Source organism: Stegostoma tigrinum, chromosome 36 (assembly GCF_030684315.1).
Source record: "Stegostoma tigrinum isolate sSteTig4 chromosome 36, sSteTig4.hap1, whole genome shotgun sequence".
NCBI lineage: Eukaryota > Metazoa > Chordata > Chondrichthyes > Orectolobiformes > Stegostomatidae > Stegostoma > Stegostoma tigrinum.
In genome coordinates, this window is record NC_081389.1 from 16,456,736 (window position 1) to 16,528,824 (window position 72,089).

At 41.7% G+C, this 72,089-nt stretch overlaps 1 protein-coding gene across 4 annotated transcripts; it reads right to left on the bottom strand.

Moving 5' to 3' along the window:
* Positions 1 to 28,674: 28,674 nt before the first annotated feature.
* Positions 28,675 to 58,329, bottom strand: fam219b (family with sequence similarity 219 member B). 4 transcript variants are annotated; one of them, XM_048520690.2, is made up of 6 exons: positions 58,232 to 58,329; positions 48,567 to 48,669; positions 42,298 to 42,388; positions 36,142 to 36,219; positions 34,165 to 34,219; positions 28,675 to 33,220 (listed from the first exon to the last, which is right to left on the bottom strand). In XM_048520690.2, exons 1-6 carry the CDS (start codon positions 58,280 to 58,282, stop codon positions 33,065 to 33,067), a joined length of 534 nt encoding a protein of 177 aa, XP_048376647.2. In that variant the 5' UTR covers positions 58,283 to 58,329; the 3' UTR covers positions 28,675 to 33,064. The 4 variants fall into 4 exon arrangements, with proteins under 4 accessions (XP_048376647.2, XP_048376646.2, XP_048376650.2 ...); XM_048520689.2 differs by having other exon boundaries at positions 28,675 to 33,223; XM_048520693.2 differs by lacking the exon at positions 36,142 to 36,219.
* Positions 58,330 to 72,089: the final 13,760 nt, after the last annotated feature.

Below are 72,089 nucleotides of genomic sequence, written 5' to 3' on the forward strand. Positions count from 1 at the left end.
TTAAGATAGCACCTCACTCTTTCCCTATTGCAAAAGAGACAATTCTATCTTGTCCTAATTCAGAATTCACTGTCCAATGTAGGTGAGAGAAAACAAACTGGCAAAATACTGCAGATGAAAACCAAAATAACTGCAGATGCTGTCAATCAGGAACAAAAACAGAAGTTCCTGGAAAAGTTCAACAGATCTGGCAGCATTTGTGAAGAAAAATTAGGTTTTGGGTCCAGGGACTCTTGCTCAGAACTGATGGTAGCTAGGAAAATAGGGAGGGTGGAGGAGGTAAGGAATAAACGATAGGTGAGGATAGAGCCCAAAGAGAGAGAAGAACAGTTGGACAGACAAAAGAGTTGACAACGATCTGACGAGGAGGATGAATAGCTGTTAATGGAAACCAAAAGAACTGCAGATGCTGTAAATCAGGAAGAAAAGCAAAATTGCTGGAAAAGTTCAGCAGGTCTGGCAGCATCTGTGAAGGAGAAAGCACAGTTAACATTTCGGGTCCGGTGATCCTTCCTCAGAACTGATATTATTGTCGATATTATTATTTTTAATTCAATGCTATTTTTATTCAATTTGATCATAAAGATGGTTATCCCTGCTCATTATGCTTGTGGTAAATTATTCTCAGCTTGATTAATTGGTGATGTTGCAAAAAAAGTTACCACCTATTAGCACTGGCCAATGACAAAGCAATTAGCAACATAAACCCATGAAACACTTGAATATTTAAGGTTAGAGGTTCCCTTTGAATTCAACAGTAAAGTAGGGTAGGGTTTTCCTGGCAGGCTTTCAGATTCCCAATATCAGGGTCAAATAGAGATTGAATGCCCACACTCTGTATATGAAAGTCACTCATAAGAATTCCTACAGCGTGGAAAGAAGCCATTGGCCCATAAAGCCTGCATCAACCCTCTGCGGCTCCCACACCCCACCCCATCATGGCTAAACTACACATCCCTGAAAACTATGGGCAATTTAGCATGGTCAATCCAGCACAACCTGCACATCTTTGGACTGTGGGAGGAAACCGGATCACCTAGGAGAAAGCCACACAGACACAGGGAGAATCTACAAACTCCACATGGACAGTGGCCTGAGGGTGGTATCGAACCTGAACCCCGAAAACTGTGAGGTAGCAATGCTAACCAATGACCCACATGCTGCCCAAGAGCTAAATCATAAGGCTAGGATCAGGAATGTTGCCCTCTAACCTGCTCCATCTGTCAGATTCTCCCAGTTAACCAGTTAGTGAGCAGGGGCTGACAATCCAATTCTGGGACAGCAGGCTGTTGCAGTTTGATAGTAGCATCTGTACGTCTTCGATCCCCAGTTCGAAGCCTCACCTGCTCCAGAGGTCTGTTAAAACGTCTCCGCATTGGTTGGTTAGGAAGCAACAAGGCACTTGGTCCTGAATGGCCAGTAGTGTTGCACATTTTGATTTGCTTACTGCACAGCTAATACCACTTTTTCAGGAAGAAACTGCTGGAGAAACTCAGCAGGTCTGGTAGCACCCGTGGAGACAGAAACAGAGTTAATGTTTTAAGTCCAGCCATCCTGCTTCAGAACTGATAGTAGCTAGGGAAAGGTTGGTGTAAATGCTGAAGACAGGTAGGTTAAGGTGTTGGTAAAAGGAATGAGCAGATAGGTACAGATGGAGCCCAGACAATGAGAAAGAAAGTCAGGCCAACAAAGGGGTGGTTGATAGTAGGCCAGAGAAGGATAAGAGGAATTGAAAATGGGCTGGCTGTGCTGACAGGTCCTGGAGAGTGGGGCTGGGTAAAGGACATGAAGGAGCTGTTAAGTGTCAAATTGTTGATCTCGATATTGAGTCCTGAAGGCCGCAGGGTCCCCAAGGGGAAGATGAAATGTTGTTCCTCCAGCTTGTGCTGAGCCTCACCAAAGCACTACAGCAAGCCTGGGTCAGAGATGTTGTCCATTGAACACAATGATGTGTTACTGGAAACTCAGGGTTATCCTAGCTAAGGACGGTCACTGGATTTTTAAAAAAATTATTCACAGGATGAGGGCATCACTGGCTGTGCAGCATTTATTGCCCATCCCTAATTGCCCAGAGAGCGGTTAAGAGTCAACCACATTGCTGCGGGACTGGAGTCACATGTAGGCCAGACCAGGTGAGGATGGCAGTTTCCTCCCCTAAAGTTCACATTAGTGAACCAGATGGGTTCTTCCTGACAATCAACAATAGATTCATGGTCATCATTAGATTCTGAATTCCAAATATTTATTGTATTCAAATTCTACCATCTGCCGTGGTGGGATTCGAACCCGGGTCCCCAGAACATCGTCTGGGTCTCTGGATTGACAGTCAGGTGATAATACCACTAGGCCATCACTTTCATTTAAAACGTTAACAACTCCTTCCTCCTCACAGATGCTGCCAGAGCTGCTGAGTTTCTCCAGTAATCTCTGTTTTTGTTTCAGATCTTCAGCATCGGCAGTTTTTGGTTTATAACTAGTATTTTTAGGTGTTGCAGGAACTTTATTGTTTCCCAGACAATGCTTAACAACATTCGCTCCATCTTTCCAGCCAAGTTTCAGCAGCTGCGGTGTGTCAGTTTACTTTGAGTCAACACTTAGGCTTGTACAATCAAGCCTTGAGCATAGATCAATTCACACATATACTCATATAATCAATCACAGAATAATCAGACACCACAAACAGGAGGCCTCCCAGCACTAAAGAAACAGCAATTTGCTTTCTCAATTAACAAAGGGAGAGAGGGCACCTTTTTCTTAAGCAGGCCCTTCTCCAACTTCTTTAACTTTTAAGATAAAACATTTCTGAAGGGTCTAGAACCGAAACGTCAGTTTTCCTGCTCCTCTGATGCTCTGCTGTGTTCATCCAGATCTATACCTTGTTAACTCGTTTCCTCAGCCAGGGAAATTTCCAGTTGGCTTCTTGACAAGAGGCTCCGGGTTTCATCTTCAACTTCTGTTCTCTCACCCTAACCCTATCGGTGGTTGTCTGTTGCTGATGGATGGGTCACACTGCTGAATCCAATCTCAGTTTCAGGCAGGTGCCAGGGACAGAGCAAGCAAATGGGAGCACCAACTGGCAGCATGGGGTCTCATACCTGCCTGCCTGCCTCTGTCCTCATGCCCATCATGGGGCTACGCAAACCCTACCTCTGCAAGACAACAATCAAGATCCATCTACGACATGGTCTGCATGCAACCAAAGTGGGCCAGGCTTAAGCAGCCAGCTGACCAAGCTCAAACAGAGTTGCTCTGGAACTAAGGTGTGGAGACTGGAGAGAGCCCCAATCTCCTTGGGTTAAATTAAGGGATGCAGCTTGCAAAACTGGGGGAGGCAGTGGCCTAGTGGTATTATCTAGATTACTACCCAGTGACCCCAGGTAACGTTCTGAGGACTGGGACTCAATGCCACCATGGTGAAATTTGAATTCAAGAAGAGGGGGCAAAGAAAAAAAATCTGGTATTAAGGGCCTAATGACAGCATGAAACTGTTGCCAGTTGTCAGGGAGAAAACCCATCTAATGTTCTTTAGGGAGGGAAACTGCCATCCTTACCTGGTCTTACCTGTCTAGACCGATAGCAATGTGGTTGACACCTAACTGCCCTCTAGGCAATTAGGGATGGGCAATAAATCATGGCCTTGCCAGCGATGCCCTCATCTTGTGAATGAATTTAGAAAATGTCCTGACCTGGTGTATAGAAAATTGAGGGATTGAGGGGTGTAAAATTTTACCTTTGACAGGGTAGACAGGGAGAAACTATGGGTCACTCACAAAGGTGTCAGTTATTTAGGAGATAAATCAAGATAAACCTGGACCTGGAAGGTTATGCATGCCTCTGGTTTTATTTACTTCCATTGGAGACAGCTCAGAGAAGGTTCACTCAGATGATTCCTGGGAGAAAGGGACTGTCTAATGAGGAAAACTGAGCAGATTGGGTAAATGCTCACCATTACTGAGGCTGACCTTCAATTTCAAAACTCTTTCATTGAACTTAAATTTCATTGGTTGCTGTGATGGGACATGAACCCAAAGCACTAGCCTAGACTTCTGGGTTCCTAGAGTAATGAAGAGTGCAGGGACGCATGCCAGGAGCAGTGCCAAGCATAGCTAAAAATGAGGTGACAGACTGGAGAACTACAAAACAGGACTATTTGCAGAAGCAGCAAGTGATAGACACAGCTAAGCGATCCCACAACTGACAGATCAGTCTGCAGTTCTGCCACATCCAGTCATGAATGGTGATGGGCAATTAAACAACTCACTGGAAGAGGAGGTTACACAAATATCCCCATCCTCAGTGATGGGGGAGCACAGTACATCAATGCAAAAGATAAAGCTGAAAGATTTGCAACAATCTTCAGATGGAAATGCCAAGTAGATGGTCCATTTTGGTCTTGTCAATTGTTGGCTTTTCCAGCAATATTACTAAACACTTGGGCTCCAAAATATGTTGCACCCCTAGCCAATCCAGCTACAACACCGACATCTACCTTACAATGTGAAATATTGTCCATGATAAATGCAGAGTTGCATTTGGAATGAATCACATTCAGATACAAATCACCGTTCATTCCAATAAAGACATCTCATTAGTCAAGAGGTTCGTTTGCACATCTTCACATTTCCCAGCTGCCACATCAGCCTTATTGAGGTGACAACACACAACTGTGCTGAAGGTTCCAATGAGACATTGTAGGTCTTCTTGGGATGCTCTTCGGTGGGTCAGTGTGGACATGATGATCCAAATGGCCTGCTTCCACACTGCAGGGTTTCTATGATTCTATGTAGGCTCTTGCAGTAACTCTCCTCCTGACGCCCACTTGCCTGGATGGGTACAGCTCGAACAACACTCAAGAAGCCTCGCACCATCCAGGACAATGCAGCCCACTGGATTGGCACCACATCCACAAGCATCCACTCCCTCCACCACCAACACTCAGTAGCAGTAGTATGTACTATCTACAAGATGCACTGCAGAAATTCACCAAAGATCCATAGACAACACCCATGAACCCATGATCACTTGCCGCTAGGACGGCAAGGGCAGCAGGCACTTGGAAATACTACCTCCTGCAAGTTCCCTACCAAGCCACTCACCATCCTGACTTGGAAATATATTGTTGTTCCTTCAATGTCACTGGGTCAAAATCCTGGAATTCCCTCCTTAAGGGCATTGTGGGTCGACCTACAGCAGGGGGTCAAGAAGGCAGCTCACTATCACCTTCTCAAGGGCAACTAGGGATGGGCAATAATTGCTGGCCCCGACAGTGATGCCCATTACCCATGAGTGAACAAAAAACTAGTCCAGTAACATTAAGCCACCAACATTCCTGGCTCATATAGACATTAAGGCAAAGGCAAAAGCTCAGTGCATTTCTCTGGGCTCCTGACAAACCCGGAAGGTAAAATTGATGGGCTGGGGCCAAAGATTGATTTATACGTGCTGGCACTGAAATCAATTAACGTAATTTTTTTTAGCAAAAGCGCAAATCGTAGTTGTGTTTTACGTTTCTAAAGCTCTGATCATACCACCTGTCCCACTGGAGCCTTCAGCACAGTTGCGTGTTGACACCTCAATAAGGCTGATGTGGCAGCTGGGAAATGTGAAGATGTGCAAACAAACCTCTTGACTAATGAGATGTCTTTATTGGAATGAACGGTGATTTGTATCTGAATGATTCATTCCAATGGCATCCTTAAATACACACTGGGTTCTGAAGCTAATAATGTGTGCTCATCTGCACAGCTCTGCTCTCTAATTCATTTCTGCATTAGAAGCAGCATTTGTGATATGACAATAGCATCAGTCTTATTCATTATAGTAAAAATGTTACATACATTATACAATCTTACAGAAATGATATGCATAATGCCCTGCGAATGATTGGTTTTGAAAAATGTGTTCTTCAGCAGTCAAATCCTGTCTTTGCCAACGTGTTCAATTGTTCAAAGGGCTTCGAACCTGGAGATAGGCTGAATATTCTCTGCAATCTTTTTAACACCAAAAGACCTTGTAGTGCAGACAAGACCTGTTAAGAAGAAATCAGAATGATTCAGGCCATTACAAATTCAGCATCCCACCAAAGTGGGTCCCATTGGCTTCACAATCAGAGATGGCACGCTGGCACTGTGATAGACCCCGTAGTGGTCAGGGAAACACGAGAGGTCAGTGAGTACAATAGGTTGGTTATTAATACAGTCGGACACCAACAGCACACATTCAATCCTCACACTAGCTGAGGCTACTGGAAAGGTCCTGACTTCTCAACTTTGCCCTTTGTTATGTTCCTCAGATTAAACCACCACCAGTCATCTGTGTCGATCTCACTCTGTAATGGCTGTAGTACATTGGTGACTATATCCCTGAATGATTTCTGATGAATCTCTTCAGTTAAACACATCAAGTGCGTTCCGCTGTGATTATGTCCACTCTGTCACTGTAATTCTGGTGAAAAATCTGGTTCAGAAGACACTCCGAGGAAATTCACAGCAAAGAAACAAGTGGCATGGCAGTATCTGATGCATGGGGATTGGAACGCAAAGGGATTGGAACGCAAAGGGATTGGAATGCGAAGGGATTGGGACATAAAGGGATTGAAACATAAAGGCTTTGGAACACAAGGGGATTGGAACACAAGGGGATTGGAACGCAAAGGGATTGGAATGCGAAGGGATTGGGACATAAAGGGATTGAAACATAAAGGCTTTGGAACACAAGGGGATTGGGACACCAGGGGATTGGAACACAATGGGATTGGAACGCAAAGGGATTAGAATGCGAAGGGATTGGAATGCGAAGGGATTGGGGCATAAAGGGATTGCAAAATAAAAGCTTTGGAACGCAAGGGGATTGGGACACAAAGGGTTCAGAACACAAAGGCATTGGAACACCAGGGTATTGGAATGTAAAGGGATTGGAACACAAAACAGATTGGGATGGAAAGGGGGTTGGAACGCAAGGGGGTGGTTTTCTACAGTCGAGCTGGATCTTGGTGAGACCATACGTTGTAAACAGTAAGCAGTTTTGCTCTCTTTATCTAATAAAAGATTGATTAACTTATTGTTGTCACATATACCGAGATACAGTGAAAAGTGTTGTTTGGCATACTGTACCGGCAGATCATATCATATAAAGTGCATCAGGGCAGCAGAACAGAGTGCAGAATACAGTATTACAGCAATAGAGAAGGTGCAAAGATCAAAATTAACATTTGAGAGGTCTGTTCAAAAGTCTGATAACAGCAGGGAAGAAGCTGTTCCTGAATCAATGCGTACGTGAATTCAAACTTTTATATCTGTGGCCGAATGGAAGTGGGTGGAAGAGAGTATATCTGGGATGGGAGGGGTCACGGACTATTTTCAAAATGGGAAGAAAATTCAGAAATCTGAAGTGCAAAGGGATTTAGGAGTCCTAGTCCAGGATTCTCTTAAGGTAAACTTGCAGGTTGAGTCAGTACTTAGGAAGGCAAATACAATATTGACATTTATTTCAAGAGAACTAGAATATAAAAGCAAGGATGTATTTCTGAGGCTTTATAAGGCTCTAGTCCGACCACATTCGGAGTATCATGAGCAATTTTGGGCCACATACCTCAGGAAGGATATACCGGCCCTGGACCGGGTCCAGAGAAAGTTCACAAGAATGACCTCAGGAATTAAAAGGCTTAACATATGAGGTAAATTTGAGGACTCTGAGGTCTATGCTCTATGGGGTTTAAAGGATGAGTAGCATCAAAACTTACAGAATACTGAAAGGCCTGGAATAGAGTGGATGTTGGGAAGATCTTTCTATTGGCAGGAGAGACTAGGACCCAAGGGCATAGCCTTAGAGTAAAGGGAAGACCCTTTAGAATGGAATTCCTTCAGCCAGAGGATGGTGAATATGTGGAACTCGTCGCCACAGAAGGCTGTGGAGGCCGTGTCATTGAGTATACTTAAGATGGAGGGGATAGGTTCTTGATTGTCAAGGGGACTAAGGGTTACGGGGAGAAAGTAGAGGAATGGAGTTGAGAAACGTATCATCCATGATTGAATGGTGGATGAAACTCGATGGGCTGAATGCCCTAATTTCTGCTCCTATGTCTTATGGTCTTATAGTTGGCTGCCTTCCCAAGGCAGCGGGAAGTATAGATGGAGTCAGTGGATAGAACGCAGGATTGTGTGATGAATTGAGCTGTGTTCACAACTCTCTGTAGTTTCGTGTGGTCTTGGGCAGAACCATTACCATATCAAACCATGACGCTTTCTATGGTGATTCTATATACTTGATCAGAGGCAATATTGTGAAGGTCCACCAGATGGAACGAGAAGGTTGTCCTAGGAGGTGATGCTGAGTAAACTGAGTCTATATTCTCTGGATTTGGGAAAATTGAAAGATGACCTCATTGAAACAGACAGATTCTGAAGGGGTTTGACAGGGAGAGACTGGGGAATCTGAAATAAGGGTCATTGGATAATGGGCCTATCACTTTTGTTGGGTCTGAAACGAGGAGATATCAAAGGGTTGTGAATCTTTGTGAATCCTTATTCCAGAGGAAGTGGGTGCACCATCATTGAGAACATTTGAGGCAGGGATAGAAAGGAATATGGGGAGTCAGCAGGAAAGTGGAGCTGAGGAGATGATCAGCCACCATGGCATTGAATGACAGAGCATTCAGCTGACTCCTGTTCCTCCTACTTAAGTTCGTAAATTTTCTCTCAGAGGAGAAGACAACAGTGAGGCCAAAACTGGAGAATTGTGTGCAGTTCTGGCCACCACATCACAGGAAGGACATAATTGCTCTGGAAGGAGCACAGAGAAGATGTACTAGAATCTTGCCAGAGCTGTAGAATTGTAGCTACTAGGAGATTGGAGTTGTTTTCCTTGGAACAGAGAAGGCTGAGGGGAGACATGACATAATTGTGAGGGGTAGGGACACCTGTTTCCCCTTGGCAGAGGGTTCAAAAACCAGGAATCAGAGATTCAAGCAAAGTGACTGAAGGATTAGTGGGGACATGAGGAAAAATATTTTACACAAGGGCTGGTAGATATCTGGGATTCAGTGCCTGATTTTATATTGAGGCAGAGACCCCAAACTCTTCTTGAAAGTATCTGGATCTGCAGCTTAAGTGCTGTAAACTGCAGGGCCATAGGCCACGTGCAGGAAGATAGAATTAGAAAAGGCATCTGCAGGTCTTTGAGTCAACACGGGCAAGATGGGCAGAATGGCTTCTTCCTGTGCTGTACCAGTTCTCTGGCTCTAGGTTATTCCTTGTCCCAGTAGCTGGCTGTTCACTCCAGAGCTACTTCATGCTTTTGCAATGCAGGAATAAGTTGTGCTCTTGTGATAATGTCCCTGCTTCTGAGTACAGAGGCCTGGGTTCAAGCCTTGCTTGTCCCAGAGGTGTGCAATAACATCCCTGAACAGACTGATTTAAGAAAACATTTACAATGTATAATCCAGTAAGGAAACCACAATAAATCATAGGTATAAGTGAATTAGAGGGAGAGGAGGGGGAATATCAATTTTGGTCAGTCAGGAATTTCCCAAAAAGCCTACCCACCCAACCTGCAAATCTAATATGGTTTAGTGACAATGCGTCTTTACTTTAGAGGCTCATGAGTTCAAATCCCAACTGGACAGGAAATGGAACTTAACTTCAGTTCCTAAAAGCTGGTCATTATAATGCTGCTGTGAAGCTGTTGTTGGTTCATTTCATTCACAAATGCTTTTCAGGAAAGAAAACTATCAACCTGATTTGGTCTGGCGCAGACACTAAAAATGCTGGAGAAACTTAGCAGTCCTGCTGAGTCATACCAGACTTGAAATGTTAACTATTTGCTGCCAGAGTTGCCAAGCTTCTCCAGTATTCTTTGCGTATGTTTTGCATGTCCAGCATTCACAGTTAGATAGAGTTTTACTATCATAGAGTGGTTTTAATATTTGATTTGGCCTAAGTGTGACTTCTGGTCATACACGAAGGAAATTATTAAACTGGAGTGGAATCAGAAAAGATTTACCAGGATGTTGCTGGGAATGGAGGGCTTGAGATATAAAAAGAGACTGGACAGGCTGGGGCATTTTTTCACTGCAACACAGGAGGTTGAGGGGTGGCCTCACTGAGGTTTATAAAATCATGAGGAGCTTAGATAAGGTGAGTAGCAAGGCTCTTTTTACCCAGGGAGCAGGAATTCAAAACTAGGAGGCGTATTTTCAAGTGAGAGTAGAAAGATATGAAAGGGACGTGAGGGGCTATTTTTTACACAGAGAATGGTTCATGTGTGGAATGAACTGGCAGAGAAAGTGGTGGATGCAGGTACAGTCACAACATTTAAAAGACATTTGGATGAGTTCATGAATAAGAAAGGCTTGGAGGGATATGGGCCAAAGGTGGGAAGGTGGGTCTAGTTTAGTTTGGGAACATGGTCGGTGGGGTCTGGTTGGAACAAAGGGTCTGGTTCCAGGCTGTATGATTCTATGACTACATGGTATAACATATAAGAAAAGATTGCATCGGTTAGAATCGTATTTGCTGGAATCTAGAAGAATGAGGGGGGATCTCATTGAAAATTATCAAATTCTAACAGGACTCGACAGGGATAAACACAGGAAGGATGTTCCCGATAGCAGGGGAGTCCAGAACGCAGGGTGGGCGGGGGGGAGCGGGGAGAGCTGGTCATTGTTTACGGACAAGGGTAAGCCTTTTAGGACTGAGATGGGGAGAAATTTCTTCACCCAGAGAGTGGTGAATGTGTGGAATTCTCTGCCACAGGAAGTGGTTGTGGCCAAAGCTTTGTGTTTTCAAGGAGGAGATATAGCTCTTGTGCCTGAAGAGATGAAGGGATATGAGGGGGGAGGAGTGGGAATTTGAGTATTGAGCTCAATGATTAGCCATGATCATGTTAAATGGTGAAGCAGTCTGGAGGGGCTAAAATGGCCAACGCTTGCTCAATGATTCTATGTTGAATTGCTCTTAGAAGTAGCTCCAGCCATTCAATTGTAATGAAATGCTATAGATATCAGATGGCCTGCAGCAGTTGAAGAAGGTGGCTCACCATCACCTTGTCAATTAGGGGTTGGTGGTAAATGTTGGCCAAGTCAAGAGTAAGGAAAAGATTTCACTGATTCCAATCACAGCTTTTCTTGCTCAAGAGATTTAACTTTCTATTTTACATTTCATTTGTTTATAGGTTGCCTGAGCAGGAAGAAGGACCCACATTTCCTGTCCATCTGTAGTTGCCATGAGAAGCTGGGTAGCCTCGCAATTGTATTCTTTGGCATACTGGGTCACAATACGGTCAACAATGTAACGTGAGCCTGCGTGAGTGTGGGGCCAGGAATCGAACTCTCTGGTTGAATGTTATCCATGAGACACCTTAACTGTAATGAATCACCAAATAGCTTTCAAAACTATGAAAGTTAGCAGGTGATTTTTTTTTAATTCCTATAAAGGCATAGCAAACTCAGATTCTCCAGATTCACTAGCACAACTCCATAAACTCATCAATATTAGCTGGGCACTTCATCATTGCTAGAAAGGGAGACTTGTCGAAATCTTTCCATTTTTTCACTCATCAGGGCAAATACACGAATGCCATATTTTAACCAATCACAATTTATATTGTAGGAAACGCTATTTGTTTGGCAAGTTGACTTGAATGGCTAATGCATTAAGTATAAGTAATGTAAAAAATGTGCATTGCTTAAAAATATTCCTCTTGTTTCCCTGTGTGTCACTATATTATTCCTGAGTGTGCTATAGCAACATTAACAACCATTTGATAAGAATCGGCTTGGCATGTAACATGGCTTATTTACACTTGCTAAAAGTGAGGAACTATTGCTGAGCAAATGCCATTTGATAGCAGAATCAGCAACCACTTCCATAACTATGCTGATGGCTGACAGTAGATTTATGGAGTCGTAAATGGTCAGTTTGGTTTGTCCTGTCTTTTGTGTATGGAACACACAAAGGCAATTTTTCACATTGGTGAGTAGATACTGGTGTTGTCGCTGGACGGGCACAGCTTGGCTTACAGGCTTAGCTAGTTCTGAAGCTCATTTCTTCAGCACTATTGCCAGAATATTATTACCACGACCCATGGCATTTGCAGTATCCAGTGTCTGCAGCTGTTCCTAACGTCACACGGAGTGAATTGAATTGGCTAAATCTGGCTGAAGATGGCTGTCTGTTGTCCTGCCGGGGATCAGCCTCCACAGTGGGGGATCATCATCCTCATGTTCATTGTTTAATTGTCCATCATCATTCACAACTAATTATGGCAGGAATACACATTTTGGGTCTGATTCCATGGTATTGGAATCTCGTCACTGCTTCTGCTATTTGACACGCAAATAATCCTGTATTAGAGTATGACCCAGGTTAGTAGTTCACATTTAGATATTTCTAGTACTTTTCCCACACTCTTCACTGAACCAGGATCTGTCTCCCAGCTTGATGGTCATATACAGTCGGGGCATCCCCAGTCATGGGGTTATAGATTGTAGTTGAATACAATTCTGCCATTGCTAATGGCCCAAAGCACCTCATGGAGGCCCAGTTTGAGTTTCTAAATCCGTTGTAAGTCTGTCCCATTTAGCAGTGATAGTGCCACTCAACATGTGGAGGATATTCTCAATGTGAAGGGGGGACCTTGCTGCACCAGGCTGTATGGTGGTCACTCGTACAGATATTGCTATGAACAGATGCATCTTGAGTAGGCTGATTGGTGAGGACAAGGCCACCAAGGTTCTTCACAACCTACCACTGACCCAGATTGGCAGCTCTGCCCTTTTAGGAGTCGGTTAGTGGTGGTGCTGCTGAGACACTCATCATGGTGGATACTGAAGCGCCCCACCCAGAGTACACCCTCCGGCCTTCCCATCCTAGTGTTTCCTCCAGCTGGCATTCAACGTGGAGGAGTACTGATTCACCATTGAAGGGTGGAAGGGGAGGGAGCTGAGTAAATCAGCTGGATGTTTCCTTGTTCGTCCAGAAGGAAAAACCAGCAAAACGTGCAAAAGGCACATATTGGTCTGAATCATCTTGCATGCCTCAGAATGGAGCTCCAGTATGACCAGTATATTCATTTCCAAGTATCACTGGTGTGTGTCTCTGGGTGCATTTGGCCTGAAGCCATGGGAGCTGTGGGGCGAGCAGTACATGATGTTTGGACTGCTCAGAAACTGGGATTAGCATTGATAAAGCTGAAGAACTTGTCTTACCATCAATCCTGATTGGAATGTTCATGAGCCCAGCAATGAACATCATTCTCTCCCTGTGCCAAAGCTTCCATTTGATGTTTTCTTCCTGGTTTTATTCTTCTGTTTCACAGTACAGGGCGAAGGCAGAAGCTGAGCAATAGTCATCACAAGCTGTTGTTTTGCTCAGTCACTGCATCCCAGTGTCGGATTGACCAGATGAAGTTCCCGTTAATTGAGCCTTGCTTCCCAGAATGCAAAGTTATAATTGTAAACTTGCTTGCACATCACCAAGATGTCTAAAGGCTTTATTTCTTTAACAGCTACCACCACAGCATTTCAAACTCCACTCTGCAATTCAGAAATAGGCCAAAAAAAATGCAAGGGAATATCCTTCATATTCTTTTCCTCACTGTGACACAGGCTGTTATTCATCATTAATTGCCCCTTGAACAGAGTGGCTCACTCAGCCAATTCAGAGGACAGATTTTAGAGTCAACTGGAGTCATATGTAGGCCAGATTTCCTTCCCTGAAGGGAATTTACACTCACCAGCTCCTGAGGTGAGAGGGGTGTTGCCATGGTAAGAGTTCAATCTCTGGTGCGCAGACCATTAGCCTTAGGATTACCAGGCCCAACACCACAGTCCTTCCTACCAGGCGCAGGATAACTGTGGTCAATATTGTAGATGCATCCAAGACAAGCTAAATGCATACATGAAGGAAAATGGAATATGATGGAACAGGATACAGAGGGTGAGCACACAATGCTACTACCCAGGCCCATGGTCATTGGCCACTTCCACACTCAAACCATAGAGCAGGAACTCAATTGGATAGAATCTCTGAGGTGCAGTTCCACCAATCACAGGTTGCTTTGCTCCCCTGCTGGCTGCTGATAGGGTCACTGCTGAAACTATCAGCAGTAGTCACAGGACAGAGCCAATCTGCGATGGGGGAGTGGCAAGAAACTATGTTGGCAGCAGTTACAGGACTTAAGAGACGTGGGTTAGTGCTGTCAGGACCAGAGCTAGAAAGAGAAAGGGGGCTCTTCAGGGTTTGGGTTCAGGGCAAATGGAGAGGGAGCATTGCAGGTTGGGAAGTGAGACAGAGAGACGGTCCAAGAAACATGGCAGAACTAGGTGGTGAGAGAAGTGAGGCTGCAGGTGGGGAAAGATGGAGGATGCAAGGAGGTAACAGAGAGACTGGCTGGGGGAGGAAACAAGGGGAGGCTTGAGAGAGAGGACTGATGGAAGTGAGAGAGACAAAAGTGTAGATAGAGAGGAGACTGCAGAAAGAGAGAGAGGGAGGACACAAAGGGGTGAGAAATGGAGGCTGAAGAAGGAAAATAGAGGCTGCAGAGGGAGAGAAGGAGGTAAGAGATGGAAATTGCAATGGATAGAAGTGAGGGGAGAGTGCAGGGGGACACAAGAGGGTAAGAGAGAGATTGCGTTGGAGGAAGAAGAGGAAAGAGGCTACAGGTGTTGTGGGTGTGCAGGTGAAGGGAATGGGGGAGGCTACAGGAGAAAGAGTTTGTGTAAGGCAGGGCAAGGAGAGATTTGGAGCTGTGTTAGATGAAAGCGGGTAGGAAACATGCAGACTAGCATGGATTGGCTTGAACTAATTAAACAGAGACAGCTGAGCAGACAATGTGTTGTAGCTGTAGTATGTGGGAGCTGATGGAGCCGTATTGGAGGAAAATGTTGGCTCCACGTGGACTGGAGGCTCAAAGCAGCAGATACCATGACATCTCAGGGGGAGGGAGAGTTGTCTGGACTCTATTTCAGGAGGCAATCACACTCTTTCTATTAAATATAACTAATTGGTCTTTTGTCAGGAATAGGCGGGTCTGGGATGGGGCAGGTTTTAGCTTTGGAGGAGGGCCTTCTGTGACAATAGGCACGTCCCTATCCCTGCACCGGGAGGCCCAGGTTCAAGTCCCACCTGCTCCAGAGCTGTGTAATAACATCTCTAAACCGGTTGCTAAAATAGGTTAAATAAAGAATGAAAGGATCTGCCAATGCTGTTGTCCAATAGATATGAGGTTCTTGCTCCTGGTGTAGACTAGGACATAAATTGCAGAAAGGACAAATGAACTGATTGCAGTGGCATGGTACAAGAGTTTTTCAATGCGGGGGGTGGGGGGGGGAATTTGATTTGATTAGATTAATGATTTTCACATGTACTGAGATACAGTGAAAAGTATTATTTTGCCAGCTATTCAAGCAAACCATACTTATTCACGTACATCAGGGTATTAGAGCAGAATGCAGAACATAGTGCTACAGCTACAGAGAAGGTGCAGAGAACGATCAACTCTAATGTATGAGAGGTCCAGTCATAAGTCTGATAACAGCAGGAAAGAAGCGGTTCTTAAATCTGTCGGCATGTGTTTTCAAACTTTTAGATCTTCTGCCTGACGGAAGGGGGTGGAAAAGCATATAACTGGGGTGGGAGGGGTCTTTTGTTATGTTGGTTGCTTTGCCAAGGCAGTGGGAGGTGTAGACAGAGTCAATGGATGGAAGGCTGGTTTTCGTGACGGACCAGGCTGCAGTCACAACTCTCTGCAATTTCTTATGGTCTTGGGCAGAGTAGTCACCATACCAAGCTGTGAGATCTGAACAGGATGTGTTCTATGGTGCATCAGTAAAAATTGCTGAAAGTCATTGTGGATATGCCAAATTTCCTTAGTTTCCTGAGGAAGTAGGGGCGTTGGTATGCTTTCTTTACTGTATTATCGAAGTGGATGACCCAGGACAGATTGTTAGTGATCATCATTTCTAGGAACTTAAAGTTCAGGACCACTTTCACCTCAGCACCATGGATAAAGATTGTGATGTGCTTCCTGAAGTCAATAACGAGCTTCTTCATTTTGCCGACATTGAGGGAGAGACTGTTGTCTTTACAGCATGTCCCTAAGCTCTCAATCTCTTTCCTGTATTCTGTCTTGTTTAAGATCCAAGCCATTGTGGTCGTGTCATCAGCCAATTTGTAGATGGAATTAGAGCTCAATTTGGCGCCACGGTCATAAGTGTATGAGGAGCATAGTAAGGGGCTGAGGACACAGCCTTGCAGGCACTGCTGTTGAGGATTATTCTGGAGGAGGTGTTGTCACCCATCCTTACTGATTGCAGTCTACAAGTCAAGAAGTCCAGAATTCAGGTGCAGAGCGGAGAGCAGATTCCCAAGTCTCAGAGTTTGGAGGGAATTGTGGTGGTGAAGGTGGAGCTAAAGTCAATAAGTAGGAGTTTAACGTAGGTGTCCTTGTTATCCAGATGTTCCAGGGATGAGTATAGAGCCAGGCTGATGGCACCTGCCATGGACCTATTGTGACAGTAGGTGAATTGTAGTGGATCAAGGCAATCTGGAAGGAGGGATCTGGAATTGATGTGTGTCATGTTGCAATAGAGGGTAGTGTAGCTAGGAAAATAGAAACTGTTCTCTTTTGCTAAGACAAACTCGCAAATACCTCGGTGATTTACTGAGATCAAGGTTAGGGAGTTCTCTTCTGGACTGGAGAGTAACTGGAAGTGAAGAGATTTAGGATCCAGTTGTCATGGTTCACAAAGGACAGAGTCAGTCTAAGAAAGAGGCTCCGCTTCAGGATTACGGGGAATTTGTAAAGCAGGACAATCAATGGAAATAATCTGTGGATTATTACATGAGGAATGCATAAATTGGAGCGGGGTAAAAAGATGAGAGGTAAATAAATGATTCAGAGATTGATGTAAGAGGAATGGGTTCTGATTCATGCAGCATTGGTGCAAAGGGAGAGCTAGGACAGGCCTTATTTGAACTGTACTGGAAGCAGTGTTCAGCTGAATTGCGTAACTAGGGTTGTAGATAGGGTTTTAAACTATTGGTACTAAGGGGGCAGGAGGGGAGAGGATTGGAGAGATGTTTAATAAATCCAAAAAGGAACATACATGTATAAATCCCGGGTGGTGAGGAGGTGGATGATATTCAGAGTGTGACAGAAAAGGGCAGAAAATATGCGCAGAAGAGGGCAGCCAGACGTTAGAGCCACTGTAAGTAATGAATGCTAAAGCTCAAAGCCTAAAGCTGTTTATCTGACTGCACAAACCGCGTGTAACGTGATAGATAAGTTGATGGCACAAACAGAAATAAACAAATATGACTTGATAGCCATTGCAGGAACATGGTTACTGGGTGACTGAGACTGGGAACTCAAAATTCTCAGCAAAAAAGACAAAAGGGAAAGGAGGTACGATAGCTTTCAGTCCAAAGATGTGCAGGCTAGGTGGATCGGCCATGCTAAAATTGCCCATAGTGTTCAGGGATTTGTGGGTTAGATGGGGATGGGGATGCTTCAAGGGGCGGTGTGGACTTGTTGGGCCAAAGGGCCTGTTCCCACACTGTAGGGAATCTAATCTAATCCTTTGACTACGAGAGAAGGTATCAATGTAATGGTGATAGTAACACAGATTGTGACATGGGATCTGTTTGGGTAAACATATCGAATAGTAGGGGAAATAAGTCATGGATGGAACTTGACTATAGGCCTTTAAAGAGTTGGCTTACAGAAACAAAATATAATTAAACAATGGAGGCATGTAAGTAGGGCACTACAACTGTCATGGGTTTTTTTAAACTTGATTACCGGCTGGGGAAATCAGATTGGCAAAGGTAACAAGGAATGGATCAGAGATTGTTACTTAGAACAGCACATTGCAAACCTGCCCACAAGCAGCTGGCAATGTTTAAAGAAGTTGGATTAAAAAACAAATCTGGTCATTAAGGATCTTCCAGGGAATAGCAATCACAACATGGTAGAATGTCAAATTCAGTTTGAGGACAAGCAACTAGACTCTCAAACGAGTGTCCTCAACTTAAATAAGATTAATACAGAGGTATGAAGGAAGAGTTGTCTGAAGTGGGATTAGAAATTAGACCAAGGGGAAGGTCAGTGAACGAGCAGTAGCAGAGATTTCATTCCAGTCAAAAATAAGGTCTCACTGAAAAGGATGAACCACCTACTGTTTAAAAGTGGTCAAGCAGAGTATCCAATCAAAACCGAAGGCATACAAAGTGGTGGAACACTGACTTTTTAATGAACTGGCAGCAGATGATTTAAAAATAAAGTCAGACAATAGATTGTGAGAGTAAATTGGTAAGAAATATATAACCAAACAGCAAGAGCTTCTACTAGATAATAAAAGTGAGAGAGTAGCTAAATTAAGTGTGGGATATGAGGGAACACTGAAATGGCAGAAAATTTAAATGAGTATTTTACGTTGGCCTTCATGGTGGAGAACACTGTAGACATTCTGAAGATATCAGAAAAGCAAGGTGCTAATGGGAGGAAAATTCTTGTAGAAGTCACACGGGATAAATTATTTGAAAAACAAATTGGACTAAAGGAAGACAAGTCACCAGGATATTATAAACAGGGGTGATGAAGGGAACCAGAAGGAATTCGATGAGATGATATATAAAAGTTACTGTGCAAGATAGGATCATATGGTATTAGGGTGATGTATCAGCATGGATTGAAGATTGATTAACGCACAGGACACAGACAGCAAGGATTAACGTGTCTTTTTCAGTTTGGAAAGCTGTTACTAGTGGAGTGCCACAAGCAATGGTCTTAGGGCCTCAATTATTTACTATCTATATTAATGGCTTGGAGGAGAGGGCAGGAAGTAGTTTATTCACATTTGCTGATAATATGAAAATAGGTAGGAGACCACGTTGAGATGAGGACATCAGGAATCTGCAAAGGGATATGGTTAGATTGTGAGTACAGATTCAGCAAAAACTTGGCAGATGGAGTATAATGTAGGAAAGTCTGAGTGTGAGGGCTTGCACTTTGACAGAATCAAATTGCAGTCTATTAGTTAAATGGAGAGAGACTTCAAAAAGGAGCTGCACGGAGGGACCGGGTTGTTTTTAAAACACAAACTGCTAGCATGCAGGTGCAACAAAGAAATGGAATTTTGACCTTACTTGCTAAAAGGGGTTTTAGTTATTTTTATGCATTCATAGGAAGAGGATGTTTCTGGATAGACCAGCATTTATTACCCATCCCTAATTATCCAGAGGTTAGTTAAGAGTCAACCAAATTGTTGTGGCACTGGAGTCACAAGTAGACTAGAGCAGGTAAGGAAAGCAGTTTCCTTCCTTAAAGGACATTAGTGAACCAGATGGAGTGTTTTGAACAATCAACAATAGTCTCATGATCATCTTAATTCCAGATTTTAATTGAATTCAAATTCCACCATTTGCCATGGCAGGATTTGACTGTGAGTCCCCAGAACATTTGCTGGGCCTCTGGGATAACTGTCCTGCAATAATACCACTTGGCCATTGACTCCATACTAAAAACAAGGAAGTCCTGTTACAACTGTACAGGGTGTTGCTGGGGCCACACCTAATGTGGTCTCAATATTTAAGAAAGGATGTCCTGACAATAGAGGAAGTTGAAAAGAGATTCACTAGGCTGAGCCCTGAGAAGAAGGTGTTGATTTATCAAGGATGGCTACTACATTAGGCCTTTACCCATTACAGATTAGAGGAATGAGGGATGATCTTACTGAAACATATAAGCTTAAGAGGAGGCTTGACAGTGGAGATGTTCAGAACATTTTTTTTTCCCCATAAACACGGAATCTCGAACCAGGGCACATTGATATTGAACAAAGAAACACTCATCCTAAACTAGGAATGTGAAGGCATTTCCTCTCCCATCAAATGAACGTCTGGAATTCTCTGTCCCTCAGAGTTGTAGAGGCTAAATCACTGGAAGGATTTAAAGAAGAAAAAGGCAGATTTTTGAGAGTTGAGGGCTGTGCTAAGCCAGCACAAAAGAGGAATTGAAGCCTTGGCAAGGTCATCTGTGAACAGCAAGGCAGACTTGACACACTGACTGGCCTATATCTGCTCCTATTTCTTATTAACATTGAGCAAATGCGAACAGTTCGACAGGCTTGAGGCAAATCGAGCCCAGAACACTGAAACAGAAAATCAATATTAGCTCTGTGGAGGACGCTTTTTGTTCATTTAAATTATTGGCTGCTTAATTCGATTGCTCCTATAAAACCCCAGGTCATGAAGGTCAGAGGTATACTTCATTCTGTAATTGCTCTGTTTATGCTGGGCCATGATATCTCAGGGCCGTTTAATTAGACATCAGCCTGTTTGCAATTGGTGAAAACTAAGTTCATTGCTGATAACTTGTCGAGATAATTCTTCCTTTATTAGATATTTGTACCCTTTGTTGTTTAAGAGATCAATAAATGTTGGACTTCGTGTTCCTTCTAAATGGCCATCAACTGCTCTCTAAGGATGCATCTATGAGCCGTGGTATTTATCCATTAATGCCTTTGCGAGATTGTAACCTTTGTGCTTGCTCTGTCTTAGCAAATGAAGGTTTGGAGTTATGTTAAGTGTTCCACAGAACAGACCTTAACAAGACTGAGAAGAAATTGTGCTTTTTTCAACTTACTTGTGCATTGTGTTAGGTTTCTCTTGTGTTTTGTCAAAGGTTGTTAGCAATTCCTGCTCCTTCCTCTTGAGGGTAGCATAAAGCCATCGGGCTGGAAAAGACAAAATACCGTGAACTCTCCTGTTGTGTTCAGGCAGTTCCTGATTTATGTCTGACTTTTAAACACTTCTATTTACAAACACGATCCCATACAATGGTGTATCAATGTTGATTTTAAAGACCCAACATACATTTCCTCATACTTAGGAATGACTATTTTACATCATCCCCTGGCCTGTCTCTGCTACTAGTGGAAACAACTTCTCCACATCTGCACTATCCAGGCCCCTCAGTATTCTGTAAGTTTTAATCAGGTCCCTTCCCCCCATCATTCTTCAAAACTCCATCAAGTACAGATCCAAAGTCCATAACTGCGCCTTGTATGACAAGCCCTTTATCCCCGGGATCATTCCCAGAAACCTCCTCTGGACTTCCCTCTAATGCCAGCACATCCTTTCTTAGATACAGAGCCCTAAAGTTCTGAAGATAGCTGAGCAAATTGTAGAGGCATCAGTGGTGATCTTTTGGGAATCACTACAGTCTGACCAGAATCTTATATTAGCATCAGCAGTACATCTCTGCTATTCTAAAGCTGTCAAAATGAATACTAACATTGCATTTGCCTTCCTAACTGCCCATGGGCCTGTACGCTATCCTGAAGTCAGACTCGCAAGTTCCTTTGTGATTCAGATTTCCAAAGCCTCTCCCCATTTAGAAAGTAGTCTTTGCCTCTATTCGTCCTATCAAACTGTATAATCTCACACTCTCCCATATTGTATTCCATCTGTCACTTCTTTGCCTGTCCAAGTCCTTCTGGAGCGTCCTTGCTGCCTCAGCATTACTTGTCCCTCCACCTATCTTTGTGTCACCTGCAAATTTAGCAAAAATGTTCTTAGTTCCTTTATCCAGATCGTTAATGTATAACATGAATAGTTCAGGTCCCAAATCAGACCCTTGCGGAACTCTACTTGTCACTGGCTGCCATCCTGAAAATGATGCATTTATTGCTACTCTCTGCCTTCTGCCATTAGCCAATCCTCTACTGCAGGAGCACCTCAGCCGTCACTGTAAACATTTGCTCCCTCCACCACTGGCAGCAGTGTGTGCCATCTACACAATACACTGTAGCAACTCACCAGGGTTCCTTTGACTGTGCCTTCTAAAACACAACCTCTACCACCTAGAAGGACAAGGGCAGCAGATACATGGAAACACCACTCCCTGCAGGTTCCTCTCCAAGCCACTGACCATCTCGGCTTGGAAATATGTCACTGTTTCTTCAGTGTCACTGAGCCAAAATTCTGGAATTTCCTTCCTAACAACAGTGAGTGTCCCTATACCTAAAGTGCTCCAATGGGACAAGATGATACTCATAACCACACTTCTCCAGGGGCAATTAGGGATGGGGAATTAATTCTGGGATGAAAATTAACGTAGCATTGTGTCAGGGCATCCTCATGCACCTAGTTATAACTATCACATTCCCTGCCTTGACCTGCAAAGTTCTCTCACAGGAAGGTAGAATTAATATACATTCCGAAAAATGGGTGCGGCAGCTTAGCGTAACACACACGCTCAGAGGAAAGAGCAGGGTGCCGATTTAAGATGATTTACAAAAGAAGTAAAAATAGAACCAAGGAGAAACATCTTCATATAGCAATTTGTTAGGATCTGGAATGCACTGCCTGAGAACGTAGCTATGACGTGGAGATGCCAGTGTTGGACTGGGATGGACGAAGTCTGAAGTCACACGACACCAGGTCCAACACGTTTATTTGAGAACATAAGCTTTCGGAGCACTGCTCCTTCATCAGGTGAGTGGCACTGAGTGTATCAATCTTGTAGAGAGCCATACAGACATGCTGGGCCAAATGGCTTCCTATTGGGATATAACTTTTATGTGGTTCTATAACGGAAGCTTATGAAATGGAGTAATGTTTGAGGCATCAGTAATTATTTACAGTTTTGACAAAGGGTCGATGGCATTAACACTGTTTCTCTCACCACAGTGATGTTGAATGCTTCCAGAATTTAATATTTTTACTTGTAAGTTTATTAATTTTGGTGAATAAAAGTGAGTGGTTTGAAATCAAAATGTGATATCAGTAATGAGCATATTAATGTGCTCGTACAAAATTTGTTTGATTACTATTTCAATGCATGTGGTAGTTAACATTAATATTCAAACAGCAATAAAGATTGACAATCCCTTATTACCAGGTTTTTTTTTCCTAATTAGGCTTAGTACTCCAATCCCATTAAGAACAATGGACAACAGGACTCTGCCAATCTGTTTCACTGCAACAAATATCTTTAAGTGCAGTGTGCCAGTTCTTCTTTGGTCAGTCCTGTTGTCATGTTCCATGTGGTGGTGCCAACTGTGACAAGGCCTAAGCCCAAGAATTGATCAACAGGTCTTGCCAACATCAATCATCTCTCCATCCAGAGGCATGCTGACACGTCCTCTATGGTGCTTTCTTGTTGCTGATACTGTCTCTCCACTTCACGCCCAGGATCACACCTATGTAACACTGATAAAAGACGTTCAACTTACTGGACATCTTTTCTGTCCTCTTCCATGTCTCACTGGCGTGGACTGTGGTTTGTATATTGGGCAGTAAATGTGTTAATGGTGCCAGATTCCTACACTTTGTGGAGTCATTGGAAGATGCTACAGAGATGTAGATAGCTGGTTTGTGATGCAGACAGAAACCAATAGCATGGGTTTAATTCATGCAATGACTGAGGCTACCACAAAGAATTCTCCTGCTCAACCTTTCCACTTGCCTAAGGTACAATGACCCTTGTGTAAAACCACCGTCAGTCACCTCTCGCTAATAAGTGAGCAACCCTGTGGTCTAGTAGGATTGGAGCAACTTTTAACACATCTGGAGCAGAAACTATTCAAGTACAAAAACAAAAGGTATCGAGAACTAGATAGAGCAGCTGGCAGGAAGGGCAATTTAGACTTTTCTTCTACACATATCAAACTTATACATCTTAGTGAGAAATGACAGTACTCAATGTCAGCATAATTTCAATCCGAAGGTTTTATTAAACTCTTCTTAAAGAGCAGAAAAATCCAAACTGCTTGAAACACTAGAGGGCAAGAGTGCCACATCTTTCAGACACTGACACAAAGAATAAATGGTTTAAGACATGATTTGTTTGACAGAGTCTCGAGTTATTGGTCTGCTTCCTAAAGGTAAGTTGTCAAACACAGTCTTGTAGACAATTCATTTTTCTCAGTTGCATTTTTCAAGTGTTCTTCTCATTCAATTCAAAAACTTTATCGATTTTAAAGAAAAGTGTTGTATGACAGCAACTGCAATGGCATAACAGAGAAACTCCAGGGCAGTTCGAGAACAGGTTAAACACAGGGCACAGACAAACAGCTACTTCGCTCAGTGTCTGCACATTCCCAATTAAATTGTAATAAGCAGAAATCCCCATTATGGGTAGGACAGGGGCATTCTCCATTTAGCCAAACTATTTAATGAGGCCAAAAAAAAAGTTTAGCATTCAAAAATAGAAACTCAGATTGGCAAAATTTGTGATTACATGCTAATCTATTTGTACTGCATTCCTGAGTACTATTTTTTATTTAAGGGCAAGTTAATGACCATGTAAAAATAACATGAAGGAATCTGGCGTGAGATTGTTTAGTATTTTGTTGATCAGGATTTCTATCACATCAGTAGCAGGTATTTCACTTGGTAAATGCATGATCCTTTGACGGTACCTCCCAAACCTGCAACCTCTACTAGCCTCAGACGAGGGCAACAGATACATGGGAGCACCACCATTTTCTAAGTCATGCATCATTCAGTTTGGTCATACATGAGCCTCTCTTCATAGTTACTGGACCAAACTCCTTAACTTCCTACTCAACAGCATCCAGGGTGCACCTTCACCTCTAAGACTCTCATTTGAGAAAATAGGTCTCACGCATCTTCTCAAGGGGAAACTCGAGATGGGCATTAGAAATTAGATAAATTAATTAAGTTAGAATTAGATAAAATCACAAAAGGGAATGGGATATTGGCCTCTCAATTACGGGGCAAATGCCTAGTGGCACTATTACTAGACTATTAATCCGAAGATCTAAATAATGTTCCAGGTTCCCAGGTTTGAATCCCACTATGGCAGATGGTGAAATCTGAATTCAATCAAAAGGAAAATCCTGGAATTAGGAGTCTAACGGTGACCACGAAAAACAGTTGTCAAAAAAAAACCCATCTGGTTCATTAATGCCCTTCAGGGAAGAAAACTTCCGCCCTTACCTGACATAGCCTATGTGTGACTCCAGATCCACAGCAATGTGGTTAACACACAACTTAAGGATGGCCAATAAATGCTGGCCTGGCCAGTGATCCCCACATTCCATGAATGAATAGAAAAAAAAAACTCACCAATTGGGTGCCTTAGCTGTCAATCGCCTGACCAAGGTGAATTACACTCTTTAAATCTGTAACCTGTGACTAAATCCATTCTCTTTTCCAAATTATCGGCACTGCACGAGCCAATCTGTGAACATTGGTCTGGATTTTCTGAGGAATGACCATCTTATACAGACTGTCACTCCCCCTCTTTTACTTTACTAAAGGAGGGAGTTCCTTCAGTAAACAGGGTGCTCCAATGGTAAATAGTTGCTGTTGTTTTGATGGTTGCTTCAGTCAAACCTAGGTAAGAACTAGGGCAGGGCCTTCTTGCAAGGTTTTTAATGTGTCATTCAACTCAATTCGACAGTCACAGGTTTTAATCAGATAGATGGGGCAGGGAAATAAGCTCCATACAAGTAAAGTTGATGGACAAAGCTGCTATGAGCTATGCTGCTAAGAAGGACATAGAATCATACAGCATGAAAACAGACCCTTTGGTCCAACTCATCCATGCTAACCAGATATCCCAAGCTGACCTCCTCCCATTTGCCAACGTTCAGCCCAGGTCTCTCTAAACCCTTCCTACTTGTCAGGTGACAGAAGATCAGAGGGTTTGTGTTAAGTTGGGGTTCAGGAAGATGTCTTGGTAACCAATCGTTGCAGTTAGGTTTTGGAGTCAGGGGCTTAGAGAAAAACTTTGGAAGTATGGGGGCTCAGGAAAAAAACAAACCCTGTAATAATCAGTCCAACCAAGAGCAGGAGTGAAGCAAGCCCACAAATCGTATTTACTTGATATGGCTAAGAAACATTATAACTTGGAGAAACCCAGGGACAATACCAGCTTGACGAAGCAAGTCAGTTGTGGCAATATGCCTGTAAGTAGACACAGGAGTGCAATTCCCAGAATCCAGCAGAGTGCAGTCCAAGGCAAGGAGAATAAATTGCCAGGAAAGGAGACTGAAACACCTGGACATGGGCAGTTATTCAGGCATTTCACAAAGGAATGGTTTTGCAGGGGGCTTCAAAGCCGGATGTTAGAAGTAACAAATCAAAATTCCTTGCCAACTTTTAATGATCTGGTGACCCATAATTTAAATAACATCTAAAGGAGGAAGAATCTGGCAAATGAATTGGAAAGATGTCCTGACTGTTTCTGATCAGGGTGCTCAACAAGTCTGTAATCCACACTTGTCTCACGCCTATTCCAGATGTTAGATTCCCATCTGTGTATGATCTTATTGCTGATCTATCAATGTATAGCAGTCTACTTGGGTTCAGTCAAAACAGTAGATTCTTGTGGCTTTATTCTCTAAGCATTGCACTTGAATGCCAGACTCTTGTCTGCTTTAAAAAATAAGTTACTGGTCCCTTTCCAGAAAATAATAAAATCCTGGATAATAAACGAATGAAATCAGCCCACCAATTACTGCACGACTGCTTCATAATATGCACATGGACCTGAGGAGTCCATTCAACACATCTATTCTCAACCAGCCTTCCTGTTATCCAACCATTTCTTAAATGATTTACCATTTCTGCCTCCGCCTGCAAATTGACTTGCACATCCATAAACATTCACATTTGAGTCCTTTACGTTACAAGAACATGAAGCTACACAGATCCCCGAAGGGTTCTGCAGAAAAAAAATCACTACTTTTAATGCATGTTGAAAACAAGAGATTTCGCTCATGTGGTTATGACATTACTTACAGCCTTTGCTTCCCACTAATATTGTCAACTTCAATTCTGCTCATTAGGTGGAGTCAAATATTTGAAATAATTAAGTGAACCTGAGTGCTTTCACTAAAACCACTGTCCAAGTTAGTCACAAAAAATTAACTGCTCTGATTAATCACTTCATCATAAGATGAATGTCTGATACTCAACACTAAACCTAAAAATGTATTGGTGCCCACTTTCTACATTTTCACATGTATCCAGGTGAAAGTTATTGGGGTCATTTCCAACTTCAGTTAGGTCACCAATGGGTCACTACCTTAAGAGTGTTGAAAATGCTTCAGTGTTGTAACCCAAGGCATAAGTCTCCCAAAGCAACCGTGTGGCATTTTCAATTTCTTGCCTGCACACTTGAGAGAAACAGGCAATCCATTGTCCAACTGGGAGCAGCAGAGTTCTGAAGGGTCATCTGACCCAAAACGTTAACCGACTTTTTTCCTCACAGATGCTGCCAGACCTGCAAAGCTTTTCCAGCAACTTCTGTTTTTGCTGCAGTTAACTTCACGTTCACTCTTTCTCTCCCCACAGATGCTGTCGGATCTGTTGTATTGCTCCAGTGCATTTATTTCAGAATATATAGTACCCTGGGGTTTATTAATATGTGCTGGGTACAAGAGTTAGTAAGTTAGTGATCTGGCACAAGGCACGAGTTTAGTCCCATAAACACCAAAATAACTGTGGATGCTGTAAATCAGAAACAAAAACATAACTTATGGTAAGAGCTCAGCAGGTCGGGCATCATCTGTGAAGAGAAATCAGAGTTAATGTTTTCGGTAGAGTGACTCTTCCTCAGAACCCAAATGCTGTCAGACCTGCTGAGCTTTTTCAGCAACTTCTGATTTTGTTACTAGGTTAGCCCCACCTGGAGTATTATGACCATGTCTTGTTGCAGCATTTTAGAAAAACTGTGAAAGAGGCCAAGTGCTTACCTTTGTTCCGAATACATCTTGCAGAGGGTGCAGAAGAAGTTTACAAGACTGGTCACAGGGGTGAGGAATTTTGGACTAGAGAATGTGGGGTTATTCTCCTTTTGAGTTTACAGGGCTGCCAGGACTCGGACCAAAATATTCAAATCATGGCGACTCTGGACTGAGTAAATAGGAAGAATGCTACCATTGTCTAAGGATTGAGAGCAAAGGAGAACAGATTTAAAGTAGTTCGTAACAGGAGCAAAAATACAGAAGTGGTCTGGTTTGCCTGAGAGTATGATGAAGGCAGGTTCAATCGAGGTGTTCAAAAGAGACATAAGACTGACATTAGAAAAGGAAGAATAGGGAGCTAATGGCCTTGTGGTATTAGTGCTGGGTTGTTAATACAGAGAGACATGCGATGTTCTGGGGATCGGGGTTCAAATGGTGGAATTTAATCCAATGAAAATTTGGAATTAGTGATCTAGTGATGATCATGAATACATTGTTGATTGTCAGGAAAAACCCATCTAGTTCACAAATGCTCTTTAGGGAAACAAACTGCCATCCTGGCCTACATGTGACTCCCGACTCTCAGCAATATGGTTGACTCTTAGACTGCCTGGCCAGGCCAGTGACGACAATATCCCATGAATGAATTAAAGAGAAATATGTGCAAGGCCAAGGCTGGGAGCAGGAGAACGATACTAAGCAAGATGCTCACAGAGCTGGCACAGGCTCAATGAACCAAAAGGCTTCCTTTGACACCTTCATAACAATACTGAGGATGCTTTCCAAACACAGCAGTTCATTTCCCAACCCAAAGATTCCAGATAGCAAATTACATGGACCTCCACATGAAAGCCTTAGCCTTTCTGACGCACGTGGCTTGCTGCATCCTCTTGGCATCTCAAAAGCACAGGACAGGATCAAGTCTTTTAAAGCATTCTTTATTTTAATCTGCCATACCAATAACATACAAAAAAAATGCAATTTAATAAAATGTAGTTAACTCTATGTATTGCACAGGAAGAATATTTAGTCTTTATATTTTGCATACACCGTGTAAATTGAAAACTAAAAGACGGCTTCAGAACCAGATGGCCATGTGGCCCAGTGCATTTTCACAATCCATTGTAGTTTCCAGAAAATATAACACAACACACAAGTCACATTCAATTTTCTTAACTATATCTTCAATGTCCATATTCTGAGAAATGTTATGGGTAAGGAAGTGTACAAAACATTAAACTTCCTTCCATATAACTTTTTAAGCTTCCCTTTTCTGTATTCTTTGAAAGATTACATTTAACAACATGTAGGTGTACAGCAATACAACTTTTCAGGTAGCCAAATTCCTCAAACTTATCTTAGTAATGACAACCATGGTAGAATGGTGAATTGCATCACTTTGCTTAGAGATCATTTCTGTTTTAGTCTGGGAAGAAAACGTTACTAAGTCCCCTTACTGTATAATGAGCTAAGTGTTCCAGCTCCCCAGTTGAATTACGAATGAAATACTCATAACATCCATGCATGTTTGGGATGCTATCAAGTATTTTAGGAGAGGACTTGTCCAGTATATTTGTAGTATTTTTCAATGTCTAAGCTTCTGCACAATAAAACCCACGAATTATTTAGGAGCATTTGGATAACAACATTAATAATGGATGGTAGTTATCAACAGACAATCAAAGCTCCAGTCACAGACTCCTATTCGTCGACAGCATGCTCCATTTGGCAGCCTAAGCACAAACGGTTGACACTAACTCCTGCCAACCTACACACTCTTTCTTCCAGTAACGTCTATGCTTAGTTTACCACAGTAAATGTAAGAGACCTGCACATACAGATGCATCTTGAAAATACATTGACCAGTACACTGCACTGCTCCTAAACAAGAGAATGCAACCATCTCCAGAATAAAGATTGAACTACGATCACACCAAGATGCACCAAGTAGCTGTTCCAGAAATCTAGCAGTTCATATTCAAACTTGGAGAAAGGCAATCTCAAATGTTTCAAAAACATTGCCAAAATCATAACAGGTTTTTATTCGGATAACTAACACAAAGATTGAGAGATTTTGGCAGGCTGTCCTTGGAGATTTACAGTACAGCACTAAACAGATGAGTTGAGGTGGATGAATTAATTTAGAAAATTATTAAACTTTGAGTATTTCAATACCACCAAGTTAATACAACTTAGTTTGTAAAATATTAATTAAATCCCCTTAGCCAACATCACAGTTTTCCAACACTAGCTTCAAATATTTCTCTACGGTGATCTTAAACTATTAACTATAATTAACTAAGTTACAATATATACCAGCCACCAAAATAAACAGCAAACAGAATTAAAGTTTAACTTTGTTTATATAAAATGTTTTGCTGCTCCTGGACAAAACAATTAAATAGAACTAATGGACATTTAAAATAATCTTATAGACCTCGGCAACACCTCACGTGTATTCCCAAGTGCAGGGAAGTTGTATAGTGTTCAGAGTTTCTGAGTCAAATGCTCTTTGAATTTTCTGCCTCTCCCTACAATTTCTACTTTCTACTAATATTTACGGAGTGACCTCAAAGCTAAAGAAACAAGGTGCTGACAATTTCATTATCAAGGCTGTGTGATGCTGACTTGCTTACTTTCCCTTATGCTTTAAACATTAAGTGATCTCCAGTTACTAACTATTAACTCTTTAATTAGTCGCAAAACATACGAGCAGCTAAAAACCACAATTTAAGATGCTCAAACACAATAACACCAGGTATATATTGCATAAAGTAACAAGTAACTTTGGTAACTTATAGGCAAACTTCTAATGGAAAATTAGGAGTATTGATGGAGCTGGATGAAAGAATTTTTAAAAAAATTAAAAATCCAGACTTCACATGGTGCATGCATTATGTAACTAAATCGAACAACTGAACTGAAGAAACAAAGCATTAAAAAAAAAATTAAGCTACATACCCTCAAAACAAGAAGGACCAAGATGCACATTTCATAACTGCTCAATCTGTTAATCCTCATAATAAATGTTCCAATGGATCTCTGGAGCAGAGACGATTCCTAGGTAGTAAAATTGTAACAGACTGAACTATTACTTTAAACAAGCTTCTGGACCTCCTTGTAGCTCAAAACTGGCTGTAACGTCAAAGAAATTTAAAAGTACGTAATCAATATTTTAAACCAAGAGTGACATGAAGAAGAACAGCAAATGGCTTAAGAAAATGGCAATATTCCACTACAGGATACTGACATGGACAGTCACTGTACAGCCTGTTGGGAGTAGCAAGTGCATCTCACTACAAACAGGTCAATTTCATTTGGTTCAAGTTCAACATTTAAGCAAAAGTGCACATAAACACAATGCATTCAGATAAAGAACTGACGTAAGAAGACTAAAATCAAACTGCATCAAATGCTGCTGTCTTCAAATTGAACAAACCAGACACAAATACTCTCAGTACCTCAGAGAAGCCTCTTTCCTAACTAATCAGTTGTAGTAATTCCGATGGTGGGATTGAAAAAGCTGATCTCTTTGAAATCATAGCCGCCTCATACTTAGTGGCTAAATCAACATAGTATTCAACTGCATAAACCCATTTTGGAAAAAAAAAGTGCTTAAAATCATTGAATTTGAATGTGGATTACAACAGAATCAAAAAGCCAGGCTGGATAAACCACTCCAGAGATAGCTTATTTTCCATTACAATTTAATACACCTCATGTCACTTATGTGAAATCACGAGATACACCAATAAAATCCCAATCAATTAGATTGTAATTAGAAGATTAGCCTCTACCCCCTCAACATTCAATTTAACAAGTTACTACTAACAGCAAGTAATCTGTTGTTGTCAAAAAGCCACCCAGACCAGCATGGATGCAAAGTTACAGTAGATGGCTAGCAAAAAAAAACAATGCTTACAGAAGCCAAACAATCTGTCAAATAATGCCGTGCAGTGCCAAAATTTGCAGATGAAATTTACCTTCCATCTGGCTATTTCTTTCACACCACACGAGTTTAGCAAGAATGGCTAATAAGCAGCTTCCCAATTCCCTGTCAAAAGCAGCCCAACTATTACTTATAACAAATGATGTCCTCACACTTCCTCTCACACCTGTTCTGCCCTCTTCGCCACCCCATCATCCTCTGCAGAAAGACCTACCATGTTTTAATCACCTTTAATGGTGAATGTATCAAAAATAAACTTGAAACTTATTTGAATGGGCCGAAGTGAGAAGGCAATGAGCTAATTTACAGAAAATATTTTGAAGTAAAGGGCCCAACAATTGAGTCTCCAAAATTACTCAAATAGTTCTAATTTACTTTTACACAATTTTGGAGCTAAACATTAACATGATCATTAAGAAATCTTTGTTCATATCAAAATAAGAACCAATACTGGCCATATTTCCGTAATGCCAAATCAAGCGTAGTTTAGGTGACTAAGTGACTAAGCTACAGCCTTCATCTGATGCTGATGCCCAATGCATATGATCTACATACAAAGACTGCAACTCAGGGCAGATTTTAGCCATTTTCCCCAGTTGCATTTCAGTACCCCACTACTGCCTGATGACCGAAAATAAGTCTGAAAGTTAGATTTCTCTTCAGAGATTCGCTGCACCTCCCAAAACCCAAGCCCTCTCAGCTGTGTTGACTGCCCAACAGGAATGTAGGCTAGTAACAGAACAACTGTTTTTCCCACCTTCCATTCCTAGCCCGCCCACTAAATTTACTCCTTTCTACGGAATAAAATGGTGCTGCCCATTAACATGTCAGCATCTGTGCAAAAGTACCAATTTCCAGCATCTGTTGTAAGACCACAGAATTGGAGCAAACAATTTTTAAATTACCTAGAAGCACCCTACTACAACCAAAGTGCGCAATTTCACTGTCAACCTTTGTGTCCAGTCACATTCTACTCGAGCATTCAAATTTCTCTGCTTCAAAAGGTTTCCTTCCTTTGGGTTCATCAATAAATGAAGGGAAAGGTCAATTCAGTTTGGCTGTGAATTTCAAGCCAGTATTAGGTAATAATCATCTAATGATGCCACTGGCAAGATGAGTAGTGTAATGTGGAGAAATTAGTAATAGCATTTATATGGTCATTTCAGACATGAACGGGATTAGACCAACTTTAATGCAAGTGATCAGCAATTGCAATGACCTTAATAACATTTTTAAACAGGATCCTATCGTACTAATGTCATTTCTCAGTTTATAATCTCTTTTAAACAAGTTCAGCCAAAATATATATATATTATATACACAATATATATATTAAAAAATTTAGTTGCCTAAACGGGAATTATCTTTTGACATGGTGGAGGGAGTAGCAGTAGTTACTGGACAGTACAAGAGCTTTCTGTCTGGCAGCAAGCACAGGCTGACGAAGTAACAGGCTTAGGAGGAATGAGGTCGAGATCTTCATCATCCGGTATTTCGTCCAGATGATAGCCATCTTTCAGGAGCTGACGGTTCAGGTCCTGATTAACTTGCTGCTGAAAGAGAGAATGGCCAAAGAAAAACAAAATAAGTGGTCAAACACAATATCACATTTGCAGCAAGAGCACCTCAAAGTACAGAAAACCTGATCAACTGGTAAAAACAATATACCTCAGATACCACAACATCTGAGAATTTATGCTGTAAATAAAGTATAACTGCAGTGTGTACAGTCCCCGCATTATGGCTCTATTAATTAGTGTGTTTTTATATTGATGTTAGGAGGTGCATTGATTGTTTTGCATAGATATTTTGAGGAATTTTGATGTTTCAAAGCTTCACTTGGTCAGGGCTTACTGTGGTTACTTCTATCTCGATCATTCGGAATACTTGATCAACTCCTGGTCCCACAGGTGCCAGGTACTAATAGGTTTGCTGCAGTACAGGGAACCAAGGGGACCTGTAAGATTTCTGCATCCGACACTAACTATGTGGTGAGCGATATATAGAATACAGAGTTGAGAAATTTTTAATTTGGTATTTAAAATGTATCGCAATTTTATAGATGTACCTCTCAAACAACAGATTGGATATGATAAGGACGCACACACATCAAACTTGTGCGAGCGGCTACATGTGCAAGTGCAACCAGAGTGACTGAGCTTTGCAGATTTTCCTCATAGGAACGCCATTTACATGCTCCTGTACTGCTCTATCCAGACTATAACTTCCAATTGTTTCAGATGTTTTTCTTTACTTTCATATTGGTTTGCCTCTTGATGGAAATTTAGCATGGCAACCCCAAAATGGAAAAATGTGCGTGAACAGAAGCACTGACTTTCAGCTCCACCCCACAGCCCACTGTGCACAATATCCATAAAGCCACTCTAGAATAGCAGTCGTGGCAAGTTATCCCGTAAATACATCTGGGAGCTCCCTGCAACGCCTCACAATCAACTCAGTTAATGAAGTAAAATAAGCATGTGGGTCAGCTCACCTCTGCAGAGGAATAGCCTGACGAGGAATAATACTTCGACTCAAATTCACCATCACTGGAAAAGAACACAAAGAGACCAGCTTGCAGTGTGCAAGATTAAATAAAATAACTTGCACATGGCTTTCACAATCACAGATTAGAAGTACTTTTGCTTATTGAAAAACCTGCAGTCACTGTCTGACAATGAGACATGTAGCAGCCAATTTACACATAATAAGCTCCTACAAAAAGAAATATGATTATATATAGACTTTATTTTTTGTGATGATGATGGGAAGATAAAATAATGGGGATAATTCCCTGGCTGTTCTTCAAGATAGTGCTGTGGGATGTTTTGAGTCCAACAGAGGGGGAAAATGGGCCTTTATTTAACGTCATACCAAAGAGACAGCACAACCAGCACTGCCCTCGTATCAGTTTTCTTTTTTTTTAAAACGCTGGAGTGAAATTTGATTCCATATCTTCTGACTCAAAGACAAATCGAGTGACTCACAGGTAAATTAGTCAAATCTGACAATACTAACTGGCACTGTTCAATAAATAATTTTGGCTTAACAAGTGATATCAAAAATATTCCCATCTCTGTATGAATTTTGATATCAAATTGATGGGTTTCAAACTATAAAAATAAAACTGCTACAGGAACTTGCACAGGGAATGTCGCTGAAGTTCTACTTCACTGGAATTAATACATCTGTCAAAGCTTCAATAAAAGCTGTGAAGGAAATTTTCAACAGTGCTCTAGTACCCAACAGCCTAAAGCAGTTCTACAAAGCAGGGTTTAGCAGCAATGAAATAAATAACGGTTCTCCATCAATAATGTCCTGCATCAAGCTTTGATTATTTCAACAAAGCTTTCAAAATTAAATCTTAAGTGAATTTTCAAAGCCCAGTAATACAATGCTAAAGTCAAAGACTTTACAGATATTATGCAAAGTTTTATGAAACTTTTAAAAACTGCATCAGCGATTTTTATAATCAGCATCAGAACCAAATTTACATCCTAGTTCACAATAATCCGAATGGCAAATGGAGCATACTTCAGCAATACAGGTCATGTTCCTTTCATCCATATAGGATTATCTGATCTCAGGCAAGAAGTTTGGAATAATCCTAGGATCAGAGGAGAATGTGAAAGATGCCAAAGGTCCAGTTTGAGACTAGGATTAGGCTGAAACTAGGGGTACACAGGGCAAAGCAAGACACTTATTTTAAATTAATTTCATTCTGAGATTTGATGCCCATCCCGAATTTCACCCGAGAAGGTAATATTACGCTCTTACAGGCAGAGTACCTTATATTTGATACCCAAAACCCGATTACCCAGAAACAGGCGTTTTTATCATCTTCCATGCAATTTTAATTGAACAAAATCTTTATAACTAATTTACCTGGATGTGGCTAACCACTGCATTGATGTGGTGTAGTTCCAAGCTAGTTATTGGCTTTGCTGCTGTACCCTACGCTCCAAAAGACCCTTGACCACGCCCAACCTGGATTGATGCAAACTGCCCATTGCCTGAAGGAAATTATCTAAAATCCAGCTCAAGGATAGTCCCAAGAGTGCCAGATGTGAGGTACTGGACTTAACAGGCCAATTAGTTTACTGAGATTACTGTCATAGAAGTTTTCAGAAATAACATTGGGGAGGACACCCGACACTTGCGGACACGCAACCCTGTGAGATAACCAGTGCATTCAGTCAGAGGAAAATGCTAAAGTGTCAAAGTGTACAGAATTCATTAGTAAATATTTCCTGAAACATTCAGCTACTTGTTCTGAACCAGAATTCAGTGGGCTATAATTTTGGCCAATAGTTTTGTTCCATTCACACAGATTTTAAAATGACCATTTAATCACTTCTCAATCATCTTGTGTTTCAAGCTGGGTGGCTCATCTCATATGGACATAGCCTTTCGTTTTGAATTCTCAATCCGTACAAAGACGATAAATTGATGGTTAGGATCGAATCCTTACCTGTCAGACTCTAAGGAGACTAAAGATTCATCCGGATTTTGTTTCAGGGCAGAGTAACCTTTATTGAATTTTACTAATCTATAATGAAAGAAAGGGCAAACAGAATTAAGCTGAAATCAAAAGTATTAATTGAATACAACTAGTACCTCTTCCACTTCTCAGCTTGCAGGTGGTGGGTATGGCGTTTAGCTGTCTCTGTTCTAACAGTACAAGGGAAAACATCTGTCAATTGTCGGGCTGGTACAGCAGTGACTTTCTTTGATATTTCTCTTAGTAGTGCAGAAACACCTCTGCAGCAAAGAATAACATCAATCGTCACCATCAGCCACTGTTTTCAAAGGGCCTGGAACATGGCGGCTTTGAATGCAAAAAAAAACCTTGGAATTTTTCCAGATGAAACCGGAATTGGGAACAATTTTTAAGAGTCAAAAATCAAGATTTTTTTGAACTTAGTTAACAATTTTAGGAGTAGTCCTTTTGATTACCTTACTAGTTTCCAGTCTAATTTTGTCCAGTGTTAGAGACAGACAGGATTGCTATTTAAACTAGTCACTAACTTTATATGAGAGCAATACAATAAAATTTTGATCATTCAAATTCAACAGATGATGGGAAATTTCAGGTTGTAAAGTTTGAAAAATCATGTGAAATTTAAAATCTGGTTGATCTGAAGTTTATACATGCACTGCAGCTTATTGGCAAAAGCTCATTAGAATAGTGGAAAGAACATGCCTGATTTTGGATCAGTTACAACTTGCAAAATAATATTAATCCTAACGAGAAATTAATTATCATGAAAAAGGTTGACAAAATAAGAGAAAAATAAAGAAACAACGGCTTACCACTTATAACAATGAACAATGCAAAAGTCATCAGGTGACATGAAAGATTAGCACTTGGAACATGTCTAAAAATCTCTTGATGTTTGGTTGTTTAAAACCATTTCATTTAATAGTACAGGAGGATGCCCGAATGATGATGTCCTGTTGAGGCTGGAGTCCTTCAAGGTCGCTGCCCCATCTATTTGGAGCCAATAACTGCAGATATGGAAGGATATAAATCTGTCGCTAGGTGTAAACTGCCAATTCCTGTAAAGTAATTGCACGGAACCAATTCTGAGTTTATTCGCAATCTGATTCCTATGTTACTTGGAGGGGTCCAATACAACCAACACATGTCTATTAAATAACACAATATCGGGGGCATGCTCTTTGGAGAAGAAATGTTAATGGGTAGTATGAAAGTACCTCCTAGCCTCATTTTCACTCACTTTACAAACAGTCTTGTGGCACAGTGGTAGTGTTCCTATCTCTGAACAAAGAGGCCTTGGTTCAGGTATCACCTGCTCCTGAAGTTCGTCTTTACATTTCTGAACTAGTTGATTAAAATAGCTACATACAAATTATACTTAATACAACTTGAAGGGATGGAGAAGGGTGAAGGAGTCCTTTAAACACAGTTATTCTTGTGTTACGGTGAATTATATTTCTCTGATAGTGCTACCAATGCATCATGATGGAACAGAAAAGTGTGACATCCAGACCAACTGTAGCTAGTTTGCAAACATCAGGAATTATCTTAACAATCTCATCTTGTAACAACCTCAGAATCAAGTCTAAATCCTTACAGACAGCTCTTAAAAATGGCTGTTTGTAACTTTTTCTGACCCAGCTAAGTAATAAAGGGTAACTTGCTATTTCAAGCCAATTCCATCTTACACATTACAGCCATGGATGGAAATTAATTATCCACATGCTCTGTTTAAGACATCAGTTAAAAAAACTCAGACAGTAAAAACTGCTGATGCAGAGTCAGAGATAACACAGTGCGGAGCTGGAGGAGCACAGCAGGCCAGGCAGCATGACAGCAGCAGGAAAGCTGATGTTTCGGGTTGGGACCCTTCGTCAAACATGTGAGTTAAAAAAATCCCTCTGCTTAGTAACTTTTGCTCAGCTTACTGGCACCAAGATTTTCATGCAAATTTCCTTTAAAAGCAACTGTTAACACTGCACAAATAGCACTTGCTCAGTTCTATGCTATTTGCAAATTTCTTTTTTCACAGAACAGCTCACGAGGAAGAATATTTTGATTTTCCGTTATTGTCCTTTCCCCTTCACTCATCTCCTAAAGTTATCCTAAAGCCAATGCAAGAATGTTCCCAATGGCAAGGGAGTCCAGACCAAGGGTTGCAGTCAAACAACACAGCGTAAACTATTTAGGGGAGATGAGAAATTTTTACACCCAGAGAATGGCGAGCCTGTGGAATTTGCTATCAAAAAAGCAGTCAAGGTCACAACATTGTCTGATTTCAAGAAAAAGTTGGATGAATTACTAGATGCTAAGAGGATCAAAGTATGTGGCCAAAAAGCAGGAACAGGCTATTGAGTTAGATGATCAGCTATGACCATAATGAATGACAGATTACCTACTTTTGCTCCTGTTTTCTGTGTCTTCTACTGGGCGACAGTTGCACAGATATTTTCCACCCTTGTCACTGCTGTCTTTTCAAGCTAATTTTGCATGCTCACTCCCCAAACTGGGATGATCGATAGATCTTCCAATTTTATTTTTTCCTAAAGATTTGGCATTAATGCGCTTTTTAACCAAACCTACCAAATAGGTTGATAACCCTTTCAGAGGTGCTACTGTTTAAAAACTACAGCAACATTGAAGCACATTTAGGAAAAAAAAAGGGCCACTGGTTACCGATTTATTCATATATTAGAAGTCCTGTATAATACATCCATTCCCGCAAGCATCATTATTCCCGGATAGCCTGCCTCACTGCTATAAAACTGTTAGGTGCTTTACAAGATTGAAACGTAACTTCAAAAACAAAGCTGAAATTTAATCAATCTGTTTCCAATATGGATGTAGAGCAGAAAATCTGCTGGTGTTGAACTTGTACAAATCACCCAATAGACCTCAGATGGAGTACAGTGTAACAGTTTATGGGAAGAATGTGAACATATTGGAGAGAGTGTAACTTATAAACATGGTTACAGGGGATGAGCAACTTCGGTTATGAGAACAGGGTAAAGTTGGGACTGTTCTCCTTGAAAAGAAAAATAGTGTAGATACTTTCCAAAATCATGAACAGACTAGATAGAGCACTTAGGGAGAAACGACTCCAGCTAGTATAAGGAACAAAAACAGAATGGCACAGATTTAAAGTGAACTGCAAAAGAAGCAAGGGTGAAGGGAGGAAGAACTGCTGGATAAACTGGGACTTCTTTCCCTGAAATGTAGGGGGTTAAGGGGCGATCTTCTGGAGATTTATAAAGTCACGAGATAAGGTGAACAGCCAAGGTCTTTTCCATAGGGTAGGGGAGATCAAAACTAGATGGCAAAATTTTAAGCTGAGAGGTGAAAGATTTAAAAGGGACTTATGGGGCAACTCTTCCACACAGATGGTGTTCATTTAGGGAATGAACTACTGGACGAAGTGGTAAATGCAGGTATAGTTAGACCATTTAAAAGACATTTGGACAGGTATGGGAATAGGAAAGGTTTAGAAGGATATAGCCCAAATGCTGGCAAATGAGACTAGTTTAGCTTGGGAAACTTGGTCAGCATGGACAAGTTGGACCAAAGGGTCTGTTTCTGTGCTGTATGAATCTATGACTCTAGAGTGTGGCATAGTGAAGGCAGATTTAATTAAGTCATTAAAATGGGTATTGGACAATTATTTGAATAAACATAGTATCCAAGGGTATGTGTAAAAAGGAGACTGGCATGAGTTAATGATGCTCATTTAAACAGTCGGTGCAAGCATGATGGGCCAAATGGCCTCTTTCTGCACCATAGACTTCTGTGAATTTGTCAGTCCATCTTCATTAAGATCAACTTCAATTTAAATAAGCTGGTGAGCTGAGAAATTTTTTTTGCAAAGTTTGTGAGCAAGTCACGTTAACCAGTGTTGCCAAGCAAACTATACACTACAGCGACAGCATCAGTTACATGATTAGTGGCCGAAACATGATAAACTAAACTAAAACTGAGACCCAACAAGTCAGGCAGCATCTGTGGAAAGAAAACAGAGTTAACGTTTCGAATCCGGTCACTCTTTGTGTAACAGCTACACAACCACTGTCTGTACTCTAACATTTAAGGGCATCATGAGATGTTTTGCTGTGTTAAACACCTTAAATCTTGCATTCATTTACAGGGTCTACAAAACTAAAGAAAAAGGCACACTGATCACAGATCAGGCCACATTTACACTATAGCTGTAATCTCAGTGCAACATGGCATTGTTTCATGTCGATACGACAAACTGATAACCCAAAGTTACTGCTTGACAATGAGAGTTTCTCTGTTCATGAAAAAGCCACTCCAAATGAGCACGCAATTCTACTGAAAATGCAGCCCAGGAGTAGCATACACTTTGCTATCTTGAAGCTCATTGTCAATTAGACAAGCTTACTTTGTTGTATAAAATATTTCCCTTAATACATCAACCTTGCAACTTAAAAAAAAACTCAGAATCCCTACTGGGTGAAAGCAGGCCATTAGTTCCATCAAGTCCACACCAACCCTCTGAACAGCATCCCACCCAGACCCAGACACCAGACCCTCCCCCCCCCAGCCTCCCACCCTATCCCTGTAACCCTGCACTTCCTAACCTACATATCCCCCCAGACACTCTGCGCAATTTAGTATGGGAAATCCAACCCACCTGCACATTTTTGGACTTTGGGAAGAAACCGGTGCGCTGGAGGAAACTCACGCAGACACAGGGAGAATGCGCAAACTCCACACAGACAATCACCCAGAAGCTGGAATCAAACCTAGTTCCCTGGCACTGTGAGACAGCCGTGCCAACCACTGAGCCACCGTCCTGCTCAAATGATACCCACTCTTGACCACCAAGTTGTTTTTTGGGAGAGGGTGCGGTACACGCAGGTAAGAAATTTTAGCCAATACATTATTGATTAAATCAACAACAAAAAGAAAACTAAAGGCAATGCTTATTGAGAAGTCATGAATGTATTTTGTGCAACACTTACAGACTTTAGATTTGTCGACAAAATGCACAGACTACCATTTTAACTCTGGACATGCTGCAATCATTTCCCAGAAACAAATTGCAAGGACTGTGATTTTTAAAAGCATATTATTACACATGGTACCCAGAATTAGAGGTGGCCACCTGAATGCTAAGAAAATAAGTCACTTCAACTTTAATTCTTGATCTCTGCTGACTTATCTGCGATATTTCACATAAACTAGTTTTTTTTAATAAAAATTGCCAGGAGAGAAACTCTTCACCATAAGGGCAGGGTTTTTGAGCCAATCCAAAAACTACAGAAACCTGGCTATTCCAGCAATTCTTTAACTCTCAAAGATCACTAGCAAATTCAGCTGTCCACAGAGACCTCTACATTCAGGACGGGAAGGAAAAAACAATAGAATTGTGGATCAGCAAATATTGTTGACACTTACATACTTAAACACATAAGGCAGTGCAGCTAATTCTGACCCTTTCTGCACTAATTTCAGTTGTTAATACACACGCTAATACCAATAAAAATTGGAACGATACCTTCAGGACTGAAATCTGAAAATACTTTTCTGTGGAAGGCTGGACTTTTCCACAAACGGTAGTTATTCACTAATTTTAAATCTCTTACGAACAGGGTTATTCTGATCTAAAGCTTGCAAAGGTTACGGGGTAAAAACAGAGATGTGAAGTCAGGTCTCAGAAGAGTCTTGAGCTTATGCAATGGCAGATCAAGCTTGATGGCCTTTTCCTATCCCTTTATGCTTATGGGGCTCAATGGCCTATTTCTACACATTAATTCTACACGATTTGGAAAGGAACTGTGAAAATGTCATAATTCTAAATTTGATATACTTTAAGAATCTCCAATAACAATGCAAAGCTGGCAGAATGACACTCCACATTTATTTACGCAGGCTGGCACAATGATCAAAGTGAGGTGCATCATACTTATTAGACTTTGTTATATTTGAACACAGGTCCAATAAACGAAAAGCCAAGATGCTGGACATTGATCCAAGTTGCAGTGCATAACAGCACTGCTTTTTAGGAAGGAGGAGACTTTAAATAGGAGGAATGTTAAATCCCAGAATACAAACTCCTGTGAGGGCACAAGGATAAAGGCAGTGCAGGAACACAGCAGAATTACTAACCTTTTTGTGCCCGATTTAGGCTGATGCAAGATTGGTCCTCCTCCTATTCCTTTCTTCTTCAGGGCTTTCTTGGCTAGTTCCCGATGCTTCTCTATGAGGATCAAGACACAGCTGAATTTAATTTGAAGAAAGGTACAGCGCTTCATCAAAAAAAAGAACAAAGACTTGAAACCTGAGAAGCATTCAATGCAGGGAAGAGTAAATTCTAAACAGCATGGAACAAAATAAGAGCAAACATCCATTTTAGCAGCTCAAGACTAGAACCGCCGAACCCAAAGCAAACATTATTTAATCATTCACACACTGATGTGCATGGCTGATATCATGCTTACAATTAGTAAACTTTGAACAAAGGTATTTTTGAAGCTTTTGCTGTGAACAAGTTCAATCCTTGGCCAATAGTAACAAGAAAGGAGCTCCAAGCGTAGCATTGGATAGATTCACAATCTTTTTGTTTCCCTTCACTAGCTTGTTTTCTTTTACACACTCAGTTCAATAGTCTTGCGCTCTCAGCACTCAGGTTAATGTGAATGGGGCTGTATTCTGAAAATAACAAGTTCATTTAAATAACTACCAGTAAAACTTATCACCTCGAGACTTCTCACAATGATCCCAGAATTCTGCCGGAGATTTTCTGGTCGGTTATCTTTCATCATGGGATTTTCTTTCCCCTGTTGGACATATTTGGAGAAACTGAAAAACACAATCCTTTATCCAATCTAAACTGTACCTTGGAGATCAGCTTTGCCTGCTTTGAGCATCAATGCAGCAGATTACTCATGATTTCCCTGTCCCAGCAGTGAAGCCCCACATTCTGCTTATGACAACATCAGGTTTGCAAGTTCAAGGCCATCAGAGCTTCAAAGTGCACCTTCAACTCCACAACAATTGAATCTGAATAGGTATACCAGATAAAAATGAACTTTGGGACTTCTTTACAGAACAAGACAGATCCACAACAATTATCTGAGAGCTAATGAAACAAGACAAGTGACACAATGATGCACCAAGTGTCAACGACCCCTGTCACTTGCCATATACTTCCCAAAGAAGATACTAAACCAACTAGTTACAAAGCCAAAAGATTTGTAGATAGAGTCAAGATACACATCAGTATTTATCTGACTGAGTAATGGAATGGGTTTAAGGGGCTACTGAAATGACTTCCTCTGGTGTTTGTGTTTCCAGCACAATCGTTGCCAAAAGATGGTTAAGGCTAATTGACAAGTTCTCAGCATGTTTCTGGTCCGGCTGATTGCTGATTCTGTTTAAAACACACACATTCCTCTGCTACCAGATTGCCTGCGTGCAAGGAAATGGCTAGCATTTCACAAGCTCAGAATGTTCAAACTGCTTTAAAGCTAAATATCTCTGAAATGTGATCACTGGGCTAAGGAAATGTATCAGTTGTTCCTGAAGTCATCCATAGACTGCAATAAAAACAGCTGCTTTATCCTGTAGGAGGACCATGCATTAGGATAAATAGGGAGGCCTTCTAGCAGTGACATGATGCTGGCAAAGACATGGCCAATTTCAGGTCAGTCATCAGTTCGATGAAAGGCTAGTCTTTTCTTTAAATTATGTTTTAATATTTTCAAACAACTGGCACTTCTTAAAACTACTGAGATAATACTATGGCTTCAACAGGTGTATTTTGTCTTTTATTAAAATGAAGAAATGTCGGGGTATAGAGCTGTATGCTCATACTCAATGAAGTAAACAGCTTGTGACGCCTTGGGTTTTTTTTTAAAAAGCTGGAATAGAAGCAGCCTGAATAGGTAAGGTCAAGCTCCCACAGAATCAAGATTTTTAATTTTAGCTTTTAGTTGCTGAGGTCTTGAAGCTGGATGTGGAAGCTCTGACATTCCCCTCTCTGTTACAGCTAAAAACTAGGGTTCTCTTCCTGCTACTAGTATTGCATGTGAGACAATCTATTTTACTGAATTTGCCTTTGCCAAGTTGGGATGTTACTATATTAGATCAGTTGATTGGTAGTAAATAATAAATATGCATTATTTTGTTATGCATTTTTGTAGAGTTATAGTTGAGCCAATTTTTCTTTTAGCTTTATTTTGTCTTTATTTTAACCATAGTGTAAAAAGTGTGTTTTGCTTAAAGCCAAGTCGTTTGACCAATCAAATTGAATCTGGAATGCAATGCCTTTACACTTACCTTTAAAATACGTAACACTCAAAAAAATTTGAATATTTTGATCACTATACAACGATTTTTTAAACAATTTTTTCCAGCAAATGTTCCTCAGACATTAATGTCACATGGCTGCATTTTCTGGTTGGCAAGATGTAATGAATGGTGTGCCACTGGGATCAGTGCTGGGGTTTCAACATTTTCTAATTTACATCATTAATTTGGGCAAACAAATCAAAGTCATGGTTACTGAATTTCCTGACAATACAAAGATGGGCAAAGCCAAAATCTATGAAGACAACATAGCGAAGATACAAAGAGATATGAACAGGTTAAGTGATTGTGCAAAGATCTAGCAAACGAAGTATAATATGGGAAAATGTGAAATTGTCCATTTAGGGAGGAATAATAAAAAAGGAACATATTATCCAAGTGGTAAGAGACTTCAAAGCTCTAAAGTGCAGAGGGATCTGGATGTTCCAGTGCATGATTGCACAAGACCACTATGGAAGTACAGTAAATAATTAGGAATGCCAACAGAATTTAAGAATAAAAGATTTTACACTAGTTAAATGAGAAATTGTTAAGACCACATCTGGAGAACTGTGTACAGTATCGGTCTTATTTGAGGGAGGTTGTAAGTGTACCAGACGTAGTTCCGAGAAGGTTTTCCATGCTAATATCTAGAATGACCAGGCTGTCATATGAACAAAGCTTTGACAGGCTCGTCTCGTAAACGCTGGGGAGGAAGGATCAAGAGGCAAGACTTAGAAAATCTTCAGAGACCTTGATAGGATGAATGTAGAAAGGATATTTCCTTTTATGGGAGAATCTAGAACTAGGAATCAGAATTTAATACAAAGGGGTTGGCCAGCCACAGATACTGCTGGGCAGAGCTTCAGTGGACCACACAGTGCTCAGCCTGAAAAATCTCAGCAGTGGTAGAAAGTCAACAGACGTGGCAGCAACCAAACCTTCCACTCTCACATTACATTCCACCCTAGGTCACAATCCTTCCACAAACACCCACCCATCGGGATTCAGAGGGGTTCACATCCAGGAAGGCACTTAGTTGTTTCTACTATTCTCCTGTACAAATCAATCCAAAGGCAACTACTTTTTCAGGACTAAACCATAATCTTGCTTTGGGTGTGTGTCGCAATGGATACACCCTGAAGGTTTAAAGGATCTTTTCACTGGTGCAGTAGTCTTAACTTGACAATTATTTTTCTATTAATTCTTTGACAACACTTCTCTCTTCCTTCACAGTGGCAGTGTGGAGAACTATTACAATTTGAGATTATTATGAGCACATCCTACATCCCATATTAAGATACTTGTGCCTGGGCATAAGCCTGAATAGTGATTTTCAAAAGCAAAATCTTGGGAGATAACTGGTGCTTAAAATCTAAATGCAAAGTTCTTTCAAGAGACCAAAGTAATAGACAATTTGTCAGATACCTTTGTTATTCTGGACAGTTCACACTTTGGTAAAATTTGCAGATGTCTACAGGTGCTGGTAAGAAAATTTTTGAAAAACAGAGTGCAGGTAACAAAATTCAGTCAGGTAGCTGTAGACTATGAAAGCAGTTAACCATAGCCTTTGTCAGAAGGGCTGAGATTCACTGAAGCTGACCAATGTTGACATATTCCGCATTTTTGTCACCTATACCAGGAATCCACTGTCATACTCAGTACACTTTGTCTCCATGTGTACAAGAAATCGAACCAAAGATTATTCTTGCTGAGTGCTAACTCTTTCTCCTTCAGAAACACTAAAGGAGAACACATGCAAATGTAAAGCAGATTCACTGTTAGACTCCTGGTTCCTTCGACCCAGCCAGCAGTGGGAGCAAACTTCCATAAGAAGCTAACAACCAGACTACTCTTCGATGCTACTGATACCACAGGGCCGAAGTACCTTCTTGTAGCAAATGCGAAATCACGTGTAAGTCAACATCATTAAATCCAAATTTCCCTCCTTACCTGACATTACTCACACTGGAACGGACACTGTTGTTTCTTCACAGCTCTAGGGCAGTATGCCGGAATTTCTTAGCTAAATTAACTGACAGCACAAACACAGGGACTGCAACAACTCACGAAAGCAGTGCCCAGCCACATCCTCAGGGTAAGGCAATAACAGAGTTCATCAGCCATCCGACCCTCCCTTCTGACATTCAGAAAATTAATATAACCTGTGTTTGTTTCCTACCACATCAAACTAATTGCCAACTGGGTGACAGTAGTTTAAAAAATGAACTATTAGAAGACTTTGTAACAAGAGTAGCTCACTCTTCTTCATTGCATGCCCCACTATGTTTCATATTTTAGCTAACGGAATAGTAGACAATCTTGTACACTTGTCCAAAATTCTGCAATTGATCCCTCATTCAGAAAAGAATCTGATACTCTCTGCTAACATTAGGCAGAGATTCTCAGGACATCTGTCTGCTGTTAGCTAATCCATCAGATTCATTTTGTAATCCTTACAGGGACATAACTTTGCTGTTTCATAACCCACCATAGAGCTGCGAAAGCTTTATGAGCAATGACGAGCATTGTATTGCACTGGGTCGCAACTGTGTGGTGTTATACATTGTGCTTTCATTAAGTGTTACAAAGGCGCTAAGATTTCTATCAGGAAATGTTTCTTGAAAGTCAGAATTGAAGTCAACAAAATCACTGAGGTATCCTATCAATGTATTGCAGCACACTTGGTCAAATAGCATTGTCTAAATTAGGATGCAACGTCTGTTTCCATGGGTACTACAAGTGATAGACAGGGGAAAGGAATTTATATGTGTTACATCCCTTGAATCATGAGAGCTCTATGCTGGGCAGTACTTGTGTGCAAACTGTTGCCAACAGAGAACAGCTTGCCTGTCAAGGTGGTGTTTGGTAATACATATTTTTAATTCACTTGAGGATGTGGGTGTCGCTGTCGGAACCAGCATTTATCGCCGACTCCTAGTTGCCCTTCAGAAGGTGGCGGTGAGCTGCCTTCTTGAACTGCTGCAGGCCACCTGCTGTGGATTGACCCACAATGCTATTAGGGAGGGAATTTCAGGATTTTTGGCCCAGTGACACCGAAGGAACAATGATATATTTCCAAGTTAGAACGGTGAGTGGCTTGGAGGGGAACTTAAAGGTGGCGGTATTCCCATATATCTGCTGCCCTCGTCCTTCTAGGTGGAAGCATTCGTGGGTTTGAAAGGTGCTTTCTGAGGACCTTTGGTGAATTCCTGCAGTGTATCTTGTAGATAGTACACACTGCTGTTACTGAGAGTATGTGGCGGAAGGAGTGGAAATGTTTGTAGATGCAATGCCAATCAAGCAGACAGCTTAATCGTGAATAGTGTCAAGTTGTTTGAGTATTGTTCGAGCTGCACCCATCCAGGCAAGTATTCCATCACATTCCCGATTTATGCCTTGTTAATAGCGGACAGGGTAGTCAGGTGATGAATTATCCTCTGCAGTACCCCGGCCTTTGACCCCCTCTTGTAGCCACTATGTTTAGATGTTGAACCCAGTTGAGTTTCTGGTCAATGGTAACCCCGAGGCTATCAATAGTTGGGGATTCAGTGATGGTAACGGCGCTGAATGTCAAGGGGCAGCAATCGGATTGTCTCCTATTAGAGATGGTCCTAGCCTGGCATATGTGTGGTACAAATGTTATTTGCCACTTGTCAGCCCAAACCCAGATATCATGCAGATTTTGCTGCATTTGAAAATGGATTGCTTCAGTATCTGTGGAGTCGCAAAAGGTGTTAAACAATGTGCAATCATCGGCAAACACGTTTGGCTCGTTATGGTGTAATATCAGACTAACTGCATCAAGAATCACGCTGACGAATGATCATTTGTGTACAATACTAGAGGGCTGCCAGAATACATGAAAATGCCTGCAGCAGTCAACTGCAAGGGTTCACGCACAAAGAATGATCATGTGGACACGATAGTAGAGAACTGTCAACACATAAAACACGTGTCTTGGCATAAGGTCAAGGAGGATGAAAATTACAACATGCATGGTAACTAATCTGTAACACTGTACAGTTGGCACATTGGCCAGAATTACCCATAACAACAACAGGTGATAAAATTGGCCTGCGACTCACGTAATTTGAGATGGATTGAAGGAGTCCTGGAGGTGGTTGCAGGCAGTTTCCTCGTCTCTGGCATCTTGAACACACTGTCATTTTTCCAGCTTTTGCTGTGGCCCTTTCATAGGAACAAAGGGGTGGAGATTAGAAGATTCCTTTCATTTATTTAAAACGCAGCAACATAAAAAAGGACAGGATAAGTAAAAGGAACTGGGATTGGCCATTCAGTTTCATCAAATCTGTGACTTCTGGTTCTCAACAAAGAGATCAGCTTCTCCCCACCTACACTGTCCAGTCCCCTCATGATTTTGAATACCCAATTCAAAGATTAAAGTGAGCTCAATCACTTATACAGTAAGCATCAAGACGAGAGGCTTGAATCCACTAAAGTAGTCATGGCACTTGTTCAATATTAAAAGCAAAACAGCATCAAGGGTCAAAAACTCAACTTTGTCCAGATAGGTGCTTTACGTCAGGAAGAGCAAATGTTCCTCCATCATCTAGCAAACCACACTAGACACAGACAGGTTCAGATAAGAGAAAATTAAACCATCAAAATTCTTAAAAGTGAAACAATTGAACAGAAGTAAAGATGCAGTCATGCTAGCAAAAAGACATGGCAAAGGTAGTGGTTGGTGGGGCAGGATCATCAGTTGGATTTCACACCAGAGGTGCAAGTCAACAATGATGTCAAATTATAAAGTATATTTTTGCAATTAAAAAATGATGACAAGATCTAGGACTATGTGCTGAGGGATGCGCTAAAGCCTGGGCAGTTGCTGCCAAGGGACAGCGGGGACAGACCACCATTGAAGGTCTTTCTGCCAAAGTATAACAAGGATCTGCTCAGTAATCAGGCCCTCTCATTGTCTCAGTGTATGTAACTAGTGTCCTTTAGGAGTAAAGGGTGTCTTTGGTTTTGCAAATGCAGGAAATGTCAAATCCTAATGTTTGTCTTTCTTGCTATGCGAAGAATGTATAGAACTATTTCAGTACTTGTGAATGGAAATAAAGATTTATGAATGAAGTATATTTCTTACAAAAAAATGCTTTTTTACATATATAAAGGCAAGATGCAGCCAAGTTTACTTTGAAAGAAAGAACAGCAGCTTCCCACACTTGCTGTTTTTTGAATCAACTGACAAAAAGTGAGAGTGTATTTGGAGATGGCAAACAAAACAGGGCAACATACAGGAAACAAGACAGCATTGATAGATGTAGAGGAAGTGAAGGACCATGGAATGCACTTCCACAGGCTCCTGATGGGGCAGGGCAGGTAGTTAAGGTGATAAAGAGGACCATGGTGTGCTTTCCTTCACTGAGCAAGATGTTGAATACAGAAGCAGGAATGTAATACTGGAACTATACAAGATATATTCGTTAGGCCACAGCTCGAGATGCATGCACAGATTTGCTCGTCACACTGCAGAAAGAACATAATTGCTGTGGAGAGAATACAGAGGAGGTTTACAACTTATTTTACCAAGGCTTGAAAATTGCAGGCATGAGGAGATATTGGAGAGTATAAGGTTCTTTTTTCTTAAAACAGAGGTAATCGAGTGGTGACTCAGTTAAGGTATACAGCATAGTGAGGGGCTTGATACAGAAAACCTGTTTCCCCTAGTGCACAGGTTAGTTTCCAGGGGGGACAGACTTAAGATGATTGGGAGAAAAATTAGAGGGGACAAGAGGGAAACATTTTCACCCAGAGGGTGGTGGGTGTCAGGAATTCACTGCTCAGTTTTGTAGTTGAGACAAAAACTCTCAACTCAGTGACAAGAAATTTCGACCTGGCCCTGAAATGATGTAACCTGCAAAACCAAACAGCAGGTTACAGAAAGCAGGATTCAAATGAGTGGCTAGTTTATCTGACCATTGCAGACACAATGGTTGAACGTCCACTTTTTTGGTTAGAATTTTTCTACCGTTCTATTAGTATTCAGACCGAGACATCTTCTGGTCTACAAGACTAATTTGGTGATGCTGTGTCCACCATAACTTTGTGTCAACACTGATGAACTAATTCCTGATGTTCACATCTACAAAGGTAAATACCCAGATGAACCCATTCTGCCTTAATTACACCAATGGTGGTGCAGTGATAAGCTCAGTTTATAGCTCAAACTCAGGCTAATGCAGAGAAATTCCTAAGCTTCAAAAAAGTCTGCTTCTAAACTCGATGGGATTACTATATAAAAATAGGCGGACTTTTAAAATTTTGAAACTGAATGATTAAGTAGCTTTTAAATAAAACAACGGCCGTATAATTTTAGGGGAAGAGACAGAAAATAACCATGACTCCAAGCAGTTTTATATCATGCCTCATCAGCCATTAAAGCTTTAAACGCCAACTGCGCCGCAAGGGCTTATGAACTGTTAATCAGTCTGCTCCCAGAGAGAATTGAAGCTTGCTAATTACAACCCCCAGTTCCTCTGCACAGCAGATTCATCAGCTGCAATTCAGCAACTTCAGGTAATGTAGCCTGGGATTTGTGTTGCAACGGATGGGAGTGCAACCAGAAGGTGAAATGCGTCCCAAAACAAATCCCAGCAAATAATGCTGCTGACCAAATAGTAATCTTGAGCAGCACAGCACTGCAATGAGAAATAGCATAGTATTTTACACATTAGCTTAAACATTAGTTAGGCCACTTTTGGAATACTGTGTTCAATTCTAGTCTTCCCTGCTATAGGAAAGATGTGTTAAACTTGAAAGGGTTCAGAAAAGATTTGCAGTTGTAAGGTTTGAGCTATAGGGAGATGCTCAATAGGCTGGGGTGGCTTTAACCTCGAGCTTTTGAGGCTGAAGGGTGACCCCATAGATGTTTACAAATCATGAGGGGCCTGGATAGGGTGAATAGTCAAAATCTTTTCCCCAGGGTAGGGAAGTCCAAAATTAGAGGGCATAGATTTTAAAGTGAGAGGCGAAAGAATTAAAAGGGACCTAAGGGATAACTTGTCCACATAGAGGGTGGTGTATGTATGGAAACAGCTGCAGAAGAAGCAGTTAACATTGTAACAACTACAACATTGAAAAGGCATTGGATGGGTACATGAATTGGAAGGTTTTAGTGGGATATAGGCCCAATGCAAGCAAATGGGGCTAGATCAATTTAGGATATCTGATCGACTTGAACGAGTTTGACCCCAGAGTGTACTGCACAACTATGACTCTCAATAGTACAAGGAAACTCCACAGAGTCGAGATATAACCAGCCCAAGCATGCAATTCCCTTGGTAGCAACTCTTGAATAATGTGAGCTACTGTTAGACAAATTACTGAGAACTTGAAGCAATGACATCTTCACATAGGTTTGCTGTGGGAGAAAGTAGACTGATGGCCAAATTCAGCAAATTATTGACCGGCATTTTATTGCAGAATCTGCATTCGATCTAGCTCAGGCTGTTGAGACAGTTGTTTTATTTGGGTCTGTTGAGACAAAGACGCATTATTTAAAGGATGCATGCAAACTTTGTCTGTTTGCTAGAAATCAGGAATCCATTCATGTTCAAATGAATCACTGCTGCTGGTTTTAAATACTTAAGTTTAAAATAAAAGACATTAATAATTGCATCCACACAGGACAGTCAAGAGATCAAAATAAATATATGGACATGTTGACAACAGTGTACGACGGAAACATAAATTAGCAACTCCATTCTGAGCTCAGAACAGACTAAGTGAGAAAATTGGAAAAGCAAGAACCAAGTGTGCAGCAGTAAGAAGCTCTCAATAGTGGTTGAGGTGCAGGTTTTTGAAGGCAGAGTTGAGCAATGCTGTTCCAATGCACCTGCCAAACCTGATTCTTGTGGACCTTAATGTGACATAAGTCCACACCTACTAATAACATCAAACTGGGCAAAGAGTCTCTCATTAGGCTCATGATTTCAATACTCATATCCATACAGTACATGCAGGCAAGTTTAACATTGTTCATTGGTAGTGAAATATGGAGGAAATATGTGCAAGTGTTCCTTTAAATGATCATGTATTGCTTAATTAATGAAAAGAGGTCCAAGTAAATGTTAGCACACAAATTAGGGCTCTAGTGATACAGTGGTAATGTCCCTCTTTCTGAGCCAGCAGGCCTATGTTCACGTCCCACCTGCTCCTGAGGCATATTTCCATATCACTGAATGATATAAATCACTCAGATAGCACGAACTGCAGATGCTGGAGTCTGGGACAACACAGTATGGGGCTGGAGGAACACAGCAGGTCAGGCAACATCAGAGGAGCAGGAAAGTTTTGGGTTGGGACCAGGTTGATTGGAAAATATCGAAGCAGACAAATTGTACTTGCATGTATTGTGATAGGTATAAATTACGCACCCTTCACCGTAGCAAAGTCGCTGTAAACAAGACTTGCAGTTAGCATGTTCTATTGGGCATCACTGGATCAGGAAATTTTAATTAGCAAATTCCCATGCTCTATTTGAGGTAGACTGGTCAATATAAAGTATTTGATTCCTAAGCACTAGCATCGCCAAAACAATGGTCTCACAAAGACATAAGTTTTAGAAGTAGAACTGAATCTCTTGGAAGGCATACAAGTAATTACTAAGCTTATAAAGCTGACATTCCAAATTATATAATTCTATTGACTCCAAGTGATATCCTCCATCTTTTAGTATTACAAAATTGTCAATCATCGTCAAGCAAATATTATTGAGGAATGCAAAGCTGCAAACAGGTGCAGAACAAGTTTCACTTCTAAGAAACTACCTCTTGCCACGTTTTTAGCCTAAGATAACAGATACAAAATAGACAGAACTTTCACTTTCCAGCCAAAACCGTCAATGTTTTTGAGCTACCATCTGTCTCCTAGTTTTTGTCAGAAGATAGGTTTGGTAGCAAAAGGAAAAGAAATGGAGACATAATTCAAACCTGTGATCACCTTCACCAGTCCGACATCTCATTCCAAGTTTAAATAGAATCCAACTTGCACCAAGTTAAATTTTCCCATCATCGTTGGGCTTGTTGACATAAACTGGGCTCCCAGTGATCAATGTCTCAATTTCCAAATTATCATTCCTATTTTTGTCAGCCCCTTCCCTAACTCGAATCATCCCCAAAAATTCTAAATCCTTCTGTGATCACTGTGCTTCTCGGCATGGTTGGTTTCTGTCACAGCATCTTTAGTGGCCATGCCTCTAAATTCAAATTCTCTCCATAAACTTCTCTATCTTCCTCTTCTCCTTTTAAGAGGCTCTTCTAGCCTATCACCTTGAGAATCGATTGGTCACTGGTCCTAATTTTTCTTTACGAGGCTACATCAGATCTGGTTTAGTGATCCTCTTGAGCCTTGGGAATATGATAACATAGACATTGGAACATAGAGACTAGGAAATAGCAAGAGACCATTTGGCCCTTTGAGCCTGCTCTATCAATCAATTTGATCATTGCTGATCATCCAACTCAGTACACCATTCCCATACATATCCCATTCTATCCATGTAAAATAGATAACCATCGTTACTATATTAAAGTTAGCATGTAAACATTCATAGTTGCTGTAAGTGTTGAATCTACCTGCCTCTGGTTTAAGAATATTTGAAGACTTGCTTCCTCAAAAAGTGGCTGAAATAGAGTTTCAAAGACTCTCAAACGCAAAAGAAATTCTCATCTCTTTCTTAAATTATTTTAAACATTGTCTCCAGTTCTAGATTCTCCCACAAGAGGAAATACCCTTTCCACATGCACCCTGCAGAACAGTTCACGATCTTGTATGTTTCAGCCAAGATGCCCCTTAATTGTCAAAACTCCAGCAGATACAAAAGTAGCCTGTCTCATAAGGCAACCCAGCTATTCCAGGTGTTAAGTCTCGTAAATCTTCTCTGAACTGCTTCCAACGCAGTTATATCCTTCCTCAAACAAAGAAACCAATACTGCACATACTAACCTAAATGTGCTCCCATCAATGCCCTGAATAAATGAAGCATAAACTCGCCAACTGTTGCATCCAATTCCATGTGCGATATATGATAACTTTCTATTAGCTTTCCCAATTACTCACTGCACCTACATAATAATATTTATTTCCCATTTCTACCATTACAACACTCTGATCCCTCTTACCTCAGAATTCTGAAAATCTCTCAACTTTTAGTGGAGATGTTTCGTATTCATGCCAATTTCAACAGCTACAGAAGTGATAATTAAGTGTTTCTCAGCAGCTTATTTTGAGCTTTTAATTCTTTGCAGTTAGGTAACTCAAGTTGGGGAATAAAATAAGACTAACCATCATCTTGCAGAATTTGGTGTGAAAGTTGGAACACCAAGTACTGGAATTTAAATAAAAGCACAAAATGCTGCAAGTACAGACAGCAGTCTTTGAAAATAGAATGCTGCATTACTATACATTTTATCAGAAGTGAATATTCTACAATTAACCTATATGCCTGTTATATGGTGCCTTTAAAATAGCAGAGGTCACAAAACTCTTCAAAGTGGTGAACTGGAGCCTCAAGCAATGGCTGGCAAAGGACTATATGAGTGAGCAAAGGCATGATCAAAAGCAGAGGCGTTTGTGCTAAATTTATGTAGAAAATTAAAACGTGTGCCTGCTTTTCAGTGTCATTGCAATGATACCGATCTACTCCGTACCCTTATGAGTACAAAAGTTATACACTGAAAGAATAACTGGGATGACAAGTGTTACAGTGAGAATGTACAGGAGATATTGTAGCCCTTTTTGTGAAAGCCGAGATAATTTTTAAAAATCCCTAAATGGGTTAAAAACAATACAAAATTCTGTCAAGGTACATGGAGAAAAACACCGTTTTTCAAAGGTTCTGCAGAAAGTCAGCAACTTGTGTTTAAAGTCACGAATGCACAAGATGCCAGAATTGGAGATGCACTGACACCTTAGATATTAGACGTACTATCACTGATAATGGTGCGTGCATCCGACAAGGATCCATGTTATGTATCTAAATATCCCATAAAAACAGAAGATTGGAAGAAACAAATCCTCCATTTCCACAAGCACAAAGATTAATTATTACAAAAGCACTAAGAACTCGGGAGCATAGCACAGACTAGGCCAGTTGGCTTAAATACCCAGTTTCCATGCTGCAGTTTCAATGCACCACATTGTCGCTAATACACTTTGAGATTCTGCAGGAAGACAAAGCCAATTTGCAGCAATGAAGAATCTCACTGTGCAGGATGCCAGTTCACCTATCACAGCTGTGCTGGTACTTTGAATTTCCACCACTATTATGACTGCTAATCTACGAAACGATTAAAATCCTGGCAAGTCATCGTAAAATAAATATTGGACATTTTAGAATATTGAATCAGAAATGTCCTATGAATTATACATTATGGTTAGAATTATGATTTCATATGCTGTCATTCAAGGCATAGAAACAAACAAACAAAAAACCAACCATTTGGCCCTTCAAACATGTTGTAGAGTCATATAACATGGAAATAGATGCTCAGGTCTAACCAGTCCATGCCGACCATAATCCCAAACGAAACCAGCCCCTTTTGTCTGCCCTTGGTCCATATAGCTCCAAACATTTCCCATTCGTGTACTAATCTAAATGTCTTTTAAATGTTGTAACTGCATCCTCATCTACTACTTCCTCTGGAATTCATTCCACACACTGTGCAAAAAATAAATAGCCCCTCATATCTCCCTTAATTCTTTCTCCTTTTACCTTAAAAAATATGCTCCCAATCTTAAAACCCACCATCCTACAGAAAAGACACCTGCCATTCACCTTATTTATACCTCTCATAATTTTATAAAACTCTATGAGGTCACCACTCAACCTCCTACACTCCAGTGAAAAAAGTCCCAGATTATCCAGCCTCTCCCCATAACTCAAACCATCCAGTCACAGCAACATCCTGGTAATTCTCTTAATAATATCCTTCCGATAATGGGGCAATCAGAACTGGACACATTATCTTAGAACAAGCCTCACCAACGTCCTGTACAACCACAGCATAACATCACAACTCCTATAGTCAAAGGTCTGAGCAATGAAGGCAAATGTGTTAAATGCCTTAACCACCTATCTACATGTGATACAAACTTCAAAGAATTATGTACCCGAACTCCTAGGTCTCTCTGTTCTACAACACTACTCAAGACCCTACGTTTAACTGTATGACCCCTGCCCTTGTTTGTATTACCAAAACACAATACCTTGCATTTACTGAAATTAAACTCCACCTGCCACATTGACTCAACTGATCAAGATCTCTGTGTGATCTTGAATAATCTTCTTCACTATTCACTACACCAATCTTGGTGTCATCTGCAGACTTATTAACCATGCCTTCTATATTCTCATCTAAACATTTATATAAATGACAAAGCAGACCTGGCACTGATACCTGTGGAACAGTGCTGGTCACAGGCCTTCAGTCCAAAAAACAACCCTCTACTATTGCACTCTATCTCCTGCCAGTAAGCCAATTTTGTATCCAATTTCTTATTGCTGTGTCATTCAGTGTGAATACAGCTGACCTGCTAGCTAACTTCACATATCTGTCTTTACCTCATATTTGTTAAGATCTTTAGCAAACAAGTGTATTAATCTCATTTTTAAAGTTTACAATTGATGAAGCATCAATTGCTAATTGTGACAGAGTTCCAAGCTAACACAAGTGTGTAGAAGTATTTCCTGAAAGTTCCAGTTCCTTATTTCTAGCTCCTGTTTTGAAGAAAAGTCATATCTGACACAAAAAGTTAATTACTTCTCTTGCCACAGCTGCCAGATCTGTTGAGTTTCTGCAGCAGGATCTAATCTCTGCGCCGTCATCTCAGTGTCAAATCCAGCTGCAACCCCTGCAACAGTGTCATGCAGTTGTCCCATCTCACACATTTCACCTGCACACAATAGCTCAATGGTTAGCACTGTTGCCTCACAGCACCAGGGACCTGGGTTCCATTCCAACACAGGTAGCTGTCTGTGCAGAGTTTGCACATTCTCTCCTGTGTCTGTGTGGGTTTCCTCTGGGTGCTCTAGTTTCCTCCTGCAGTCCAAAGATGTGCAGGTTAGGTGAATTGGCCATGCTAAATTGCCCGTAGTGTCCAAGGATGTATGGGCTACGTTGGTTAGCCATGGGAAATGCAGGGTTATGGGGCAGGGTGGGCTGCTCTTCAGAGGGTTACTATGGGCTCGATGGAACGAATGGCCTGCTTCCACACTGTGGGGATTTAATGATCGCTCCACCCTCCCCCCACACCAGTCACCCCAACTCACCACTCTCCCTGATTCCCTCACCTTCTCCCCCACCTGCCTTTCTTTCTCTCTCCCCCTTTCTCCCTTCACCTTCACTCTCTCCTATCCCTCACTCTCTCCTATCCCTCTCCCTCAAACCCAAACCCAACTCTCCATCCCCTAACCCTAACTCTCCCCCCCCCACGCCTTTCTTTCTCTCTCCCCCTTTCTCCCTTCACCTTCACTCTCTCCTATCCCTCTCCCCCAAACCCAAACCCAAACCCAAACCCAAACCCAACTCTCCATCCCCTAACCCTAACTCTCACCTTCTCCCCCCCCCGCCTTTCTTTCTCTCTCCCCCTTTCTCCCTTCACCTTCACTCTCTCCTATCCCTCTCCCCCAAACCCAAACCCAAACCCAAACCCAACTCTCCATCCCCTAACCCTAACTCTTCCCCCCCCAATCATGGTGATAATGATGATAGGAGGCCCATACCGAGGCGGTTGCTGCCATCTCCGCTCTCTCATTCTCTCCCCGCAGCTCCATCTCCTCATCCCGACTTCAACTCCGCCTGCGCCCGCTTCCGCTTCCGGGTCACAGGCTCCCTGCCTGACCCCTGCAGAAAGGTCATGACTGGAGGCTCCACCTTGTTCCAAACTCTCCGAATAAACCCCTAAATTCTCACAGGAAAACCTCTTAAAATGCCCCAGATCCTCAAAATAAATTCCCAAACTCTCAGAGGAAAATCCTCTCAAACTGCCCCAAACCTTCCAAATAAACTCCCAAACTGTCCCAAATTCTCACAGGAAAAACCTCTCAAATTGACCCACATCCTCAAAATAAATTTCCAAACTGTACTAAATTCGCACAGGAAAACCACTCAAACTGCCCCAAATCTTCCAAATAAACTCCCAAACTGTCCCAAATTCTCACAGGAAAACCTCTCAAATTGACACAAATCCTCAAAATAAACTCCCAAACTGTCCCAAATTCTCACAGGAAAACCTCTCAAATTGACACAAATCCTCAAAATAAATTCCCAAACTGTCCTAAATTCTCACAGGAAAACCACTCAAACTGTCCCAAATCCTCCAAATAAACTCCCAAACTGTCCTAAATTCTCACAGGAAAACCTCTCAAATTGACCCAAATCTTCAAAATAAATTCCCAAACTGTCCCAAATTCTCACAGGAAAATCTCCCACTGTCCCAAATCCTCAAAACAAACTCCCAACCTCAATAAACTCTCAACTTATCTCAAACTCTCAATATAAACTCACAGTTTATTCCAAACTCTTAACTTCTCAATTCATCCCAAACTTTCAGTATAGACTCACCACATATCTGAAATTCTCAAATTAAACTCTCAACGTATCCCAAATTCTCAAACTAAACTCATGATTTTTCCCAGTCTGTCAAAATAAACTTTCCCAAACTCTCTCAGAACAAAATTCAAAATAACTCGGAAACTGTCACAAACACTCAAAACAACACCGAGACAGTCCCAAACTCTCAAATTGACAACACAATCAACTATTAATCCTCACCCTGTCTCTGCAAATTCTTAAATGACTCCACAGAATCTCCTTATAAATTACAGCACTCTGTCCAGCAGTTTAACCTCATCGGAAGGTACAAAATTAGTTTACTTATTATTTTATTTTAATTTGGGGGTGGTCAGTTTGGCTCAGTTGGATGGTCCATTTGTGAAGCAGTGTGCTACCATCAGCATGGGTTGAATTCCTATCAGTGACTGAGGTTACCACAAACAACTCTCCTTCTCAACCTCTCTTCCCTTGCCTGGGGTATGGCAGCCCTCAGGTTAAACCACCATCCATTGTGTCTCTCTTCTCCCTAATGAGAGAGTGGTCCTGTGGTCTGGTAACACAATACACTTAGTAAGTTAGTTGAAGACCCAATTCAAAGGGGGTACACTTTTAAAGTGAAAGGCTGAAGTTTTAAAAGGGATTCAAGGAATTTTATTTTCTCCCAGGGGTGCTGGGGCTCTGGAATGCACTGCCTATGCAGGTTGTTCAGGTGGGAAATTTCACAACGTTGAAAAAAAAACTTGGATAAACATTTGAAGTGTCATAACACTCAAGGCTATTGGTTTTGTGCAGTAAAGTGAGACTACAGTAGGACAGAGGCTCACCTGCACATCCGTCAACTTAGTCTACTGTATCTGCTGCTCCCGATGTGGCCTCTTCTACATCGGTGAGACCAAGCATAGACAATTTTGTAGTTCATCTGCGCTCTGTACATGACAAATGACAACACCTTCCAGTCGCCAACCATTTTAACTCCCCCTCCCCCTCCCTGGGTGACATGTCCGTTCTGGGCCTCCTGTAACACAATGGTGCCACCCGGAAACTGGAGGAGCAGCATCTCATATTCCAACTCGGGTGCCCACAACCCAATGGCCTAAACGTGGAATTGGCCAGTTTTAAAATCTCCCCACCCCCAGCTTCATCCCACGTCCAACCCTCCCTCTCATCCCCGCTTACTTGACCTGACACAACCTGTCCACCTTCTCTCCCACCTCACCGACTAATCACCGCCACTCATCTATCACCATCGCACCTACCTCCCCAGCCCCACCCCTCCTCTCTCTATTTATTTCCCAGCTCCCTTCCCCTTCCCCCATTTCTGAAGAAGGATTCTGACCCGAAATGACACCTTCCCTGCTCTTCGTGGTCAGTTCCAATATGTTTCTGATACGGGGCAGGGTACCAGTGTGTCAGGGCATACAGTGTCTTCTTGATGTTCTTTATTTGTCAGGCATTGGTGGATGAAGCTACTCTGGTACCCATTGTTTGTGAAGATAGGTGTTCCTTTTCATTTTTGTGCTGCTCCAGGGTGTTGCAGCGTGTTAGCGCTCATTTAAACAGCGTCTTGACACAGCTTTGTTTATGGACACTGGGGTGGTTACTGTTGTAATTCAGAATTTGGCCTGTGTTTGTAGTCTTTCTGTACATTAGAAACATATTGGAACTGACTACGAGACTCCTATGACCTCTTGGAATAATGATGGCACCCAAACCAACAGCCACACTTCACAAGCTACTCTCAAAGATGAAAGGCCCCATACCCACAATGAGCACGACAAAAGTGATATATAAAATATATAAAATGCCATGCAGAGACTGTGAGAAGCAATACATAGGACAGACGGGCAGGAAACCCACCTTCAGGATACACAAACACCAACTGGCAGCAAAACAGCATAACCAATTGGGTCTAGGCCCGAAACGTCAGCTTTTGTGCTCCTGAGATGCTGCTTGGCCTGCTGTGTTCATCCAGCTCCACACTTTGTTATCTTGGATTCTCCAGCATCTGCAGTTCCCATTATCACACCACAACCAATTCTCCCTTGTTTCCATTCACTCTGAAAAAAGGACATCAGTTTAACTGTGGCAACATCACAGTACTAGGGCATGCAAAACAAAGATAAGCATGAGAATTCCTGGAAAGCCAGGTTTTCAACTACTAGTACCATAAACGAACACATTGAAATCAACCCCCATCTATACACCATTACGGAGCAAAACCAGAAACGGGACTACCCACCATAACAGACTGAACTGTGTAAATTCAGAATGGAACAGAGCAACAACACTTCAAAGGAGGCTAGACAGACTGAAGATGTTACCTAGAAGGGGGAACAAAACGTTTACACGAAAACCAGTCAGCTTGGCGAACCACCCAAAAATTCCAGATATGGAGCAAACATAGGCAAATGGGACTAGTTTGGGAAACTTGGTCAGCATGGACGAGTTGGACCAAAAGATCTGTTTGTGTATTGTTTGGCTCTATAATTGAAAACGTATTGAGGCATTCAAAAACGGAACATCATGTTTTGAGTAAACATTTTATATCTACTCCGTTTTCTGTAATTGCCAATTTGAAATGTTTTGTCCTCTGGCTATACACCTGACATAGAATGTATTTTATAAATTTAAAGACTGTCACAATTGTGTTGAGAGGAACATGTTATATGGAGATAAGTTGACTTTTATTGCAAATTTAGCTATGTTTCAGTCAAAATGTTTTGTAATGCATATTTACAAATTTTATCAGTATTTGAGGGAAAATAATAAGTTTTGAGTTCCTTGTGATGGAGGGTGTAAGCTGGTAGCTCTAAATCTGTTAATGAGAGAGTGAACATTCAACAAGTGGCATAAATGACAGTAAAAATCATTAATGGCCATCCTTTCAGTAATTACAGAGTTTGTTTTTTATTCATATGTGGGACGTGGGCATTACTGGCTGGGCCCAGCATTTATTCACTGTCCCTAGTTACCCTTGAGAAAATGGTGATGAGCTGCCTTCTTGAACCGCTGCAGTCCATGTGCTGTAAGTAGACCAAGATGCCATTAGGGATGGAATTCCAGGATTTTGACCAAGCGACAGTGGGGGCACAGCAATATATTTCCAAGTCAGGATGGTGAGTGGCTTGCAGGGTAATTTGAAGATGGTAGTATATCTCCTGCCCTTGTCCTTCTAGTTGGAACTTAAGAGTTCATCTGTCAGTTCTTATATACTATTCTGGCCTATTTTTGTTCTGGAGGCTGTGGAGTTCAGTTCATTATGATGTTATTCTTAAGTATTGATATGCATGTACTTAACATGTAACGTAAAAATTAAATTTGTCATAGTCTGAATGGATCATAGGGCTACTCTCTCATTAGGGAGATAAAACTGGTGAATGATTTTAACCTGGGGATCACAGTGCCTCAGGAGAGGTTGAGATTTGAGTGCTTTATGGTCACTTTAGCCAGTACAGGCGTTGTACCCAGTGTGTTGGTGCTATTTTTGCATTGAAAACCAGCCATTTGGTCAACTGAGCTAATCTACTGTAATCATGACGTAGGGTAACCATGTTCCCATTTGTTGGCACTCAGAATTTAAAGTTAATGTACACAGGGGTCTGGAAAGGATAATACTCCTGGTCACTATTTCAGTGTGGAAGGATTTGAAAAATTATGGAAATAAGTCCCAGATTTTGTCAGTGGTGTTCTTTAGTGCACACGTCCCTGTTCCAAATGTTTTTCTCTGCTTGACATGAATATTTCAAACATTAAGAAAAATTCAGTCAAAAATAATTCTGTATTAAGCAACAAAACACCTGAGGTCAGAATGGTCAAGGACACATTGGGCTTATGTGCCTGAACAGCAAAGAATCAGAATTTAATCCATTCTGTCAAGTTCTCCAAGGGAACCAACATTCAGCGTCAATGCTGGCTGCTATCGTGCGCCCCTCAGTGGTCGGTTGAAGAACAGTTCCAGCAAAAATCAGGAAATGTGTGAGTCACAAATTGGCAAGTGATAGATGGGCCATCTCGGGAGGAGAAATGGGAGGAAAAATACACCCTTTATCCTAAACTCAAAGGAGATAAAAGAAGACTTTTTCTCCCAGTGGAATTTGCACATTCTCCCTGTGTCTGCGTGGGTTTCTACTGATTGCTCCAGTTTCCTTCTACAGTTCAAAGATAGACAATAGACAATAGGTGCAGGAGTAGGCCATTCGGCCCTTTGAGCCAGCACCACCATTCATTATGATCATGGCTGATCATCCACCATCAATATCCTGTTCCTGCCTTATCCCCATAACCCTTTATTCCACTATCTTTAAGAGCTCTATCCATCTCTTTCTTGAAAGTATCCAGAGACTTGGCCTCCATTGTCTGCTGCCACTTAGTTGATGTACAGCTTAGTTGGATTGATCATGTTAAATGTGGGGTTGTGGAGATAGGGTGGGTGGCTGGGTCTTGGTGAGATACTCTACAGAGGGTTAGTGCAGACTTGATGGGCCAAATGACCTCTTTCTGCACTGTAGGGACTCTATGATTCTATTCTATGATTCTATGAATGCAGAGATGTTTAACTACACTTTGCATAAGGTAGTGTATTTTAAAAATAAACCTGTTTCAGATATGCTGTGACACAACACTGGAGCAGGGGGCAGGGGGTCTCCCGATCCAGAGGTAGGGAACGCTACCACTGTACCACAAGAATTTCCCCATGGTGTACAATGCACACATGTACAAAGTAGTATCATGTCATTGCCAGTGAGATTGCCCATCCCCAGTTCAGACTTCAAGCCACACGCTTGCCAGAAATATTGCTCCATGCAAACACCATTCAACTGAAAATACAAATGGGATCTGGACCTTGCTTCTCCTGAACTGTTGCTCAACACGGCTGGTATTTCTTTCAAGAGTTGTGGCCTGAGATTGTTCTATCCCAAAATGCACCTTGACTGATTCAGATGGAGTTCACAGTGTCTCAGGCAAGTAATTGGCTTCTCAAAGAAAGCAATTGGAGAATTCTGCTCAAAGGTAAACCTAGTTTCTCAATCACTTATCGCACTCTTGGCCTGGTATCTACATTGTGCAAGGTACAGCTGTCCGAGATATAAAAATGTTTTATGTTGTGCTCAACGATATATAAATTGTATATACAGATGAATACTTGCACAGTGTCCCTGGGCGACTCCTTTAGAATACTGGGGCACGGTGACTAGGAACAGCAAACATTAAAAATCACTTTACAGAGTCTGCACAAACCCAGTATTGTACACTCTCTGGCACTCACTCAATGCAATTTTTATACTCTATTTATTTACTTTATTTTTTACTTGGTTAATGGCAAACTGTCACTAAGGGTCCTAAGACAGCAACTTCCAAAGCCACATGCATTACCACCTAGAAGGGCAACAGATACAGTGAACACTGCCACTTGCATGATTTCTGCCCCCACCCTCCAGACCACTCAGAATCCCAACTCAAAAAATTTTTCACTGAAAGTGAGCCAAAATCCTGGAACTCCCTTCCTAATAGCATCGTGGGCCTATCTAACACAAACAGATTAATGCGGTTCAAGAAAGCATTCACAAGGCTCAAGTCAGGACTGTGATGAAATACTCCCCACCTGACTGGATGGATGCAGCTCCAACAACACTCAAGAGGCTCAACGCCAACCAGGACAAAGCAGCCGCTTGATTTGTACTCTTTTTACATTGACTCTGTGCATCATCAATGCGCAATAGCAGCAGTGCCTACCATTTACAAGATGCACTGTAATAATGCACCATGTCCCTCTGAGGACATCTTCCAAATCTACGAGCACTTCCATCTAGAAGGACAACAGCAGCAAATACATGGGAACGCCAACACCCGCAAGTTCCCCTCCAAGACTCTCACCATCCTGAACTGGAAATATATCATCGTTCCTTCAGTATCGCTGTGTCAAAATCCTGGAAATCCCTCCCTAAGGACATTGTGGGTGTCCCTTTATCCCCAAAGACTGCTGCAATTCAAGATAATGGATCACTACCACTTTCTCTAGGACAATTAGAGACAACTCAAACATTGGCGCAGCCAGCAATGCCCAAATTCCGTGAACAAATAAAGATAAAACAACTGTTTATGACTCCTTGTTTTGGGCTGCCCACAAGTGGAGACCATTTCTCCATGCCTATCCTAACGAACCCTTTCATAGTACTAAAGACATGAATCTTACTGAAAAGACGGACAGGATGCTGAGATTTTGTGTCTTGCACTCAGAAAGATAAATACACAAATGCACGATTTCAAATGCCAAAACATTTTGCATTTTTGCATTTGCCTAGATGAATGTGAAACAAAAGATTTCAACGATAGGTCTCTCTTTTCAACAATCTTCAAGTTAGTACAATCAAGCTATTGATTCTAGAGATATTTACTGATTATGTGACGTGTCTTACACTGATGCGCAATGAAAACCAATTTGGTACCATAATGCACCTACAACGTTAATAGTGATTACTCTCAAGGTCCTGTTCAGTACAACACGGTCATGGAGTGGGGAAACAATCAGGCCTCAGTGATTCAACCACATCAATTCCAACAGTTCTGTTTTACTTAATTACAGCAAACTTTGTTTTAACCGGCACCTCATGTACCAGCACTCTTGATAAACCAGCTAAAGTTATATACCTCAAATACTGTGAAGTTTACTGTATTATTCTGCCCAATTATCACAGTTTTTTTTAACTTCAATGTAAACATACTTGTTGTTCAACTGAATAGTCACATGAAATATCAACAGTTGAACTAAATTCGTGTCAATTTCTCCTCAAGTACTGTGATCTGCTTTGATGTCCAATCAGTCAGTTCACAAGGTGGGTGAGAAGGGTTTCTGCCAGTAAGTTTTATTTAAGGCAAAATTGCATTATTATTTAAGTGATTTACACTGTAAGTAAAGTATAACAGTGATGTGTATACCCATGCATACGTTTCTATTACCTAGTATGTATTTTTACGTTATGTGGACCTCTTGATTATTTGGAATACTTGATCAATAGGCACATTCCTGGTCCTATAGGTGTCGAATAATGAAATGTATACTGAAGGGTCACTGGACCCGAAACATTAACTCCGTTTTCTCCTTCATAGATGCTGCCAGACCTGCTGAGCTTTTCCAGCAACTTTGTTGTTGTGTTGAAAATTTATTGTACTTGATTTTTAAAATACAATGGGACTTTAGAAACAAACTTCCCTGATGCTACTTCATCCTTAACTCAAGGGTTGAAAGCAGAATTCAATTGAAATGACTGTTACATCTTGACTGATCCCACCTGATATGACTGTGCTCAGTGATTAGTACTGCTACCTCACAGTGCCGAGGACCTGGATTTGATTTCACCCTCAGCCAATCGTCCGTGCGGAGTTTGCACATTTTCCTCGTGTCTGCGCGGGTTTTCTCCAGGTCTCCGGTTTCCTCCCACAGTCCACGGACATGTAGATTAGACGGACTGACCGTGCTAAATTTCCCAGCCTCCCAGGAATATGCAGGCCGGGTGGATTAGCCATGGGAAATACAGGGTGGTAATGGGTAGGTCTGAATAGGATGCTCTTCAGAGGATTGCTGCGGACTCAATGGGCCATATGGGCTCCTTCCACTTTGTAGGGATTCTATGATAGGCCTTTGCTCCTATTTAGTTCCTGCTGCAGTTTAAAACCTGTGATGATGGAGCTTACAGAAACCTTCGATGGATCCTCGATGCATTGATGCCACACGTAGAAGGTCCTTGGCTGTTCCCAAGCTGGTGGTGGATGTGATCCTTCCTTTGGTGTTCATTAAAATGAAGGGGAAGGTCATTGGCAGCAGATTGATATTCCCTTGAAAACAAAATCGGATAAAATCATGCACACTCAACAATGTTACTGCACACAGATTCTACATTTCACCACCTTCTTTGGGACAATTAGAGACAACCCCAAACATTGGCGCAACCAGCAATGCCCAAATTCTCTGAACAAATAAAGATAAAATGACTGCCTTCTGTTTATGACTCCTTGTTTTAGACTGCCCACAAGTGGAGACAATTTCTCCTTGCCTATCCTAATGAACCATTATACAGTATTAAAGACACGAATCTCGATAGATAAACCGGCATCTCATTTCTGAAATATTTCCTTCTCATACCCTTCAGAACGGCAGACAGTGGCATTGTGATTACGCTGCTTGACTATTTAACTTAATTCATGGGATGCGGGTGTCACTGACCAGCCAGCACTTATTGCCCATCCCTAATTGCCCAGAGCGTAGTTAATAGTCAACCACATTGCTGTGGGTCTGGAATCACACATAGGTCAGACCAGGTAAGGATTGCAGTTTCCTTTCCTAAAGGGTGTTAGTGAACCGGACAATTCCTAATCATTGACAATGGTTTCATGGTTATCATTGGACTATTAACTCCAAGATTTTACTGAGTTCAAATTCCACCATCTGCCATGGTAGGATTCAAAGCCAGGTCCCCACAACATCACCTTGGTCTCTAGATTAGCAGTCAGCAATAATAACACATTCCCTAGCAATCCAGAGCAACAGACTAATTCTGTAGAGACATTAGTGCGAATCCCACTAGGATTTTGAAAGTTTGAAAACACGTAGCAACAGATTCAAGAACAGCTTCTTCATTGCTGTTTTCAGACTTATGAATGGTGCTCCTGATCTTTCTCTGTACCTTCTCTTTCGCTCTAACTTTATATTCTGCATGAGGTTGTTGACTTGCTCGCCGAGCTGGCAAATTCTCGTTCAGACATTTTGTCACCATGTTAGGTGATATCATCAGCGAAGCCTCCGATGAAGCGATGTTTTTCTACTCCACTTGGAATTTATACTGTCTGGTCAGTCATGGTGAGTAGTTTCATTTCCAGTTTTGATCTGTCTGGGTTTGTATATGGGGTCCAATTCTATATGTTTGTTGATTGCATTACGGTGGAGAACAATGCCTCTAGGAATTCCCAAGCATGTCTATGTTTGGCTTGGGCTACTATGGTTACCCTGTCCCAGTTAAACTGATGGCCTTCATTTTCGGAGTGTACCGATATTAAGGAAAGTTTGTTGTGTCATTTTGCAATGACGATTCATCTCCGCAAGCAAGTCAACAACCTCAACCACAACCTGAGCTACAGATCATTGCCAAAACTTTAAACTGTATTCTGCTTTCTATTCTATTACCTATTTATGTCAGGTATGATTTCCCTGAATAACAAGCAAAACAATACTTTTCACTGTATCTTGGTACATAGAACATAGAACAGTATAGCACAGTGCAGGCCCTTTGTCCCACGATGTTGTGCCAACCTGTTATCCTACTAAGATCAATCTACCCTACATTTTACTATCCTCCATCTGCCTGTCCAAGAGTCACTTAATAGTATCTAAAGTATCTGACTCCACACGTGACAATAATAAACCAAATCAAAGGATAGCGGGTAAATTTAAATTCAATAAATAAATCTGGAATATAAATCTGGCCTCAGCAATACTGACCATAAAAATATGGTCAGTTATTGTTGAATTTCTATCTGTTTCACCAATGTCCTGAGAAAATCTACTGCTGTTCCCAGGCCTGACCTAAATGTGACTCTTAGCTGCCTCTGAAGTGGTCTAGCAAGCCACTCATTTTAAGCATATAGGAGTGTGCAACAAATGCTAGCCTTGTCAGGGATGTTCACACACAATAAAAAAATGAATTTAAATATGACAGCATTTCCAATTAAGTTTAAACTTGTTTTCCACATCCAAGCTCACAGCTAGTCATTAAACTCACATTAATGGAGAAAGGCAGGGCAGATAAAGACAAACTATTTCTATTGGTTGTGGATTCTAGAATTAGGGGGTATAGTCTAAGAATTATTTGATTGGATTTATTGTTGTCACATGTACCGAAATACAGTGAAAAGTGATGTTTTGCGTAAAGGCAGATCGTACCCTACAAAGGGCATTAGGCCAGTAGAACAGAGTGTAGAATACAGTTACATTCAGAAAAAGGTTCACAAAGAGACACATCAGGATTAACATTTGAAAGAGCCATTCAAAAATATGATAACAGAGGGAAAGAAGCTGTTCTTGTATATGTTTGTTGAATATGTATGTATATTCAAACTTTTGTATCTTATGCCCAATGAAAGAGAGTGGAAGAGAGTTGAAACAGGCTGAAGAGGTGTTTGGTTGCTTTCCCAGAGCAGTGGGAAGTATAGACAAGTCAGCAGATTGAGGAAGGCAGCAGGCCAGGCAGCATCAGGGGAACAGGGATGTTGATATTTTGGGGTGGGACCCTTCTTCAGAAATGGGGGAGGGTGAAGTGAGCTCCGAGGCTGGGGAAGGTAGGTTGGATAGTGATAGGTGAGTGCAGGCAGGCAGTGGTGGGGATTGGTCAATGGAGGTGGGAGAGCGGATAGGTGAGAGAGAAGACAGACATGTTGTGCCAGGTCAAGAATGTGGAGATGAGAGGGAGGGTTGGACATGGGATGAGTCCGGTGGGAAGTGGGGACATTTTAAAACTGATGAAACGACAACACATTCTGGCTGTGAATCACTTCAACTACACCAACCCCACCCCACCCAACTCCCTTAGTGACATGTCCATCTTGGGCGTCCTCCAGTGTCACAATGATGCCGCCCACAAACTGGAGGAGCAGCACCTCACATTCCGCCTCAGGTAACCTACAGCCCGTTGGCCTAAAAGTGGAATTCACCAGTTTTAAGATCTTACCATCCCCCAGGCCTCATCCCATTTTCAACCCTCCGTCTCATCCCTTGACCTAACACAACATGTCCATCTTCCCTCACATCTATCCGCCCCTCCCACCTCACTGACCAATCCCCACCACTCCCTACCTGCCGTCACCTATCACCATCCCACCTCCCTTCCCCAGCCCCACCCCTCCTCTCTCGAGTTCCCTTCCCCCTCCCCCATTTCTGAAGAAGGGTCCCGATCCGAAACGTGAGCTTTCCTGCTCTTCTGATGGCCTGTGGTGCTCCTCTTTCTCCACACTGTGTTATCTCTGACTCCAGCATCTGCAGTTCTTGCTATTTGTCAATGGATTGAAGGTTGGTTTTCATGATATACTGGGCTGTGTTTACAACTTGCTGTAGCTTCTTGCAGATTTGGGAAGTGCAGTTACCAAACCACGCTGTGATGGACCCAGATCGGACGCTTTCTGTGGTGCATCTGAAAAATTGGGAAGAGCCTTTATGGACATCCTGAATTACATTGGCATCCTCAGGAAGTGCTTTGTTGACCATTGCGTCAACATGGGGTGTACCAGGACAGATTGCTGGTGATCGTCACTCCCAGGACCACCTCCTCCTCAGCACCATTGATACAGACAGGAGTGTGCCTTCCACTCTGATTCTTGAAGTCAATGGCCAGCTCCTTCATTTTGCCGACATTGAGGGAGAGACTGTTGTCTTTACAGCATGTCCCTAAGCTCTCGATCTCTTTCCTGTATTCCATCTTGTCGTTGTTTGAGATCCAAACTACAATGTTGGTGTTTGGCCACACGGTCATGAGCGTATGATGAGTATAGTAGAGGGATGGGTACAAAGCCTTGCGGGACACCGGTGTTGAGGGTTATGGTGGAGGAGGTGTTGTCACCTATTCATACTGTTTGCAGTCTATGGGACAAAAGTTAGGGCCAGACCATTCAGTTGAGATGTTAGAAAGCACTTGGGCAGCATGGTGGCTCAGTGGTTAGCATTGCGGCTCAGTGGTTAGCATTGCTGCCTCACAGAGCTAGGGACCCGAGTTTGATTCCACCCTCGAGCGACTGTCTGTGTGGAGTTTTCACATTCTCCCCGTGTCTGTGTGGGTTTCCTCCAGGTGCTATGGCTTCCTCCCACAGTCCAAAGATGCGCAGGCTAGGTGGATTGGCCATGCTAAATTGCTGCGAGTGTTCAGGGATGTGGCGTTTAGGTGGGCTATAGGGGGATGGGTCAGTGTGGACTTGTTGGGCCGAAGGGCCTGGTTCCACACTGTAGGGATTCAACTCTCATAATTCAACACTCAGATTACAGTGGAGGTTTGGAGTTCTCTTCCTCACTGGTAATTGATGCTAAGTCAATTCTTAAGTTAACATCTGAAATAGACAATTTGTTTATTAAGCAACAGTATTGAGGGATATAGGCCAAAGGCAGGTGTATAGGCCACAGATCAGCCATGATCTTATTAAAGGACAGAGCAGGTTTGAGGGGCTGAATAGCCTATTCCTGTTCCTATGTTCCTTGCCTCCCAATTTCTCTAACCTCCTCCAACCCCACAACTCTCTCTATATTCCAAATCTGCTTGCTTGAATTTCCCTGATTTTCTTTGCATGCCTCAGTAACAAGTTGAGGCATTTACTCCCCAAAATTCTCCATCTCTACCTCTTGCTAAGATGCTCCCTAAGTCTGTGAACAAGCTACTCGGTTGCCTAAGCTGCTCAAATCCTGATTGTCAAACCATCTGTGAAGTGCACTGGGACACTGTATAATATTAAGGGTGCTACATAAATGCACGTTACACATTAACGCACTGGAATGAGGAACAGTAGGCCATTCAGCCGCTCGTGCGTGCTGTGTAATTCAATAAGATTAGTTCCGATTTGATTGTAGCCTCATCTCACTTTCAAGCCTGGTCCCTATAACCAAAACCCATCCTGGTTTGGGCGGATCAGAGCAAACACCCCAGGTCCCGTGTTCTGGGTGAGTGGTGGGGTGGAGGATTGCTGTACTGGGACCCTCAGGATCTGGTAGAAACCGGGCGCTGGAGTAAGGCTGAGTTTTTAATAGGTGAGAGGAACACCATGGGACCTTCGGTCTCCTGCACTCAGTTTCAGTTACAAAGCAGGAGGGAAAGCTACAAAGCCAAGGGGGCGCAGTGTGATTTACCCCAGAGGGCGTCGCATCACATTGGGATTTACCCCAGAGAGAAGGCATCTCATCACACCGTGTAAATTACCCTGGGTCCCAGGCACTGCTTCCCAGGGATGCCTCTGCCTGTACCACTTGACTTCTGATCAAAAACCTACCTCCTTCGGTCT

Excerpts from the sequence above, each read along its gene's own strand:
- fam219b (XM_048520689.2), bottom strand. The coding sequence starts at position 58,282 with ATGGAGCTGCGGGGAGAGAATGAGAGAGCGGAGATGGCAGCAACCGCC. Across the intron at positions 48,670-58,231 it reads AGATGGCAGCAACCGCCTCG|GGCCACAGCAAAAGCTGGAA; the intron begins GTATGGGCCTCC and ends TTCCTATGAAAG. Across the intron at positions 42,389-48,566 it reads TTCAATCCATCTCAAATTAC|AGAAGCATCGGGAACTAGCC; the intron begins GTGAGTCGCAGG and ends TGATCCTCATAG.